This window comes from Mirounga leonina, unplaced genomic scaffold (assembly GCF_011800145.1).
Source record: "Mirounga leonina isolate KUSES-001 unplaced genomic scaffold, KU_Mleo_1.0 Mir_150, whole genome shotgun sequence".
In the NCBI taxonomy this organism is placed as follows: domain Eukaryota; kingdom Metazoa; phylum Chordata; class Mammalia; order Carnivora; family Phocidae; genus Mirounga; species Mirounga leonina.
The window spans coordinates 23,174,976-23,237,119 of NW_023270374.1; the positions used below are offsets into that span (position 1 = coordinate 23,174,976).

A 62,144-nucleotide genomic window follows, 5' to 3' on the forward strand; every position below is an offset into this window, starting at 1 on the left:
CAGTTACCTCCTCTGTAAAAAGGGGCTAGTAACACTTGATCTTAGCCAAAAGGCCGAGAAGCGATAAAAGGGGCTAATAACAGAACATGCCCTAGAGGATCATATTCAGGAGTAAATGGGCTAATACTTGGAAAGTGGAACAGCGTCTGAGCACTGGAAATACTCCTTGAATGGCACCCAGCACGCTTCTCATTGCAGATGAGGAAACTGAGGCATGGGAGTTGGAGCGGGTGGGGTTACGATAGGCAACTGGCTGTTTTTGTTTGCTTGCATCCCTTACTGTGGGAAATTGTTCTTTCGACACATTCCAAGGGATTTGGGTGGGGCTAAAACTCACAGTATCCAGTATCCTTGGAGTATGCAGCCTGTAAACAGAACTCTGTCTTCCTGTTTATAGTGACTGGTTCAAGATGTGCAAACAGTAATCCAAGCTGGGCCCATCAGAAACCTTCTCTGGGATTTACCTATATTAAATATACTGAAGTAGGGAAGGAGAGATCTTTTTCCTCTAGGCTTTCCAAGTAACGTAAGCCTAGAGTGATCTGTGACCTGCCCTCACCACCTCCTCATAGGGAAGATTTTTGACAATGGAACCGAATGGGCCAGGAAAAAGCACAATGGAGAAAGGGAGAATCCTAAGGCTACCCCTGGAGCCCCCAGATCTATCCAGACCTGAAACCAAACCACTCCTTTCCTTGATGACTTATGAACCAATTTCCCTTGGGACATAAGCCAGTGTGACCTATGTTTCTATTTGAAGGAGTCTTAGATGACAGAGAGGTGAAGTGAGTTGGCAGTAATATATTGGAGCTGGGAATCTAAAACCAGGTCTCACTGCTACCAAAGCTCATACCTGACTGCCCTTTCCTACTCGTGGGAGTGGGGCAGATGCTTTGATTGAGGATGGAGGGACTGAGCAGATGGGAGAGTTCTGGACTTGTACCACACAGGGGAACTATAGTGGCCGAGCCCTGGAAAGCCTGACAGGAGACAGTTTTGAGGGAAACCCCTCGGCTCAACCCATTTGGGAAGTTGTCTCACCTCAGGCTCCTAACTCTTGCAAGAGATTCTGGAGACATGACAACAGGACAATGGCATATTTATTTACAATTGGACCAAAAAAAGGCATACAGGCATCTTTTAATTAAAAATAATAATGATGATGATTAAAAAAGTCAGAAAAATCGATGATGTCTGAACCCTTTGTGAGGAGTCCATCTCCCTACTCCCCCCGCAAAAGAGAATCTCTTAGGGAAAAAATCCGAGATTTGAGTGAACAAAAGCCTGCAATATCATTGTCTACTGCTTGGGTTCCCTTTTCTCCAACCTGATTCTTGGTGGACACCGCCTGGTGATACGGAGTCACTGTGAACAAGGTCGAGAAGCTCACTGGTTTGACTGGTGGAGCTGGAAGGGGCTGCTGGGGGGAATCTGTGGAGTTGGGGTGCAGGGTGTTAAGGGGTGGGGTGTGTTCCTAGCTTAGCCAGCATCCTGAGCTTTGTCTTGTGGTGGGAGTCCCAAAGGGGCCGAACCAGGGGTGAGTGGCTGTTACTTAAACCCTAATCCCAGGGTGGGTTTGGTCTCTTGCAACTTGAGAACAAAGTTTGGGACATGCACGGGGTGTGCAGGGGGTTGGGCTGCCCAGGCCGGCCACGTTAGTTCCTTCTTTCTACCTTGGCTCCTTGCCTATTCCTGGGAATTGGAGACAGAGCAACAGAACTGAGCTTCCATCTCCCTTCCCACAAGCAGTTTTCTGGGTGTCCCCCAAAGGGGGCAAGAAACCAATGGGAGGCAGAGGCGGAGGGGATGGGACTGGCTAAGAGAGCTGGGCATGAGCACTGAGGCTGGGGGATATCAGGGAGAGAACACCTCTCCCCAGCCACCTAAACGAGGGCATGTGAGGTCTCCCAGCCTTGTTCTGCCCTGGAAGGGGGAGGGGAGAGGGCCCGCCACCAGCACACTTTGCAAAGAGCAGCAACCCCCCGAGGAAAGTACTGGGGAGCAATCCTGAGGGGTGAGGACCCTCATTCCAGACAGACATGTGGATGCTTGGCTTGAATCTAAATACTTGGCCCTGGATCCAGGGTTTCTTGGCACATACAGTTCACTGCAAGTCTCTTCTCTGGTCCAGCAAACTCCCACTGCTCTGAGCAGGGGTGAGTCCTGCTGTCCTGGAGCACGTGGCCCCGAGTGCTTCCAGGGGATTTTCCTTGGAGCAACCAAGACTTGGTTGACCTGGAGGCCTGGCTGGCAGCCCTGCCTTGGGCCGCCCTGGGCGGGGGCTGGGGGAAGAGAGAGGAGGGAGGGGCAGGGCCGGCAGAGGCTGGCTGGCCCTGAGGACGAGTGTCCGGGCTAGAGCTGTGCTTTGTCACGGCGTCAATGGTGAGCACGGGCCATGAGAGGCTCGGAAACCTCACCGAAGCCCCAGAAGGCCAGGCATTTCCTCTTCCAGTTAATCGTGGGGTGGCCAACAGCCTGAGGAACTGAGGTGGAGACAGTGCCCAAAACCCAGTGTCTTGGTGATTTATCCATCCTGGATCCATATGTTAAAAAAAACTAAGGAGAAAACCCCCAACCAAAAAAAATAAACCTGAATAAACAGGTCTGAGAGTTCCTGCTGGAGGGAACTTTCTTAGCACTGAAGAAAAAACAACCCACAAAAACCTCATCCCCCACAAAACTGGAATAAAATGATGAAGAAAAGTCCCAGATTTATCTACAGGCCCTCCCGCCCCCCACGCAGCCCCAGGATCCAGGAACACTGTGCCAGGAGTTACATTCCGAACGAGCAGGAGGTACTTTATTTGCGTGCCTGCAGTTCCCCACGCAGAGTGGCTTCCTGTCCGTGGACGGAGTGGGCCTGGCCATGGGCCACCCCCATCAGTCTATCTTCACAGCAGCGTAGATCTTGCGCACAAACATGTAGGCTGCATAGAAGCCGATGGTGCCGGTGAGAAGCCAGAAGGACAGGACCATGAGGGCTGTGTAGCCAAAGTACAGGAGAGAGGGGATGAACTCAACGATGTCCAGCTGGGGCGCGGGTGGAGAGAGAACAGAGCGGGGGACGCTTAGTGCCAGTCCACCGTGGCCAACCGGTCCCCCCCCCACCCCCTGGCCTTCTCACTGATCTCGTGGCGAAGCTGAAGCCTGGGAAGGGGAAGGGGCTCACTCCTGGTAGGCAATGAGGGGCGGGCAGAGCTCATAGCCACGGTGAGCCTTCGTCGGCACATGACCCCCATGGCAGCTTATTAACCTGCGCACAGATGGGGCACAGAGGGGTCCAACCACACCCACAGTTACCCAGCTAGGAAGCAGAAGGACATGGGATTTCCAACTGGGGCTGGAGGGCTCGGGCAGGGGGTGCCTATGGCCCAATTCCACTGACTTGGGCCATTTCTTGGTGGGGAGAGGAGGGGGCAGGAGTCTTTCTGGAGCAGGGCCTGGGAGCTCACTGGGAGACAGCGGGCACTCCAGGGGCCAGGGCCAGAGTGCCTTAGGCAGGAAGGGCCACAGCTGTGTCACTTCTTCACCCTCCACAGTCCCCAGGACAGCACAGCGACATTCCGGGATGGCTGGAGCGGCCAGGGAGGGGAGGGAGGAGAGAGGCATTCAAGGCTCCCAGCTTGAAGAGCAGAGAGCCTCTGTAAGCCAGCCTACAGTCCTCACCTGACAACGTGTCCGTCACTTTTGTTAACATCTCCCAAGGGTTTCATCGGGGAGCACACTAGACTGCTCTGGAGAGTGTAGCGGCCTGGCAGGGACACCAGAGGCCTGTGCCATGCTGGTGTTGGCTGGGCTAAGTGGAGCTGGTCTGGAACCTTGCTATCAAGACCTGCTCGGCACACCAGGGCCCGAGTGGGGACTGTGCCAGGGCTCGTGGACAGACACATGGACACAAATGTCAGGAGCTCAGAGCAAGTCAATAAAGACCTTCTCCCTAAGGTCAAATATCCTCAAAGTAGGGGGTGAAGGCCATGGTTTCAGGCTCAACCCTCCCGTTTCACAGGCTTTCTCAGGGCTGGAGAGGGGGTGAGGGAGGTAGGGGCCAGGGCAGTGGTGAGTCCAGTGGTGAAACTGGGACAGGGAGGCAAACAGGCATGGCCAGAAAGGCCCTTAGAATTCGACAGGCCAAGGCTGTCATTTTACAGACAGGCTCTGGGACTAGGGGTGGAGGTTTTTTTTTTTTTTTTTTTTAAGATTTTATTTATTTATTTGAGACAGAGAGAATGAGAGAGAGAGAGAGCACATGAGAGGGGGGAGGGTCAGAGGGAGAAGCAGGCTCCCTGCCGAGCAGGGAGCCCGATGCGGGACTCGATCCAGGGACTCCAGGATCATGACCTGAGCTGAAGGCAGTCGCTTAACCAACTGAGCAACCCAGGCGCCCAGGGGTGGAGGCTTTTAGAACAGAGAGGAAAGAATGGGGCACAGGGAGGAAGGACAGGAGGTTTTGATATGACCCCGGGAGGCAGTACGGGAGGCCATGTAGCTAAGTTTTGTTTGCCTAACACTGTCTCCTGTCTTCCATCTTCCCAGGGTTTTGGGGTACCCACTCCCTACTCTGTGGTCCTGTTGGGGCTGTCAGTTTTAATACAACACCTAAGCTAGTTGATGAGAGTGCACCATCCCGCTGGACCTGAGTAACAATGAGGGATGGCATGTAACCTGGGCTGATGAGCAGCTTCCCTGGGACTGATCACTTGACAGTAGAGGAAAGATGTTCTTTTAGCTCTAGGGCTGTGAGGCTGAAAAAAGAAGACTCTAGGGCTGCCACTGGCATCTTTCCACTCTGAGGCAAGATCCTGCGTGCAGATTAAAGCCAAGAAAACACACAGATCTGAGGCGTGGCTACAGAGCCCCAACATCCTTTGAAATGCTGGATCTAACCATGCCTGACACTAGAACTCCAGCTTCTTAAACCTTCCAGTTCTACCAGTCAGTACATTCTCTTTTTGCTTAAGCCAGCTGGAATTCAGTTTTAGTCACTTTCCCCTCAGGAGTTCTGATGAATATGGGCTATAGAGGAGGGAAATCAGATTCGTTCTGAATGATTCTAGGACTGAGACTATGGCCTAAAGACGGAAGTGACAGGGTGGCAGATTTCAGTGTGAATCAAGGAAGACCCTGATAATGCCAGGAGCTAGCCAAAGAGCATGAGAATGCCAGGAGGGGGTGTCTCCTGTCACTGGATGTCCCACAGCGGGGGTCAGCACGCCTCTGCTCAAAGGGCCAGGTTATACAGAGCTTACGTTTCACCGGCCATGTGGCCCCCGTCACGACTACGCTACGTTACCACTAACACCTGAGAGCAGCCGCAGACAGGACGTAAGTGAATGAGCACGGCTGTGTCCCAATAACACTTTCTTTACAGAAACAGGCCCACCGGCACTCGTGCTTGACTTTGCTGAGCCCTGAGCTCTGCGATCACTTGTTGGGACAGCTGGAGAAGAGGGGCACGGTCAGCAAACTGGGAGCCGCGGTGGAGCACCCTCTTAGGATGATCCACACCATCCTTTCTAACCTGACCATTTTGAGAAAGGGCGTCCCAAGCCTCCACCAACTGACCCGTGACTCTGGTTTGGGAACACACCCTGCTTGCAAGCAGAGGACTGCCTGTCTTTGGGTTGTGGAGACCCGGCCACTGCGCACCGTGGGGGACACAGTCTTCGGTGGTAGCCTTGGGAGTGAGGGGCCCACCAGAGCGAGCCTACATTCCTCTCAGGGGCCCACCTGGCTTACGTGTCATGCGTGAACCTACCACAACTGGCGTGGTGAGTGGGGATCTGTTTATATTTTGCCTCACGCCACTCTTGGGGGCAGTGAGCTCTGGGGGTGTACCTGAGTTCCTAAATTTCGGCGCTAAAGGTGATTTCAGCATTTTCTGCTTGTATCTTTATTAACCCCTTCTCAGCTACTTTCTTTATTCTTTCGTATTATTGCTCTTTTTTTCCTAGCTTGAGGTGTCCCTCGTATTTATTATGAATAGCACTTTAAGGGGAGAGATTTCCTTTAAGTTCTGCTTTGGCTGTATCTCACAGGTTTTGCAGGCAATATTCTGTCACTTATCCTACAGGCTTTCGTCTCCCAAAACACACAGAACACAGATTCTCTCTATTCTAAAAAGATGCACGTTCTAGAACAAAATGGCTTTGGTTCTCCCCACTCTTGGCAGGAGAGACTCTGACACTTGGGTTTTTCCCTAGCATCCTCCTCTCCCCCAACCTGCCCTGAAAGGGCTGGGGGCTTCCTCACCCAGGGCAGTACCTTGTTAACAAAATAGAAGATGGCATAGACGAGGACGTAGAATGCAGATCCCCCGGAGACTAGGAAATTCCTCCACCACCAGCGGTAATCCTGAAGAGGAAACAGAGTAGTCCTTATCTCCAGGTGTAATCTCTTGCCTGAGTTTCACGGTCCCCTGAGGAGCTAAAGACTTGAGGCAAGAACAGTAATATTTGGGGTGACGGGAATGTTTTATATCTGGACTTTGTGACAGTGGTTACAAAACCATACGCATTTCTAAAAACTCACTGAACTGGAGACTGAAAAGGGTGAGCTTTACTCTTCATAAATGAGATCTCAATTAAATCACCGAGGACCACAGCAAAAGAACAGTAATAACAATAACTAACATTTCTTGAGCAAACGCTAGCTACGTGCCAGGCACTATTCTAAGTGCTACACGTGAATCAGTTCATTCCCTCCTTGCAGCAGGCCCAAGTCAGGCCCTATTGCTGCCCTGTCACATGACGAGGGATGGAAGGCACAGACAGGTTAAGCAACTGCCCACCAGAGCTACTAACAGAGGAGCCGGGGTTTCAGCCCAGGCCGTCTGTCCCAGAGCCTTTGTCAAGGGGCTCTGCCAAGAGCTAGTCCCCAGAGGGAGGGAAGGCCACCCAATCTGCATCAGCTACTGGAGAAAACACCACTGGAGTGGACTCTGTACTGACAAATCTACCAGCCTTCTCTCGTGTTGCCATGACGACTTCATGTGACTATGCTGTGAGGTAGGGATCATTAACTCCAGTCTACAGCTGAATAAATGGAGGCTCAGTGAAGTGAAGTGATATCAGTACTTGCCCAAGACCTCATAGGCAGAGGAGGGAGGCCCACATGGGAAACCCAGACCGCTTCACTGACCCATTCAATGCTGGACCCAGCTCTCCTCTCCCCCAACTCCTGACCCCATTCCCCTCACCTCTGCACAGAGCTGGAAGTACACCATGACGATGCTGATTTGTGAACACGACACCACCAGGATGATGAAGACAAGGAACAGGAAGCCAAAAAGGTAATAGAACTGATTCTCCCAGATGGCCTGTGGACACATCACAGCTGGTCTTCAGCTTGGCCTGCCTCCACCCAGCATACACTGCCTGTGCTCAGAAAGCCATCCCGCAGTTACGACTGCCACACCACCTGCCACCAGGGCAGGCATGGAGAGCCACCATCATGATACCACTGGGGCCTGTGGGCCTGGCATGTGGCTCTGACTGGCCCTTGCTCCCTGGGTGAGCCAGACTGTTCTCAGGGAAGGGCTGGGGCATGGCTGACCCCGCAGTGGGTGGGCCCCAGCCTGAACTCAACAGCTTGTGGCAAATAATGAATCCCACCCGTCCCAACCAAAATTACACAGCAACCACCTCCACTCGGGCAGCCTCCCGCGTGCCGGGCACGGTGCTCCATGCTTTATGTGCATCTCCAAATGTAAGCCTACGAAAGTGTAGCCATTCACGGATGAGGAAGCCAAGGCTCAGAGAGGCTGGTGAGTGGCCCAGAGTCACACAGAGTAAGGTGGCCTCCTGGCGGGGTGGGGGAGGGGGGGCGGGCAGCCAACCCATCCTCAGACCCTTTGCCTAGGCAGGGCTGGGTGGGCAAGTGGGTCTCAGCGGGGAGGGCTTGTCCAGCACATGCTTGGTGCACGGCACCGAGCTGGGTCAGCCAGGCGCAGATGGCTCTGAGGAGCCCTTCCGCCAACTTCCATCTTGGCACGCCTGGGACAGGAGTCATCATCATCACGACAGCCACTATTTAACAAGTACTGCCTGAAAATCAAGCATGTGCCTCTTACAGACATTCTCACTCCAGCCTCACAGTGATCCTGAGAATTAGGGATCATTTACCCCCCTTTCCTGAGAGTTCTGAGTAGCAGGTCAAGATGTGTGGGGACCTGGAACTCTGGCTGCAACGCTACCGAAGCAGCCCCTACTTCCTGAGCGCTTCACACACACCAGACCCCGTTCACGTGGCCGATCTCATATATCCTTCCAAGCCATCCCGAGGGGTGGAGTGGGGACCCCGAGAGGTGAAAGGGCCCGTCTGAAATCTCATGGGTGGTGAGAGGCAGAGCACGTTAAGTGGAGGGACGGGGACCGGGCTAGCGGTGGGGGGGCGGGGGGAGGCTGTGTGGGGAGGAGCGGGGGAGCACCCCCACCAGCCCCCTGGGGCTGACGAAGCCCTGGGGAGAAGCGGTACTCACGCTGAAGATGAAGAAAAGCTCAATGAACATGGCGCCGAAGGGCAGGATCCCGGCCATGAGAATGCTGCAGCAGAAGGGGAAGGTTAATGTGGCGAGGAGACCCAGGCCACTGGGGGGGCCCCAGGCTCCTCCCAGGCGGCACAGAGGACAGTGCTCACGCAGCTGCGGTGGTTCCAGTTCTCAGGCAGGCTTTCGTACCATTACAGCCTCCTGAGAGGGTGGCAAGGTGGGCATCACTCTCCCCATTTTACTGATGGGGAAACTGAGGTACAGAGAGGTAGGGTGAGTTGCCTAGATCGAGTGATGGTCTTAACCTGTCTCACCCGCACTTTTCCACCCCTCCCTTCCCTGTCCTGGTTCCCAGGCCAACACCAAGTCTGGTTACAACTTGGTCCTCTTGAACCTGGAGTGGAGTTAAGCTTTCATGAAGTCTACTAGAGCCTGCTGGAGCTGCAGAACACCAGTCACAAGGCCCCTGGGGGAGGGGACTCGTTCCATGTCCTCCTAAGTAAATGGCTCTGGGCAGTGTTGGCCTTGCCCACTCCAGAATTCCCTGGCCTTGCCCCTACCGGAGACTCACCCAACAAATCGGTTCATGTACCACCGCTGTTCAGGGATCTGCCGGGGAATCTGGTTGGTGCGCACAGGGTTGTCATATGGCTGCTTGCGGAAGCCGAAGTAGTAGCCCAGGTAGACAAGGGGCAGGGAGATCCCGAACCACATGCACAGCAGGGCCACCATGGTGGGGAAGGGCACCTGTGGGCACAGCGCCATGAGCCCCACCCCCCCAACAAGGCCCTGATGCCCAGGGCTAGGGGCTGTGCAGGGGGAGGTGGGCCCACTGGGTCCCACGGAAGGAGGGCCACCATGGTGGGGAAGGTCCTGCAGACCCACCCCCACAAAGCTTCTGGCCAGAACCTCCTGGGGCTCAGCAGCCCCAGGGAAAAGCGGAGGGCAGATGGAGGACCATTTGGGCTGTGAAGTAGAGAAGGAACCATGGCATCCCAGAGGAGCTTGTCAGCTGGGAATTGGGGAAAGAATGAAGAAGGACTGAGAACATGAGGGGAAGATGAGGCCAGAATGAAGGGGAATTATGTGGTATGTGAACTGGAGACAAAAGGGAAAAAACAAAAGTGCACAAACTGTGTGTTCCCGATTTTGTTAAAATAAAACACCGTAATATACTACAAAGTAAAAAAACCAGATTATAGAACTGTATGTATAGGACTCCATTTTAACAGAAGCATCCCAATATTTATGTTTATGTGCCTACAGAACGCTCTGCCCAGAAGTTAACAGTATTTCCTCAGATGGGATGTAGCCCTTAGAACTGATTTTTCATTTTCTTCTTTATCCTATTCTATTCAGTATTATGTTTTTACAAGAATCATGCAAACTTGAAGAAGCGAATTAAGATATGCAAAGTGTTTAGAATAGTACTTACTCCAATGTAAGCACAATATAAATGTTTGCTATTTCGTAATTTTAAAGTTACATCATTCCATTTTAAATATAGCTAAAAAGACTACAAAAATATACTAAAGATTACATCAACTTCTCTGTACTTTCCAAAATTTCTACAATGAATGTTTATCATGAGCGGTTGGTAACTGGGAGGAAAATGTTAAAAGAGAGAAGGAACACAGGTAGAAAAGAGGAAGTGAGAGGAAGAGCATGACTCTCTTTCCTGAGGGCGGCTTCCCCGACTCTGCGAAGAAGCCAGTCCTCTGGCACCCCGGACTCCCAGCCTCACCCCACAGCCTCTAACAAATGGGCACCTGCAGGTGAGGGGAGGCGGCTCTATCCACTAAGGCTGGGATGGCGAATGCCTGCCCCAGCTCCACTGCAGCCCTGCAAGGGAGCAAAAGCCCATCTCCCCACCCCCGCTGAAGTTCACAGTCCTTTTCAGTGAGTCCTGGGCAGGGCAATCACTGGGGCTGGCAGGATCCCCGCGCTGAAGGCAGGACAACCCGCGGGGGCCGGTGCCGAGGGGCAAGGACAGGAGGAAGGAGAGCCTTGTTTGGGATACTGACCTAATAAACTCGCACCAGGCAGTTTTCCCTTGGCTGAGGCAAAGGGAGATTCCCCAGCTGGCCCCTGGACTGTGGAAATCTCCCTTTGGAGAAGTGAGCTTTGGCCAGCTGTCTGCAAGAGCCCACAGGAAGGCCAGGGCTGGGGCATGGGCAGCTGGATGAGCAGGGAGGGGGGAACCCTGGGTACCCCTCCGGCCCTGGGGCTGGGAACAGAACTCCGGGGATTCAGAAAAGGGAAGAGAACAGCAGGAAGTGATCTGCCTGAGTGACCGAGCACAGCTGGCCCCCCCCTTACTTACTGCTCCTGATGAGTGCTTTCCCCAGATGAAGCAATTCAAAACGAAGCAGATGCCAAAAACCACGCCAGGGTAGAGCGTTGCCGTCTGGAAGCAAGGGAGACCAGGCTGGGGAGCCGCCACCTGTTCCGGTGGGGCCCCCAGACTAGAGGCTCTCAACCCTCCTTGTCCTTCAGGATCCAGCTCCAGGGTAATTCCTTCCAGGAAGCACTCCCTGAACTGCCCACTCCTTGCCCTCATCCCAGTCTGTGATTATGTACTGTTACCTGGCCAATGCCTGCTGACCCCCAGAGACTCTTAAGCTCTTTGGGAGGGGTGTGTTGTCGTGTTTTCCCCTACGCTCCCCCGTTCACTGATGTACGCCCAGCGTTTAGAACACAGTAACTGCTCAATAATCATTTGCTGAACAGGAATGAATGAATAAAACTTTTACAAAACACTTACGTGTGGGGCCCAACCCAAACTGCCCAGAGTTGTGGGTAAGCTTTAATTGAGTCTTAGGACTGGCGGGTGCTGGCCTCCACACACATCAGCTCACCTAATCCTCACTATGGGATTTTTAAAGAAGAGGACACTGGGGCACTTGGGTGGCTCAGTCAGTTAAGTGTCTGCCTTTGGCTCAGGTCATGATCCTGGGGTCCTGGGATCGAGCCCCGCATCGGGCTCCCTGCTCAGCAGGGAGTCTGCTTCTCCCTCTCCCCTTGTGCTCTCTCTCTCTCACGTAAATAAATAAAATCTTAAAAAAATAATAAAGAAGAGGACACGGAGGCCCAGCAATGGTAAATACACACCCCAACTTCATACAGTTAAGGGTAGATCAGAGAGGTTCAAACCCAAGCAGTCTGACCCCAGGGGCCAAACCCGTGACCCACTGCGCTGTATTCCATCCAGTCACAATCTCTCGGGCTGGGGCCCAGGCACATGGAACCAAAGCCCCAGACCTACAGGAGCCTCCTTCACTGCTGTGGCTGCCTGAGCATCCAGGAGGGCCACTGACCACAACGCCTGAGGCCCCCTGCAATCTGGTACTCAACCTCCAATGCCAATTTCACCTTTAGCCCATAGCTCTCCCACACCCAATAACTTAACTGGTTGCTGCTCCTGCACGTTGCTGTCCCTGGGCCACTATGTGTGCTGAGTTATCAACATCTCTGGGTATCTGTCGCCTGAGTGTTAATGCTGTGCCAAGGGCCTTCCATGTAGTCTCTTTCCATCCACAAAACAACCCTGAGAGGTAGGTACAACCATCCCCCACTGGAGAGATGGGGAAACCGAGAAAGAACAGAGCCAGGATGGGGATCTAGGAGATTCCAGAACCCCAGGCCGCCCTGCTGGCTGCTTCGGTCCATCTGAAACCCTCCCCTTCAAGGCCCAGCTCAGATGTCATTTCCTCCCTGCCTGCATGTTCCTGCTTTACTCTGCTGTATAGCAGGGCATTCATCTGATGAAACTGTAGTACAGACTGGACATTGTGCTATAGATACCGGGAGTGAGAACAGGCAGAAAGTTCCAGTGAGGCAGACCGACCCCCCCACTGGAGAACCACCTCCATGGCACCACTTGTAGGCACAAGGCTCTTGCCTAGGCTCCTCCAGGGTGCCGAGGAGGACACGGAGGTCGGAATGGGGGAAGAAGGGGAGGAAGCTTCTAGAGGGTGACACTGGAGCGAAGACGTAAAGGATGAGGTGAGGGGAGTGAGGGAGTCGTGTGCCCGGGCAGAGGGGAAGACAGAGGCTGGAGAGGAGCAGTGGGGCGTCCGCATTGCCGCAGGCCACAGCACATGCCCTCCGGTGTGCGGAGGGAGAGCACCAGGGAAGGGTCAGGGTCTTGCAGGACACCAGGGACGCCTAGGACAGTCAAAGGTCTAGGTGAGAGGCAAAAATGCCCGAAACCTGGGCAAGAGTTCTAGAGCCAGAGCTGGAGCTGGGAGGGAATTTATGGACTATTTGGCGGGAAAACCCTCAACATTTGTCATCTGAGAGGAGGCGGGCAGAAGGGAGTAGGAGGTAAGGAAGCAACCCAGCGGTCTGGCCTGGGGGTCCGGGAGAATGATGCTGCCACCAGATGCGAGGAGCAGGTGCGGGGCAGAGAGGCGGGGTACGGCATGGGGTCTGCGGAGGGAGGTCCTGCGGGTATCTGTGGGAGGCCTCCCAGGGAAGAGCTGCACAGGGAGTTGCCAGTTCCACACCTCTGTAGGTCCCCGGCTCTCGGCCCAAAGTGGCCTGAGGAAGATGCTTGATGCATCAACAATTCAGGGCCTTTCTTTGATTCTTCCAGAAGAGTCACCTTCGCAGCTCTTTTATAGTGAGGGCTTCCTCTATGCCGGGGGTGTGGCAGCCAGAGCTGAGACACCCTGGGCTCCCCTGGAGCTTTCGACAGAGTGAGAATGGTTTCAGAATGCTAGGACTACAGGCTTCTTCCAGTCTGGCACCAAGGGCTTCCCGGGGCCTGAGGGGCCTCACTTGTCTGGGAGAGAGTCAGGGTCAGGGCTCCCTGGAAGGTAGGGTTAAGTCCCAGGGAGGTAGGGTCAAGTCCCAGGCATCTGCCAGTTTCTATGGTCTTTTCTGCTGCCCAAAACTCTCCTGACCACCAGGAGGACAGAGAAGGGCAGGAGTTGTCTTCCCTGAAGAGGAAATGTAGGCACCAAAGCCCGAAGATGGGCTGAAAGCAACATGGGCCTGGCAGGTAGTTCTCTCTACTCCACTGGGCAGGGTGTCCTTCCAGCAGCCCTGCTGATCAGTTTTTGGCCTTAAACTTTGACACCTAGGCTTGGTGTCAAATCCTGTTATTCTGAATCTTCTGTTTCTTCTCTTGTTTGAACTGTTGGACAATGTAGGCTAAAAATCACCTAAATTCAATCCGCTCTTCTTACAGATGCAGCAGCAAGGGCCCTCAGAGGTCCCAAGGTGCCTGTGGTGAGAACCCAGGGCTCCCTACCCGTGGGTGTGTGCCCCCCCCAACTCTATCACATTACCGCTCTGCCTCTGGTTCTAACCCCCACACAGACTGCCTACACTGCTGAGGAGCCCAGGAAGAAGCTTCTCAGCTCCACACCAACACTGGAAGGAGGTTAGGACACTTACACAGAAGGCTCCTTTCTTCCACCGATGGCCTTTCAGAGTACGGTACAGACGGCCAGCAGAAAATCCACCAAACACCCTGTGAGGAAATGGCAGGGGTCCACACCATGGGGATTTGTTAGCTGGAGGGCAGGCTGCCTGTGCCAGCCCCGGAATCCACTCAGACACACCTACCCCATGAACATGAAGAGGAAGCAGGCTGTGGTCATGAGAGCTCCCCGGCTGGAGGGCGACAGCATCCCGAGCATGGCCACGACTGTGGAGGGAGGGGGAGAAGAGACAGACAGGGTGGCTGATGGCCAGGGTCCCAGGCCCCAGCCCCCCATCCCAGGCTGGCCCACAGGGCCCAGGGCAGATGAGGCTAGATGAGGCTCCCTTCTCCCTTGGCCTTCCTGACAGCATACCCCCTTGCTCTCTACAGGAGAAGACCGGTCTTAGCTGGGGTTCACAGGGGAGCAGCAGTTGCTGGGTGCTGGCTGGCCACATCTTCACTGCAGCTTCCAGCCCACAGCGCACTTGCAACCAGCCCGGCACCAAGCTGAGACCGTTCTGAATGCCAGCTCACTGCACCTGCCTTATCAGCCCTGCGAGGTGGAGGCTGGTTATCCATTTCTCAGATGAGAAAACGGAGGTTCACAGAGGTGAAGTGAGTTGTCCAAAGTCACAAAGCTTGGAGGTATGAGCCTGAGATACAAACTTAGGCAGATCAGCTGCTAAGAGATTAGATCTTAAATGTTCTTATCACAAGAAAAAAAATTATGTAACTATGTGCAGTGATCAATGTTAACTGAACTTACTGCGGTGATCATTTCACAATAGACACAGCAAATTGTTGTTCTGTACATCTTAAACTTACACAGTGTTATGTATCAATTAAAAATAGTTAAAATGATAAAAAAATTTTTTAGGCAGACTGACTTCAGAACTGTCTATAATTACCATATATTAGGATTTTGGGGAGTTGTTTCCTGAGAAAAGACCTGGTGCTGACTTGCGTAAGTCACTTAACGCCTGACTGCGGAGGGAGGCCAACCTCACAGCACTGATGTGTGGCTTCGCTGACGGAGTGGACGTGGTAGGCGATCCGCGGTGCCGGAGAGCTCTGAGGGGCAGCAAAGCACCAGAGCCTGGTGCTGAGAGGACCCGGCCCTCCCACTGCCATGAATGACTCTGTCTGGCCCAGTGATGCTGACATGCCCCGTTCCCCAGGGGGGGAGGCCACCCCTCTCTCAGACTCAGGCCTGTGCTCTCTGGTGACAGGACCCCACCCTCAGCCCCACCAGGCCCACTCACAGATGACGATGAGGATCATACAGAAGAGCTGAATGCCTGAGCCCAGGAGGGAGCTGAGGATCATGGGGTACTGGGGGGGCCTGAAGACGTCACCGTGCACCAGCTTCCACCCAGACTCTTCCATGGTGTCTTCCTGCAGCAGAGGGTCAGAAGTGAGGCTGTTTCTTGGGGTCCAAGAGGCAGCTCCTGCAGGGACCCACACCCCCTGACTAGGGCTGAGGGTCCCTCAGGTGTCAACCAGCCTCCACTCTGACAGGAGTGTAAGCGACATGACATAGTTCTCCCCAGAGAAGTGTCACATGGAAAAGGAGGGCACAAACGCGAGGCTTATAGCTACATAAAAGGCAAACCTTCTCCCCAAATTCCGCAAGCCTGATGAATGGAAAAATAATGTAAACATCAACACACTGAAATGTTAACTGTGAGAGTTTTTGAGTGGTGAGATTTAGAAGCCATTTTTTTTTTTTTTACTGATTATAAAAGTAATATGTGCTCTTATGTAATAAAAAAGTGAAAAAAAATTTTTGGCATATGGCATGATATTCAAATGAATAAAAAGTAATAAATGTTTTTTAGTAGAAAATTTTTTAAAAATCTGGAAAGACTGAACAAAAGATCTAAAACTCATAAGTAAACATTCAGAAATTTAAAAAACCCCAGAAAGACAGAGAAAATACAATAGTTTATACTCCCGGCACTTACTGATACCGTTGTTTTGATGCATTTCCTTTAGCCCTTTATGTGTGTGTGTGCGTGTGTGCGTATATATATATATATATATTACACACACGTATGTACGTATATATATATATGCATATGTATATATAATTGTTAAACACTAAAATTGGAACCAGACCCTATTTACTGAGTACTTTGTTATTTTCAGGTGATGCTTGATCACGAGCATTTCCTCATTTCCAATAAGTACTCTTTGCAGTTAATATTCTAATGTCTGTACAGCTTTCCATTGTATACTGCCCATCTCATAGACAATCCATTATTATGGAATACCAGGCTACATCCAGTTTATTTAAATTATAAATAAAACTATAATAAATATTTCTAGACCAAGTCTTTGTGGTTTCGCTGGTTTCCTTTGGAAAATTCTAGAAGAATTACTGGGTCAAAGCAAGTTAACTATTTTATAGTTCGTGGTGTGTAGAGCCAATTCATAACTCTTCAGAAAACTACCAATGTACTTGCATGGGTGGTGTGGAAAGGTGCTTAGCTCCCGTCAACCTTGCTGCCAACGAATACTACATGAAAACACACTTGGACTGATTTGAAGGTCCCAAACTGTCTTCTCATAACTGTTTGAATTTGTATTTGGCAGGGGTGGGGGGGGGGGGGGGGGGAGAGATAACCATCCCTGAGGTAAAAATGGTTTTTCACATGTTTCTGAGCCACTTATAGTTCCTAGTCAGTAAATTTTTTGTTCATTCTCAGACTCGAGATTTTGGGACTTTTTAAAACCAGTTCTTTTAACTATTGCCTCTTTTTTCAAGTTTGTCGCAAATACTGTTTGGCACTCTTCTGTTTTGTCTATATATCCTGACATGCAGAACAGTTTGTAGATTTTTCTTTTTAAAGTAGGTCCGACACCACCATAGGGCTTGAACTCACGACCCTGAGATTAAGAGCTGTGTGCTCTACCAACTGAGCCACCCAGGCGCCCCCAGTTTTCAGATTTTTAACGTCATATTCATTAAGTTTTCTTTCTGTGATTTCTCCCGTTGTTTTTATGCTTAGCAATTAAAACGCTTATCCCTATCATTTTGGGTCATTAAACATTTTTTTTCCTTTTCAAACTACTCTATGACACACACACACACACCACACGCACCCTGGGTCATTAAACATTTGTTTTCCTTTTCAAACTACTCTATGACACACACACACACACACACACACACATACACACACACACCCCACCCCTTGACCCTCGGTCTGGTAGGCCCGGAACCCTACTGCTAGTCTGCCCTCCCTCTCCAAGTCCATCCCTCCCCAGCAAAGATCTCGTACAATGTCATCCTCCTTGTTATAGTTGGCAATGTCCTTCCGGAGGGTCCGAATGATGATCATGCTCAGGATGCCTGAAACAAACGGGTGGGGAGAAAGAGGCATGAGCACTGCCAATGGAGTCTCGTGGGCTGCATGCCCTCCTGCGCCTGGGGTTTCGCTGAGTGCCGGCTGGCATGCCTGGCTTCCTCCGGTGGGCAGTAGCTAGGCGGCTGCCTCACGTCCTCTGCTGAGCAGAGTTCCACCTCAGCTATCCAGAGGTGGGCACACAGAGGGTCACTCCCCTGGCAGGGGAAGGAAAGAGCCACTGGGATGGGTTTGGGCAGTCCAAGGACACTGCTTTTTATTCCAGGGAGAACAGCGCCCCAGCTGCTCCCTGTCTTGGTCCTCCTGACCTCTGCAGCCTCGCTTCCTCCCGGGCTTACCTCCCACGCCGCCCCGCTTGCTGTTCTGTCATCATTTCACAGTCTCCATGCCTCTACTGGGGCTGCTTCCTATTCCCTTGGCCCGCGATGCCCCACTCTGCCCTGACGGCCGCTCCCACTTTAAGACTTACCCCAGGCATCTTCGCCTTTCCACACCCCAGATGGCTCAGAGGCCCCCCACTTGTACCTCCACAGCACCCTGTTTCCTCTCCAGGCAGCCCAATATAGTGGCTAAGACAATGGGTTGTAGGACTTCAAGCTAACTTAACATTTTAGGCTTGGCTCATGGAACCTGAAGGACTGAGAGGTTTGTGAAGTGCTTATGAACACAGCAGCTGGCCCCTCAGTAAATGTTTAATAAACAGCACCTAGCATTATCTCTGCTTCCCATATGACACTGAAGCGACCGGTTTCACTCCACCTCTGCCCACTACCCTCCCCCTGGCTCGCCGGCCAGCTTCTCACCAAGCTTGTCCCACTGCAGGGCCGTGACCTTTGCTGGACCAGTCCTTCCCTGGGTCTCTGAATGCTGGCTCCTCCCCACTCAGAGAGGTCTTCTCTAAAGCAGCCTTCATCCTTTCTCAAGAGTTGTGTATCTGGTCACCCTGTTTATCTGCTCTATATAACTTATCACTGTCTGGACTCAACCACTTCTCTGCTTTTCTCTCTCCCACCACCAGAAGAGACTCTTTGAGGGGCTGGGCTTGCTCAACACCATATCCCCAGCATGTGGCCCAGCGCTTGCACGGACCGGCAACAATGAAATCTTGCTGAATCAATCAGTGAAGGTGTGCACGAAGGAATGTATCCGTCTTTCCCTAGGGAGCTCTCCAGAGTAGAGACTGAATCTTGTTCGCCTTTGCACACCTGATGCCTAGCACAGACCCTGATGTCTGTTTTTGACCTACATGTGGCCCCAAGAACACCCTAGAAGTCCCCCTTCAGTCGTGTGATGTCTCAGGCCTTCATCCCTCACCCCCTTGTCTCTCCACCTCCCATCCCACAGATCTCTCACCTGATAGGAAGAAGACCACCACGACAGAGTTAATGATAGAAAACCAGTGGATCTGTACATCACTCATGGTCAGGTAAGTATCCCATCGAGAGGCCCATTTGATGTCACTTTCCTGGAGGGGGAGGGAGACAGGGTGGAAAAGCAGCACTTAGAGTCAGGCCTCGTGTTAGACAACTCCTGCCCAGACCAGAACCCTCCTCCCCTGCCATGGGTTCCGGCCCCTTCTCACCTCCCAGTGTACAGAGTAGGTGAAGTACAGCTCATTCTCCTTGCTGGGGTCAATTTCCTGGGGTGAGGAGTTGGTACCCTCAGGCAGGATGCACGAACTCTTCTCATCTGCTTTGATGTCTGTGAGAGACAGAGACTCAGTCTGTTCCTGTGGGGACCAGGGCCACTACCCAGGGCTGCTCTGGGGGGTGCCCTCGAGGCTGCCTGCTGCTGGAACCCAGGGTCTGAGTGGAGACAACAAAGTTATTAAACTTCCTCCCCAGAGCCCTGACCTTCCTAAGAGCCTTTGGAGCTGCCGGGTGTGGAGGAGGGGCTCTGAGTCCCTCATCTGATCTCTCTTCACTCAATTCAAGCATTCATGTATTCACTTAATCAGCCCCACTGAAGAAGAAAAACACCACTGAACTCCTGCTATCATGTTTACTCATTCACCCAGTCCCCAAAGTCCCAGCATGTCAGTAACTCAATCACCCAGATACTTCTTTTTTCATTTATTCCTCCGTTCATCCCATTATCTGTCCATCCATTCAACCAACCACCATTTAATAAGCACCTACTCTGTGCCCAGGGCCCTGCTGGAGAGATAATGGTAAGAAGGAGACAGAGTCTCTAAACTCCAGGAAACGGTTGAGGGGAGAGATGATGTCAAAAATATCATGCAAGAGGGGCGCCTGGGTGGCTCAGTTGGTTAAGCGACTGCCTTCGGCTCAGGTCATGATCCTGGAGTCCCGGGATTGAGTCCCGCATCGGGCTCCCTGCTCGGCAGGGAGTCTGCTTCTCCCTCTGACCCTCCTCCCTCTCATGCTCTCGGTCTCTCATTCTCTCTCTCTCAAATAAATAAATAAAATCTTAAAAAAAAAAAAAATATCATGCAATAAACGTGACGCTGTGCTCATGGCACTCACCAGGATGGGCGCTATAATGCTCTGAGAGCACAGGATCTATGTCTTACATGAGATTTTTGGATATGATTTTGTTTGAAAACTAGGTTCCATAGCTTTAAAAAGAAAAAAAAAAAAAAAAAAAAGCCAGAAACCCACGACCACTGTGGACAAAGGCCAAGCCTACTGAACTGAAGTGTGCCCTGGGTGAGCAAGGGCAGACAGGTGAGAAGCTGGACCAGCTCCTATCACACCTATAGGGCTGGGCTCTCAGATAACCCGCAGAACTGTTGACCCTGGGCCAAGTCTCGTCTCTGCCAATCACTTACACAGAGGAAGAAACACAGAAACCAGTTTCCTGACTGCTCTGTCTGCATCCCTGCCCCTTGTTCTTCAGCCGAGGGGAAGCTGGCTGGCTCTTCTGAGAGGCCCAGGCAAGTCCTAGTTGCTGTTTGTCCTCGGCCAAGTCACCAACCTCTCTGAGTCTCCGGTTCCTCATCTATAACTACCACACACTTCCGGGGGTTGCGGGAGGTGGTAAACTGGGAAGGCACCAGGCCAGGACACAACCAATGTCAGCTTTCCCCTTGCTCACCGCTTTCTCTCACGGGAATGCAGGGACCCTACCTTGGCTGGGCCCATATGCCACACTGTGGCCTATCAGCCATCTCAGAATCAAGTGCGAGAAGACCCTGGGTGTGGAAGCCCAGGCCCATCCAGCCCTGCCCCTCTGGTCATACCTCCCCACTCACCCTCCAGCCTGATGCTCTGGGGAATCACCTCGAAGCGGACGACGCGGTATGTGTGTTCCTGTTCCTCTTCCAGGTCCTCCCGGTGGTAGTAAAGGATGAACGAGAGGTGATTGTGCAGGTAAATCTAAAACAGCAATGGCGAGAACAAAATACCTAGCAGTCGAGAACCAACCAGAAAATCATCCCAGGTATCAGGTCCCTCCCCTTGTCCAGCAGGCCCAGCCGTTTCAACCTGCTAAAAGCACTGCTCTCACAGCACTCCCGCTCAGAAACCCTCCAGGGCTCCCTGGGGCTTACCAGATAAAAGCCTGGATCCCTCAGGCCTGGCATTCATGGCTTTCTATCATGTGCTCACAGCCCGTCCCTGCCCTGTGAGCAGTCCCCATGGTGCAGCTCTATTCCCGGCATTCACGCCGGCTAGGATGCCACCCCTGTCCGCACTCAGCCCAAGCCTCCCTATTTTTCAAGACCCGCCTCCCCCGTGACAACCTGAATGCACAATGAGCTCTTCTGAGCTCTGCTGGCGTTGAGCTCGGCACGAGCACCATCACCGATGGCAACTAGGACTTAGGACGCAGGGTCCTGCATGGGCAGTTCTCTTCCCAAGTGGGGTCGGAAGCCCTCTGAGGTCAGGGGCTATGCCTCAAAAGAAACGGTTTTGTCCTTTATTCCCTAGTAGAAGGCGCTCAGTTTAGAAAATTAGAAAGACAGGAGAATCACTGTTACTATCATTGCTATTATCAGCTATTATTAGCATATTTCTCAGAGGCCGCGCTATAAAGTAGCAGACACACAAATCATCCGCTTTACTCTGCTTAAACAACCCTAAAGGGCGGCTATGCACACTGCAGGCATTTTACAGGTGAGGAATCAAAGGCTCAGAGAGGAAACAGGCAGGCTCAAGGGCACTCAACAACTAGTGAGTGGTGGAGGTGGGGCCCAATACCCAGGGAGCCAGCACGCTCCTGACCACTATCCTACCTAGCTCTCCTACATACTGTTGAAATTCCATCTTTGTTTTTTTGTTTTGTTTTAATCTTATAAACACGGAATCTGACTTTCTGAGGGACTGTGCCTTCAACTTCCTGTGTGGCATCTGCCAGAGCCTTGCCCAAAGCACAGACTCTCGCAGACCACACCCAGGGGCACCAGGAGAAACCTGCCTTGGTCATCCCACCTTTTGTTATAAACCTAGAGCTAAATATTTCCGCCTTCCCTGTGGCCCCAAGGGTTCATGACTTAGCAGGTGAAACTCCCCCAGCCCTGCGAGCACGCCGAGACCCTCTACCTTGTTGACATCTGTGAAGCCGAGCCGGTAGCCGTGTTCAAACTGCACATCTTTTTCCTTCTTCTTGTCATCACCGTCGCGGTTGGAGTACAGCTCCAGCCGGGTGGCCACAGGCAGGTTGTCGGCGATGCTGGAAACCCAAGGCCCCGCTCAGTCCCCCTGGACCGCCTCTCCCATCTGTGCCCCACCCCACACCAAGTTGGGGCCAGCAGGGAGCAGAGGACAACTTACAGGTGGACATAATAGTCTTCTGTGATCCGCTCGGCCACAAGCCGGCTCTGCTCCACGGTCAGGGTCACTGGCTTGTTGGACTGGCTGCACAGAACCTCACACTTCTTTTCGCTGTTCATTAGCACCTGGAAAGGGGTGTTGACAATCCGGTCCCCTCTCAGCACCTCTCCTGCCGTAAGAGAGACACATGGATCTCAGAGCTTCAGCCCTGAGGTTGCTGAGGTCAGCAGAGCCGTGGAGACACTGCTGACTCACAGGGCCCTTGGCAGTTCCACAGCCTGGCACTCGGTGTGCTACCCTACCTGGAGAGAGCTGGCCCCTCCGACTCCCACCTGTCCTCTCCACCCCCTCTGTGACATGCCACCAGACTTTCCAGGGCACATCAAATATGCCTCTAGGCCTCATGTGCCACTTCTTGCCCGCGTTCCTGGGAAACTCCTCCTCACCCTGTGAGCCCAGTTTCTGTTTCCCCTCTGGGAAGCCCTTCCTGACCTCTTCAGGGCCGAGCTCATCACTCTCTCCACTGATTTCCCTCTGTGTAGAGGCAGCGTTGTACAGCGGTGTAGACAGGACCAGCTACCGAGCCCTTGCTCTGCCACTTAACTATCTTAGCGGTCTTGGCCAAGTTACGTAACCTCAGTGAGCCTCAATTTCCGTATCTGTAAAATGGGGATAATACCAGTAGCCATCTCACAGGGTCCCAGTGAGAAATCAAGTACGAGGCACAGAGCAGGCCAGCAACAAATACCATCTTTATCGTCAGCATCACCTCCGCACCGTTTCATATGCTGATGATGCGACTTTGTGTGACTTTGCACCGTGCGCTGCCATGTTAAGGGTCTGCCATCCCTGACTATGAGCTCTTTTAAGGGCAGCAATGTTTCCCATTCATTTCTGTGTCTTCAGATCCCAGTTCGGGCAGGGAGGGAGGTGGGGTAAAATCCAGCACCTGAGATTTTTAGCCAAAACAGGTTTTTACTAGTGAACTGGCACACAGCGGCCAGGCGTGCAGGTGCAGAGCAGCTCAGGGCTGCCAACGACAGCCAACGGCACTTTCATTCTGAGCTGTTCCAACGGTTCTACCGGGATGATGTGACACTGGGGCAAGCTGAAGACTGACCAAGGCCAACAGACGAGGCTAGCGCCTGCACACACACAGAATCCAACACGGGCCTACCAGCAGGGACCTGCCTGGAAACGGCCCTCTCTGCCTAGTCAGTCATTCCTTCATTCATTCACTCATTCCCAGCATCTACCTGGTACTGCTTATGTGCTGGGCCCTGAACATGCGTTGCTGAACAAACTCATGGAGCTTATGGTCTAGTGGGAAGACAGACTTGGTGAAATCATCATGTAACAAGAGGAACTTGCTATAGACATGGGGAGCAGGTCTAGGAAAGTTTCTCTGAGGAAATGATGTTTGAAGTGAGCTCTAAAGGAAGAGGGGCATTGACTATGTAAACAGACAGAGGAAGAACATTCTAGATAGAAGGAACAGTATGTGCGAAAGCTCCTGGGGGTGGGAGACGTGTGCTGAGCTGGAGAGGCCTGTGTGGCTGCGGTGGAGAGAGCAAGGGGGAAAGTGACGTAAGGTGAGCCCAAGAGATGGGCTGGAGACGGACCTCAGGGCCTGTGGGCCGTGGCCAGAAGTCTGATCTTTATCCAGAGAGCGAGAAAAGGCCGTGAAGGGTTTCTTTTTCTTTTTTCTTTTTTTTTTTTTTTTTAAGATTTTATTTATTTATTTGAGAGAGAATGAGAGACAGAGAGCATGAGAGGGAGGAGGGTTAGAGGGAGAAGCAGACTCCCCGCTGAGCAGGGAGCCCGATGCGGGACTCGATCCCGGGACTCCAGGATCATGACCTGAGCCAAAGGCAGTCGCTTAACCAACTGAGCCACCCAGGTGTCCCCGTGAAGGGTTTCTAACAGGGATGGAGGAAGACATGACCTGATTCTGATGACAGAAGCATTGCACTGGCTGTTTTGTGGAGAAAACACAGAAAACGCAGGGGACTGGCTGGGGCAATGCCAGTCAGCCATGTGAGTGAGCGAGGACGGTGGCTGGACTGGGCGGTGCTGGGGGTGGACACAAGCACGCGGGGTCAGGAGCTACCGAGGGGACCGAGGGGGGCCGGGTGCGGACTGATACGAAGGACGAGTGAGCAGTGGTGGGAGACTGAGGTTCCTACAATGGGGTGCTAGGTGGGAAAAAGGAAAGAGGAGCAAATTTAGACAAAGGCCTTTTTTCGGTTTGGACACGTCAAGCAGGCAGTTAGATACCCACATTTTGGGCCCCACGGACAGGTCAGGGCTGTGGGTGGAAGCTGGGAGCTGCTGGCGTGCGAACAGTAAGCGGCAAGACGCAAGCTGCACCCCTGAGCAAAGTAGCAGCCCTGGCAAGTGTGGACGAGGCACTTAGGAGTGGGGGAGGGAGAAGAGGGGCTCCCCTTCCCCCCATTTTAGAAGCCGAGTAAGGCAGCTGAGTCTACAAAACCCAGGGACGGACTGGCCAGTGGAGAGCAAGGATGCCAGTAAGACATCTGCATGGTCTGCTGTGGAAACGATTCGGGTCCCCTTCTTCATTTCACAAAGAGAACACTAGAAGCAGACAGGGGCAGTGACTTGCCCATGAGGTGACTGCCATGGTGCTAAGCTCTTGGGCTCCTTCCTCCACACCACGCCCTACTGCCCACTTCTTTTTAGTCTACAAGGAGCTCACCTGAGGAAAGGAAGAACATACACAGAGAGGAACAAGGCTGTAGACCAAGTAAGCAGGTATCACTTCTTGATATTTAGAAATTAAATTTACACCAAGAAAGAAGGCGTGCTGGTCTGGAACAGCTCATCTCTAATATGCAAATGTTCCTTTTAACTTTTTATAGTTGGAGCAGATCGCCGGCCAGGCTAAATGAGCAACAAGCTACAAATGTGGACCCTCTAGGAGAGTGTGATGTTGTACTCCAGTACGTCTCCCACAGACACTCCGACACACACCACGGTGCGGATCTCCATCAGCACGACCACCACGAGCACAGCCCTCAGACAGCCCAGATGAACCTCTCTGGAGAAGGCAGTCCGGACAACAGCAAGAATTCTGTCTTTAGAGTTAAAAAAACCCCTGGGTAATATGTCAATTTCTCCACCTATTATTGGCCATGCGATCTGTGGAGCAAGTCTTTTAAACCCTCGAAGCCGCCGTTCCCACTACTAAGAAACAGGAGCAATGATATTGGTGAGGGACTGGGGCAAGGAACTGTACCTCCTTTTGCCTCACTTCTCTTACCTACGTCAAGGGGATACTAAGAGGAGCTACTTTGTAGGGCTGTCGTGAGAATTAACGAAGTTAAAGCACAGAAGTGCCTAGAACAGTGCCTGGCTCACAACGAGAGCCCTGTAAGTATTAATGGTGGTGATGATGAGAACACAGAGTATAAGGCTTGCCATCTAACAGGTATTTAACTAAGGAATTTTCTCCTCTATTCAGGTAGGACACTAACATTGACTGAATCCTACTGTGTCAGACATGGGTCAGAAATGGGAGAGAGAGAGGATTATAAGGCATGATCCCTCCACTCTAAGAACCCGTAGGCCATGGAAGGGAGGCATTCCACAAAGACAGAATGAGATACAATATAACAGGACAGCTTCTGTACATAAAAGTTTCCATTTCTGTGAGGCAGAACATTCCCCAGCTTCATGGAGGATGCAGTGGCTCAGAGAGCTTATTAAGGTCACCCAATATCACACCAAGGTGTGCCCAACTGCTGAGCCATGGGCTGCCAACAAGTCCACACAAGCTCATGGGCAAGGGAGGAGCTGTTCTGTGGTATGGAAAGGGAAAAGAAGGGTAAGTGAGCAGCCCAGAGAGTCAGTGGAAGTCAGCCCAGGCCCCAAGACAACAGTAGGAGGCAAGAAGAAGGGACAGGAGGTGCTGCCTGCTTTGGGTTAAGCTGACTGCAAGGCCTGCCTCCTGCTGGTCTGGGACACCCAATACCTGGTCATAGATACACTTGTCAGCTAGGGGTTCTGGAAACATCTGAGCCAGGGGTAGCTCTGACAGAGAAGGCAGACCTTTCGGAGGCCTGCTCAAGAACCAGTTCTCGCCTTTCTCCTTCCTAAGCTATAAGAGGAAAGTCTCCTAAGTTCCTTGAGGTCAGGGACAGCATCTACCCACATTTTTATCTCCAGGACTCAACACCAAGACGGGCACAGGGTAAGTATTAATAATCGTGTCAGGAATAGAGGCTTCCAAATGTCTTTTGCTTTAAGCCTGAAATTCTACCAAATGGAGAATTATCTGAATTAGAATAAAATGGCTACTATTTATGGAACACATATGCCAGACACTGCGTTGGGTGCTTCACACATTATTTGAGGCAAGTCTTGCACAGTCACTTAGCAAGAACTACAGTGATGTCTCTGCTTCCTTTAGGGCCGGAGGTAACCACTCACTCTTTTAATTAAAAGCAGAAGAGGTTGCAGAAACCATGAAAGAGAAGGGAATATCTAGAAATCAAGGTGAGAGCCGGTCTGAGCAGTCGCCACGGGCTGCAACTCTGAAGTCCTACTACATGGACTCCAAGCCCAGCTTAGCTGTTAATTAAAAATATAACCAGAGGCAAATCACTGCACCTGTCGAATGGGCATAAACATGGCAACTGCCTCCCCAGGGCTGTTATGAGGCTTGAATAAGCCGCTACGTATGTAAACTATGTAGAACGGTGCGTAGCACACAGCAATGTCAGGGTTAACTGCTACCATCGCCACGTGAAGATTCGGCCTCCCCTCCGGGACAGGCTGACAGTGAGAGAGAACTTACCCAGATTCTCTGCCTTGTAGGTTATTTTGCTGGGCTGGCAGAAGGGCAGCGAGTAGTATTCATAAGGTAGCTGGGTTCGAGAGCTGGTCAGCTTCACAGCCTAGTGGGAGAAGAGAGGCTGTTGCTCATCAACCCAGAAACCCGGACGACTGTTTCAATAATCTACGCCCCGCGCCCGGTACCCACACACACTGGTACATTAGCAACTCACTGCAGCACGTCACAGCTGCGGTACACTGGGTACTATACGGTCTACAATTCTGAGTGAGTTCATGTTTCATTTAGTTTTAGACTATATTATAGATCTTGTTTAAAATAATTACCAAATTTAATACATACTGAGAGTCTGGTATCCTTTGACCCTATAATTTCACTTCTGGGCATCTTTCCTAAGGAAATAACTCCAAATGAGAATAAACCTTAGGAACAAAGAGGTTCACTTCTTACTCATAACCACAGTGCTCTCCTGCTTGCAGTTCCTCGAGCCCGTCCAGCTCTCTCCCACCTCAGGCTCTGCACCTGCTGCCCCTCCCCACCTGACTCCATGCCTGTCCGGCTCCTTCGCACACTCAGGTCCCAGTTTACGGCCCCTCGCCTGGAAGTCCTCCTTAACTAGCTCAGCTAAGGGCATCCCCCCTTTGCTCTATTCCAACATGCGCAGTTTCCTAGGTAACATGTCTGATAAAACATAATTATTTTGTTTACCTGTTGTTTAAAAAAAAAAATCAGTCTCCTCCTAGAATTTAAGAGTTAGGCTCCATGAGGACAAGGACCTACAGAGCCAGGCACACAGCAGTGCTCATTAAATGTTTGCTGAGTGACTGAAGACAGGAAAAATGGGAAAACAAGTATAAGCCCCCACAATGGGAAACTTGTCAATAAATCATAATATACTCACATTCAATGAAATATGATGCAACCATTAAAAACAAGGTTTAAGAAGACCATGAAGGAAGGGTGCCTGGGTGGCTCAGTCATTAAGCATCAGCCTTCAGCTCAGGTCATGATCCCAGGGTCCTGGCATCAAGCCCTGCATCGGGCTCCCTGCTCCGCGGGAAGCCTGCTTCTCCCTCTCCCACTCCCCCTGCTTGTGTTCCCTCTCTCACTATGTCTCTATCTGTCAAATAAATAAATAAAATCTTTAAAAAAAAGACCATGAAGGAAAATGTTTAGGAAGTGATGCACGCACACAGAATATAGCTCTGGAAACAGTGACGGTCATAGGCAATGCCAAACCATAGATAAACAGAACTAATCAAAATGTTACAAAAAATAAATTCTGATCCACATGCAAATAAAATTATCTTGGCTATTTAGAAACTACCAACCATTCCTATGCACCATCTAAAAAAGTATAAATAATTTTTAGAATCCAGGTCCATGATTCTTATTTAAAACTCATAATTTGGAGGCGCCTGGGTGGCTCAGTCATTAAGCGTCTGCCTTCGGCTCAGGTCCTGATCCCAGGGTCCTGGGATCGAGCCCCACATCATGCTCCCTGCTCAGCGGGGAGTCTGCTTCTCCCTCTCCCACTCCCCCCTGCTTGTGTTCCCTCTCTTGCTGTGTCTCTCTCTGTTGAAAAATAAATTTAAAAAATCTTTAAAAGAAAGAAAGAAAGAAAGAAAGCAAGCAAGCAAGCAAGCAAGCAAGCAAGCAAGCAAGCTCATATTTTGGAATTAGGAATTATTTTGGTTTTAAAAGGGCAGTATGGACAACACCCCCCCAGCTGGATCTGGGGCAGTACCCCATATTTAATGACTATTTGTGCAAAGAAATGCAAAAATATTCATTCTAAGTGGGATAAATAAAGTCAAACACTTCAGGCCAAGGCTTGTCTATGAGAGCCTAGAAAACTGGGTTTCAGAGGTTTTTAGATGTTGGACTAAGGGACTGAGGACTACTATTAAGCATTTCATAAACTGCTTGAGCCGAAATGGCCAAAAAGTTACTGTCTATTATAACAGCCTGTTATTTTGTGTTTCTTACATTCTCTCTTTCTGAATAATCAAAAGAGTCCACGTTACAGAGATTGAGTCCCACCTTTATGTTCCCTCCACCCCTCCAGCCCCTCCCTCCCCAAAGTGTACCCTCTCACACCCCCAGCCTGTCAGGCCTGGAAGCCAGAGACACCCTCTCCTCCCTGGGCCACAAGCTTTGCTCTGGAGGGGGCTTTTGGCAGAAGCACTGGGAAGAAGGGTACTGCGGTAGGTAAGAGATGGAGTAGTTAAGGACTAACCCTATGTCTTCCTCACCACATGACCTTGGGCAAGGTGGTTTACTTCCCTGGGCCTTGGTTTCCATACCTGTGAAATATACAGTAACTCTGTAAAAAATACAGTATCTGCTTCAGAGCGTTCTTGGGGGGCATCTGAGTTAAGTCACTCACCCATAATGCCTGGTATGTAAATAACCCTCAATAAATGTTACTTTAATTACTCTTCCTGAAAGTTACAAGTCCGACTTGGGAGGAAGAAATATGCTCACAATACTGCAACACATGTAATGTTGCGTTTACTCATTAATTACTGCTTAGTTCTAAATGAACTTTTTAAAAAAGATTTTATTTATTTATACATATTATTTATTTATTTAGAGTGAGCAAGGGGAGGGGCAGAGGGAGAGGGAGAAAGAATCTGAAGCAGACTCCACACTGAGCGCAGAGCCCAACACAGGGCTCGATTCCACGACCTGAGATCATGACCTCAGCCAAAATCAAGAGTTGGATACTCAGCCATCAGAGCCATCCAGGCACCCCTAAATGCAGATGCTTTTTAATAGCCATTCATCAGACATATTTATCCACCTTGCCAGGCTATGTATTAGGAGCTCGTAACAGCAATAATTGGGAGAGAGAAGATCCTAGCTCTTTTAGAACTTGATTCCTAGTAGTTTTCATTTTCTTTTTAAACAAATGTATTATTTACATATTTATCCTCTTAACTGGTTAATTCCCCCTGGATAATCACAAGTTGCTTGTATGTGATGCCTCAAATAAGCATGACATGTAGCAATCTGCAATTTCACTAATACCTAAAATGTGACGGCAAACAAAGAGGCATGTACATGATGGCACATCCTGTGGCTGGCCCTTTGTGACCCTGTCTTCTGCTGTGATGCTCAGGAAAAGATAAACACTTGATTTTCACACAATCTTACTGCTTTGCTTTTGCACAGACCAGTTAAGATGTGGTTCACACAAAAAGGAGGCAAGAAATGTATGTTTATTTTAGGAACAGAATTTATTTTCATAACCTTATAAGTTTTGTTAGCCCTTTTTACACAATCACTAAGGTCTGAAGGACTACTTAAAAATTTCAACTACACATTACTTTGCTAAGGGAGGAACAGTGTGGTAGTCAAGTAGTTGGGGATTTACGGAGGTGAGAGAAGCCAAGTGTCCTACACTGTAAACACTGCACAGAAAAAAAAAAACAACCCAGAAAAATACCAAAGTATTAAAAGTGGTTATATTTGGCTGATGACAGAGGAGAGTCCCTTTGGCTGGGAGCCCTTGTACAAGGTTACGCCCCTACCCTGGTGGTAGTCTATATCCAATGACTGTTTCATGGAGGGATACAGAGAACCAGTCCTCTTGCTTCAATCTGGAACAACTTCAAAGGGCCAGGCATTCCAGTTCTAGAGCTTCCCACAGGCCTCTGTTGTACCACGGCTCAGTGTCTCCCTCTGCCCTGTCCTGCTTCCCTCACTCCCTCCCAAGTGCTGACCCTGAGAGCTTATCCAGGCAAACTGCACCATATCTCCACCTTGGAGTTTGTGCCCTGGGAAACCAGATCCAAGAAGATCCACCACCAACCCCTACCCCTGCTTGGGGCTCTGAGAAGGCCACCAACACAGTGCGCTGCTAAAGAGCCATTAATCAACATGCCAGCCTACCCACTGCCCCCGATCAACCATATTTTAAGTGACTCCCTCCCCACCTTTGCCAGTTGATTGACCCACAGTGGGCATCTAGCTTGAAAAGCAAAGGTGCCTGGTTGGATGGCTTCTCTCTAGACTTGAATCGTTCATGCACCAATTTGCCTCATCTACTTACCATTGATTCTACTATTTATTTGAATCTGACTCATTTTTAGAGAAATACATTTATTTAAGGAGCTAATACTACACTATTAAAAATGGAAAACCAGGGGCGCCTGGGTGGCTCAATCGGTTAAGCGGCTGCCTTCGGCTCAGGTCATGACCCCAGGGTCCTGGGATCGAGTTCCGCATCGGGCTCCCTGCTCAGCGGAGAGCCTGCTTCTCCCTCTCCCTCTGTCTGCCGCTCTACCTACTTGTGCTCTCTCTCTGTTAAATAAATAAAAATCTTTAAAATAAAAAAAAAAGGAAAACCAACAACAGCCATAAAATCATGAGTTGAAGTAGCAGCTATGTTTCTTAATATATATTAAAAGAACATAGGTATTAAAATAAAATACATTTGTCAACTCCTTAAAATCATCTCATATACCACCACTCAGACAGGCCAGACGCAGTTTGGAAAACCTGAACTAAAGAATCCAGCTGGTGGCAGAAGCTGCAAGTGAAAACACAGAGGCCGTAACAGGCTGTGTATGTGCAGACAAGCTGAGTCATGTGGAGAGAAGCTGGCAACAGAGAGGAGGATGGAGCCAATGAAACAGGGAGGCAGGCTGAGAGAGACAGACAGACAGACACGCACACACCTAGAAACCGAGGCACGTATGAGGGTGACAGTGAGAAACAGAGCCATGGAAAGAATCAGAACCAGAGCCAGAGAGAGAGCTGAAGAGGAGGAGAGGGACACAGTGAGAAGACCACGTACAGGCAAAGCCACAGAGGGGGAGAGAGAGATATGAAGAGGCAGAGCTGCTGGAACTGTGGGTTCCCGAGGGCACTCCCCTTCCAGCCACGCAGCAGGCACAAACCTGCTTTTTGCCACGGTGACTGGCACTGGCTTTTGTTCTCTGCAAGTGCAGGATGGACAGGACCATCTCACCAGGGTCCTCCAGACAGGCTGCCCTGCACAGAGGCTCCCTCAGTCCGGCATTGCACCTACCTTGATTTCTACAGGGTCGTTCTGGTGGAAGTTGATTGGTGCAACCCCAGGGACATAGAAGGCGCGTGTATCACGCGTGAGAGAGAGAAGCAGCAGGGCCCACGGCAACCAATCCTGCTTTGGAAGAAGAGAGGTCATAGTTGGAATGGGGGAAAGAAGTACATATCTCTCTGGGGCAGATCAAGTCATAGCACCTCCACATCTGCTTTAACTGACCCAGTCTCATCCCCACGCTGTAAGCGCTGTCTTCCAAATGCCCCCCCGAGTCCCACAAGGCACTGATTCTGCACTTCCAGAAACGAGTCACAAAACGAGTGAAGGGGGCGCCTGGGTGGCTCAGCTGGTTAAGCGACTGCCTTCGGCTCAGGTCATGATCCTGGAGTCCCTGGATCGAGTCCCGCATCGGGCTCCCTGCTTGGCAGGGAGCCTGCTTCTCCCTCTGACCCTCCCCCCTCTCATGTGCTCTGTCTCTCTCAATCTCTCTGTCTCAAATAAATAAATAAAATCTTTAAAAAAAAAACACAACAAAAACGAGTGAAGGACTTAACATGGGGACAAAAGGGAAGACTGTAATCCAGTAGCCACAGCTCCCCACTTCCAGATCAATGTTCTTTTCACTATTTCACACTGTGTCACTCTCCAGTATAGCTAGCAGGAAACAAAGTTCCATCATGTTCCACCAATTCCCTTGTCTCTATACAGCAAGAGGCTCACTTGGTCAGGAAGCTCCTATGTGACCAACATATTTTCCTACAAGCCTTCTTCAGATTGTACTGACCTCATCATCTGCCACTCTCCTCCTCACTCAGCCCCAGCTACACTGGCCTTCTTGCTGTCTCTTGTCAGCAAGCCCTTCTCTACCCCTCAGGGCCATCACCTTTACTGTTCCCTCTGCCAGAATGCCCTTCCCAACATACCTGCGTGGCTAACCTCATTCCTTATTTCATTCCGATCTCTCTCAAATGTCAGGTCCTCGGAGAAGCCTTCACTGCCGATCCTACCTAAAATAGCGTCCTCAGGGCTCCCATTCCCCACCCCTGTACTTCATTTCTCTTCATGGACTTATCTACAGACATGCACAATATGCATGTACATTATCTTATCATGTACAATATGCATTTGTTTATTTGTGCAGTCTGTCGCCCTCCACTCGAATGTGACCGCTGTGGGAGCAGGGACTGTGCGTCTCCAGGGCTTGGCACCCAGCAGGTGCTCAGTAAATGACCTGCATGCAGGATGGTCACCTGGGAATTAAAGGCAAGAAAGACCAATTACTGGCCTCAAGAAATGCACTCCATCAAAATGTCTCTTTCCCTTCATTAACAACATGCTTCACCCCCTTCAAGGAACTAGATGAGCTTCCTGATTCTCTCTCCCCACCTGGTGTGAACAAGGAACTCTTACCCAGACACCTGGATCCGGGACTCACTAGTGCTCCCGCCTCTGCCCTCTCTCTCCATCCTCTGTACCTGCTGCAGCTATGCTGACCCTCGTTTCTGTCTGCCGGACACTGGCCACAGCCTTCTGACCACCCTGCCTTCACAGCCCCTCCATCCTTCAAGTTACCACCACACACACACACACTCTCTCTCTCTCTCACTCACTCACACTCAGATGATTCTTTCTGGAACTCAGCTTTATACGGAATCAGGATCACTAAAGGGCTTGCTAAAAATGGAGACTCATCTGCATTTTTACCACTAATCTAAGAGTCTGAGCTTGGTTCACTTTTTGTAGATACATAGCTTGGTCAAAGTCTTTTTTTTTTTTTTTTTTAAGCTTTTATTTATTTTTGAAAGAGAAAACACGCATGAGTGGGGGGAGGGGCAGAGGGAGACATAGGTTCCCTGCTGAGCAGGGACCCTCCCCCCTCCCCCCCACAGGGCTTAATCCCAGGACACTGGGATCATGACTCGAGCCAAAGGCAGGTGCTTAACAAACTGAGCCACCCAGGTGCCCACCAAAAAACTTTAATTTTAAAATAAATTTATGTTTACAGAAGAGCTGCAAAGGTACTATGAGAATTCCCATATACACTTCACTCAGTTTCCTCTAATGTTAACATCTTATATAACTACGAGCAGGCAAGGCTTTTAAAAAAAATAATTAGTTTAAAAACAATTTGAAAAAGTAGCACATACACAGTAAATAATTCTAACACAGTACAAATGGGTATACCATGAAAAATAAATCTTCTCCCACTTGGGTTCCCCATAGATAACTGCTATCACCAGTTCCTTGAAAATCCCTCTAGGGGCGCCCGGGTGGCTCGGTTGGTTGGGCGGCTGCCTTCAGCTCGGGTCATGGTCCTGGAGTCCCGGGATCGAGTCCCGCATCGGGCTCCCTGCTGAGCGGGGAGTCTGCTTCTCCCTCTGACCCTCCTCCCTCTCATGCTCTCTATCTCATTCACTCTCTCGCAAATAAATAAAATCTTAAAAAAAATTAAAAAACAAACAAACAACTACATTAAAAAAAAAAATTCCCGGGGCGCCTGGGTGGCTCAGTCATTAAGCGTCTGCCTTCGGCTCAGGTCATGATCCCGGAGTCCCGGGATTGAGTCCCACATCGGGCTCCCTGCTCGGTGGGAAGCCTGCTTCTCCCTCTCCCACTCCCCCTGCTTGTGTTCCTGCTCTCGCTATCTCTCTCTCTGTCAAATAAATAAAATATTAAAAAAAAAAAAATTCCCAAAAACCTAACTGAACACCTCAAGAATCCAGAAAAATAACAAGTGAAGCCCAAAGTTTGCAGAAGAAAGGAAATAATAAAGAGGCAGAAATAAATAAAAAGAAGAATTTTATTTATTTATTTATTTTTAAAAGGAGAATTTTAAAAATAGAAAAAACACCTACAACAGAGGTAAGTTGGTTTTTTTGAAAAGATAAAAATCAACAAATGAAACGAAACGAAATTTAACAGCACCGAGAGAAAAAAAGAGGGAAGAAGGCTCAAATAAAATCAGAAATGAAAGAGGAGACATTATAACAGGTGCCTCAGAATTAAAAAGGATTATAAACAATTATACATCAACAAATTGGGTAACTTAGAAGAAATGGGTAAATTCCTAGAAACACATATAACCTCCCAAAATGGAATCAAGAAGAAACAGAAAACCAAAACAGACCAATAAAGAAGGGGGATTGAATCAGTAATCTAAGACCTCCCTTCACAGGTGAACTCTCCCAAATGTTCAATAAAGAATTAACATTAATTCTTCTTAAACTCTTCCAAAAACAGAAGAGGGAATACTTCCAAACTCTTTTTATGAGGTGAGCATCAGCTTGATACCAAAACCAGACAAAGATACCATGCGAAAACTATAGGCCAATATCCTTGATGAACATAGATGCAAAAATTCTCAGTAAAATGCTAGCAAGCTGAATTTAACAGCACATTAAAAGAAGCATACACCAAAATCAAGTGGGATTTATCCCTGGGATGCAAGGATGGTTCAACATATGCAAATCAATCAGTGTGATACACCACATTAATAAAATGAAAGAAAAAACCACGTGATCATCTCTACAGACACAGTAAAAGAATATGACAAAAGTTCAACATCCATTCATGATTTAAATTCTCAACATAAAAGGTATAAAAGGAACTTACCTCAACACAATAAAGACCTTATATGAAAAGCCCACAGTTGATATCACTATTTCTAGCTAATCAAAAATTTTTCCCTCCCAGAAAGCCAGACACCAGACCTTTTTGCCTTATCTAACACGTAATTTGAAGCCAGGGCAGAGGATTACAATCTCCTATAGTCATCAAGCCAATTAAATCTAAGAAGTTACTCCAGCTCTACCTTCTTGTGAAACAGAATTCTCCAATCTTAGCAGAGAGATGCTGCCCCGGGCAGCTGAAGCGCTCCCTGACAGCTTAGGTTGCAGAGAGATTAAAAGCAAATCCTGAAAGATTCCAACAGGCTTCTGTTCCAAAGTCTCAAACCAATAGCACGAGTATACACACAAAAACCAAAAACAGGGGCGCCTGGGTGGCTCAGTTGGTTAAGCGACTGCCTTCGGCTCAGGTCATGATCCCAGGGTCCTGGGATCGAGTCCCGCATCGGGCTCCCGGCTCAGCGGGGAGCCTGCTTCTCCCTCCGACCCTCCCCCACTCTCATGCTCTATCTCATTCTCTCTCTCTCAAATAAATAAATAAAATCTTAAAAAAAAACAACAACAAAAAAACACAAAAAACAAAAAGACACAACAATGAGGGTAATACTCACCCTAGCGGAAAACAACAAAAAGCAACAAGTAGTCATAGAGTCACTGAGCACCGGCCAAGTAAGTACAAGTCACTGTGGCACACAGTCCTTTCCATTTTTTTAAAAAATTTAATTTTATTATGTTATGTTAATCACCATACATTACATCATTAGTTTTTGATGTAGTGTTCCATGATTCATTGTTTGTGTATAACACCCAGTGTTCCACGCAATAATGTGCCCTCTTTAATACCCATCACCAGGCTAACCCATCCCCCCACCCCCTCCCCTCTAAAACCTTGTTTCTGAGTCCATAGTCTCTCATGGTTCGTCTCCACCCTGATCTCCCCCTTCTCCTAATGTCCTCCATGCTATTCCTTATGTTCCACAAATGAGTGAAACCATATAATTGACTTTCTCTGCTTGACTTATTTCACTTAGCATAATCTCCTCCAGTTCCATCCATGCTGATGCAAAAGTTGAGTATTCATCCTATCTGATGGCTGAGTAATATTCCATTGTATACATGGACCACATCTTCTTTAGATTTTTTTTTTTTTTTAATTCATGAGAGACAGAACGAGAGAGAAAGGCAGAGGGAGAAACAGGCTCCCAAGGAGCAGGGAGCCCAATGCGGGACTTGATCCCAGGACCCTGAGATCATGACCCGAGCCGAAGGCAGATGCTTAACCATCTGAGCCACCCAGGCGCCCGAGGACCACATCTTCTTTATCCATTCGTCTGTTGAAGGGCATCTCGGCTCTTTCCAGTTTGGCTACTGCAGACATTGCTGCTATGAACACTGGGATGCATATGGCCCTTCTTTTCACTACATCTGTATTTTTGGAGTAAATACCCAGTAGTGCAATTGCTGGGTCATAAGGTAGTTCTATTTTTAATTTTTTTGAGGAACCTCCACACTGTTTTCCAAAGTGGCTGTACCAACTTGCATTCCCACCAACAGTGTAAGAGGGTTCCCCTTTCTCCACAACCTCTCCAACAAACAAATGTTTGAAACAACAAAGTTTCTTGCCTTGTCAATTTTTGCTGTTCTAACTGGTGTAAGGTGGTATCTCAGTGTGGTTTTGATTTGAATTTCCCTGATGGCTAATGATGATGAACATTTTTTTCATGTGTCTGTTAGCCATTAGACACTTTTGAGAAGTGTCTGTATCTTCTGCCCATTTTTGGACTGGATTATTTGTTTTTTGGGGTGTTGAGTTTGAGAAGTTCTTTATAGATCTTAGAAATCGGTGCTTTGCCTGTAGTGTCATTTGCAAATATCTTCTCCCAGTCTGTGGGTTGCCTCTTTGTTTTGTTGACTGTTTCCTTTGCTGTGCAGAGCTTTTTATCTTGATGAAGTCCCAAAAGTTCATTTTCGCTTTTGTTTCACTTGCCTTTGGAGATGTATCTTGAAAGAAGTTGCTGTGGCCGATGTCGAAGAGGTTACTGCCTATGTTCTCCTCTAGGATTTTGATAGATTCCTGTCTCACATTGAGGTCTTTCATCCATTTTGAGTCTACCTTTGTGTATGGTGTTAGAGAATGGTCGAGTTTCATTCTTCTGTATATAGCTGCCCAATTTTCCCAGCACCATTTATTGAAGAGACTGTCTTTCTTCCATTGCATATTTTTTCCTTTGTCGAAGATTATTTGACCATAGAGTTGAGGGTCCATATCTGGGCTCTCTATTCTGTTCCATTGGTCTATATGTCTGTTTTTGTGCCAGTACCATGCCGTCTTGGTGATCATTGCTTTGTAATATAGCTTGAAATCCGGCAACGTGATGCTCCCAGCTTTGTTTTTCTTTTTCAACATTTCCTTGGCGATTCGGGGTCTTTTCTGATTCTATAGAAATTTTAGGATTGTTTGTTCCAGCACTTTGAAAAATGTCATTGGAATTTTGATTGGGATGGCATTGAAGGTATAGATTGCTCTGGGCAGCACAGACATTTTAACAATGTTTATTCTTCCGATCCATGAGCATGGAATGTTTTTCCAACTTTTTGTGTCTTCTTCAATTTCTTTCATGAGTGTTCTGTAGTTCGTAGAATATAGATTCTTTGCCTCTTTGGTTAGGTTTATTCCAAGGTATCTTATGGTTTTTGGTGCTACTGTAAATGAAATCGATTCTCTAATTTCTCTTTCTACAGTTACATTGTTAGTGTATAAGAAAGCAACTGATTTCTGTGCACTGATTTTTTATCTTGCCACATTACTGAATTGCTGTATGAGTTCTAGTAATTTGGGTGTGGAGTCTTTTGGGTTTTCCACATAAAGTATCATGTCATCTGCAAAGAGAGAGAGTTTGACTTCTTCTTTGCCAATTTGAATACCTTTTCTTTCTTTTTGTTGTCTGATTGCTGTTGCTAGGACTTCCAGTACTATGTTGAACAACAGTGGCGAGAGTGGGCATCCTTGTCGTGTTCCTGATCTTAAGGGAAAGGCTTTCGGCTTTTCCCCATTGAAGATGATACTCACTGTGGGTTTTTCATAGATGGATTTTATGAAATTGAGGAATGTTCCCTTTATCCCTATACTCTGAAGAGTTTTAATCAGGAAAGGATGCTGTATTTGGTCAAATGTTTTTCCTGCATCGAGAGGACCATATGGTTCTTCTCTCTCTTAATTAGTGTGTTCTCTCACATTGATTGATTTGCAAATGTTGAACCACCCTTGCATCCCAGGGATAAATCCCACTTGGTCGTGGTGGATGATCCTTTTAATGTACTGTTGGATCCTATTAGCCAGGATTTTGTTGAGAATTTTGGAATCCATATTCATCAGGGATATCGGTCTGAAATTCTCCTTTTTGATGGGGTCTTTGCCTGGTTTGGGGATCAAGGTAATGCTGGCTTCATAGAATGAGTCTGGAAGCTTTCCTTCTGTTTCTATTTTTTGAAACAGCTTCAGGAGAACAGTCCTTTGCATTTACAAGTCCCTACTTTGTGCCAAGTTACAAACGCTGACTTGCACCATTCCCACAGTTGACTGCTAGTTAACCCGAGACCCAGAGATTAAATAACTTGCCCAAGGTCAGAGGCAGAGGAACAGGTATGCTCTCTTCAGGCAGGTGAGCTGCATTAAAGATGATGAGCATGTAACGATGATCCTGATAACAATGGCAGCTAACATTGACTGAATGATGATTATGTTCTACTAAATATTAAAATATAGAGCTATCCAATTTTAGTATATGTGCTGCCGAAGTGAGCACAATATAGAGCTATCCAAACTGGTACTGGAGAAGACAGAAAAGACTTAAACACACAAACTGAAATAGAAGTGTGAGGAGAAAATACAGATATACTTTTAAATATTTTATTTTATTTATTTTTTAGAGAAGCAGGTTGGGGGGGAGAGAGAAAGAGAATCTCAAGCAGGCCCCACACCCAGTGCAGAGCCTGATGCAGGGCTCAATTTCACAACTGAGATTGCACCTGAGCCAAAATCAAGAGTCAGATGCTTAAATGACTGAGCCACTCAGGCGCCCCAATACAGATATACTTTTAAACAATCTTGACATGGCAAGTTTCCTAAGAATGAAACAAAACCCAGAAACTATAAAGAAAAAGGATACATAGGAAGAAGGAAGAAAAATTTAAAAATATATACATCATAGACAAAGAAAAACACAATTTGGGTATAAATATTTACCACACACCTGACAAAGGACTATTCTTTCAGTATACCAAGAGCTCTTATAAACCAATCAAGGACAAATAACCCAAAAGAATATGAATGGGCAGTTAAAAAAAAGTTCAAAAGGCCAAACACAAAAAGATGGTCAACATCATTCATAATTTAAAAAATGCAAATCAAGGGGCTCCTGGGTGGCTCAGTCGTTAAGTGTCTGCCTTCGGCTCAGGTCATGATCCCAGGGTGCTGGGATCAAGCCCCACGTCAGGCTCCCTGCTTGGCGGGAAGCCTGCTTCTCCCTCTCCCACTCCCCCTGCTTGTGTTCCCTCTCTTTCTGTGTCTCTCTCTGTCAAATAAATAAAATCTTTAAAAAAAAAATGCAAATCAAAATAATGGCATCTGATTTTTTACCTATTAGAGTCACAAAGCTTTAAGAAATCTGAATATACTAGCTATAGGTAAACTGGTACAGTGTTTGGGGAGGGCAATTTAGCCCTCTATACTTAAATGGAAGGTAGAACTATTTTCGAAGGACCACCAACATAAGTTATAAAGTATAAAATAAATAAGATGCACAGCAGTGTGTGTATAGTATAATCTCATTTATCTAAAAAAATTTTATTTTATTTATTTATTTTTTAAAAGATTTTATTTATTCATCTGATGATGAGAGAGAGAACACGAGAGGAGAGAGGATCAGAAGCAGAAGCAGACTCCCCACTGAGCAGGGAGCCCGATGCGGGACTCGATCCTGGGACTCCAGGATCATGACCTGAGCCGAAGGCAGTCGCTTAACAAACTGAGCCACCCAGGTGCCCCTAAAAAAAATTTTTTTAAACCTGTACCAAAGCCAAAGACATCCCAAGAAAAGGAAACTTACAAATAGTCCTCATGAACATAGATAGAAAAAATCCTTCATAAAATATTAGCAAATCATATCCAGCAATATATGAAAAGGTTTATATACATCATGACCAAGTGGGATTTACCCCAGAAATGCAAGGTTGGCTCAATATCTGAAAATCAATGTAATACACCATATAAAGGACAAAACCACACAATCTTCACAAAGAAAAAGCACTTGACAAAATCCAACAGATATTCATGATAAAATCTCCCAACAAATTAAGAATAGAAAGGAACTTCCTCAATCAGATAAAGAGCAGCTATGAAAAACCCACAGCCAACACCATACTTAATGGTGAAAGACAAATGCTTCCTCCTAAGATGATTGACAAGGCAAAGATGTCCACTCTTGCCATTTATATTCAACATTGTGCTATATAAATGCAAATAATGTTCACTGAAGCAAATAATTAATTAAAGGCATCCATACTGAAAAGAAGTAAAGGAGTTTTTATTGTAGATCACATATCTTGTATTTAGAAAATCCTAAGGAACCCCAAAACAACTACTAGAACTAATAAAGTGAGTAAGGTCGGAAACTACAAGATCAACATATAAAAATTAATTGTATTTCCACATACTAGCAACAAACAACCCCAAAGTTAAATTTAAAAAATAGCTCCATTTATAATACCTTCAAAAAGAATAAGATATTTAGGAATAAATTTTTTTTAACATATATTTATTTATTCTAGAGACAGAGTATGCACACAAGCAGGGGGAGGGGCAGAAGGAGAGGGAGAGAATTTCAAGCAGGCTCTGACTTCCTGCTGAGCGCAGAGCCTGTTGCAGGGCTTGATCTCACCACCCTGACATCAGACCTGAGCAGAAATCCAGAGTTGGCTGCTTAACCGACTGAGCCATCTAGGCTCCCCAGGAATAAATTTTTTAAAAAAACTTGTATACTGAAAATTACAAAACATTCTAAGTAACTGGAGAGACATTCCATTTTCATGGATTGAAAGACTCAATATTGATAGGATGGCAATTCTTCCCAAACTGATCTACAGATTCAAAGCAATCCTTATCAAAATCCCAGCAGGCTTTTTTGTAGAAACTGAACAAGTCAACCCTAAAATTATTTGGAAACACAAAGGATCCAGAACATCCAAAACAACTTTTAAAAATAACAAATTTTAAGCTTATTTCATTTCTAAGCTTATTATAAAGCTACAGTAATCAAGACAGTGTGGTAAGGATATGCATAAAGATCAATGGAAATTAAAAGTCCAGAAATAAATCCATATGTTTATAGTAAATTGATTTTCAACAAGTTGCCAAGGCAATTCAATAAGAAATGGATAGTCTTTTCAACAAATGGTTCTTGGACATTTGGGTAGCCGCATGCAAAAGGAACCTCACACCATACACAAAAATTAACTCAAAATCTATCTTAGACTTGAATAGACAAGCAAAAACTATAAAACTTCTAGAAGAATAGTTATGAGAAAATCTTTGTGACATTGAGTTAGGCAAAGATGTCTTAGATACAACACCAACAGCACAATCTATATTTAAAAAATTGATAAAATTGATTTCATCAAAATTTAAAACTTTTACACTTCAAAAGATATCATTAAGAAAATGAAAGACATGGGCCTAGAGGGTATTATGCTAAGTGAAGTAAGTCAAACAATAACAAATATCATATGATGGCACTTATATGTAGAATCTAAACAACAAAACAAACAAATAAACAAGACAGAAATAAACTCAGGTGAAGGGGATTAAGAGGTACAAACTTCCAGCTATAACATAAGTAAGCCTGGGTGGCTCAGTTGGTTAAGAGTCTCCCTGCTTCAGGCGCTTTGCTCAGTGGGGAGCCTGCTTCTCCCTCTCCCTCTGCCTGCCACTCCCCCTGCTTGTGTGCGCACGCTCTATTTTTAGTATATGTGCTGCTGAAGCGAGCACACGCTCTCTCTAATAAATAAATAAAACCTTAAAAATAAAATAAGTCATGAGGATGTAAAGTACAGCGTAGGAAATGGAGTCAAAAATACTGTAATATTATATCTTTGGTGACAGAGGGTAACTACACTTACAATGGTATCCATTTTATAATGTATATAAAATATCATATCACCATGTTGTACAACTGAAACTAATATATTGTATGTCAATTATACTTCAATTTTTTAAAATTAAAAAAAAAGAAAATGAAAGACAAGCCACAGACTAGAAGAAAAATCTTTGTAAATCACATATCTGATAGAGAACTTGTATCCAGAATACATAAAAAATTCTTACAACTTAATGATAAAACAAACAATCCAACTTAAAAAACTGGCAAAAGATCTGTATACACATTTCACCAAAGAAGATATACAACTGGCTAATAAGCACATGAGATGATGTTCAATATCATTCGTCATTAGGGAACTGCAAACTAAAACCACAATGAGGCACACCACACATCCATGAGAATGGCTAACCTCAAAGACACAGACAATAACAAGTGTGGACAAAGATGGACAAAGTGGAACCCTCATGTATTGATGGGAACATAAAATGGTACAGCCATGGGAAAGTTTGGCAGTATCTTTAAAAAATTCAACATAAACTTAACCATATTACCCAGCAATTCCAATCCTAGGCATTTACCCAAGAGGAGAGGAAACAGTTGTCCATACAAAGACTTGTACATGAATGTTCCTAATAGCTTTGATCAAGAAGTCCAAAGCTGGAAACAATCCAAACACCCATCAATTGGTGAAGGGGGAAACAAAATGCAGTACAGCCATGCAATGGAATAGTATTCAGCAATAAAAAGAAGTGAACGACCAATTCCTTTACACGATTGACAAACCCCATAAACGTAATGCCAAGTTAATGAAGCCAGATGCAAAAGTCTATATGGTGTATGATTCCGCTTAAGTGAAATGCCCAAGAAAGGCAAATCTAGAGACAGAAAGATCAGTGGTTGGCCGGTGTGGGAGCAGGGACTGACTCCAAGTGTCAACCCCTCTGCTGCAAGGGAACCTGATGGGGTGACAGAAATGTTCTAAACTTTGTGTTATTGTGATGATGACTGCATAGGTCTATACATTCACTAAAATTGAATGAACTATATTCATTGAACTACATACTTAAAATCAGTCATTTGAATGATAAATTAATGAACTATATTATTCATAATAGTTCATAAACGGAATGAACTATATTCATTCAACTATACACTTAAAATCAGTCATTTTATGGTGTTAAATGACACCTTTATAAACCTGAAGAAAAAAAATAACCAGCTCAAGGGAGGACTTGTCACAGATGAAACAAGTCTGGCAATATAATGGTAATTCTTGAAGCTGGGTGATGGGTTATGGGGGTTCCTTATACTATTTCTTCTACTTTTGTAGATGTTGAACATTTTTTATAATAAAAAGTATTTTTAAACAGACATTTTCATTTGTACAAAAATATTCTAGGGAAAAAAAACTTTTCAATCAATGCCTATGTACCTCTGATGAATGCCTGGGGGTAGCGGGGTGACTTTCATTTCTTTTACAGCTTTTTTATCCTAACTTTTCCATGTACATGAATCACTCATATTCAAAATAAATATTTACATTTTAAGACGGGGAAGGAGATGGGCTGCCTCTGAAAATACTTGGGCAAATTCCCCTGAAAATGTACAGAAAATGGAAGCTATAAGGTAAGAACAATGCAGAGGGGATTCTGGCAGGATGTGAGTAATCAGTGCTCATTTCGGTAGCACATACACTAAAACTGGAACGATAAAGATTCGCATGGCCCCCAGGCAAAGACGTGTGAGTAACCAGACCAGATCAGTAATCCTTAACTGTAGGGAGAGTACTGCAGACCCCTCTGAGCATCTTATAAGTCACCAAATGAAAGGTACAGCACAGGGAATACAGTCAAGGATATTGTAACAATGTTGTATGGTGACAGATGGTAGTTACACTTGTGGTAAGCATAGGTTCAGAGTTGCTGAATCAAGTTGTTGAATCATTATGTTGTGTGCCTGAAACTAATACAACATTGTGTGTCAACTATACTTCAATTAAAGAAAAAAATGCTATAGACCCTGTTCCCAGAAAAAACACTCCAAACACAATCTGATGTATGATTCCAGGAGGAGGATCAAGGGCCTAGAAGTTCATGGGCCCCAGATAAGACCCTTGTACTGGTTACCATTCAAACCCCTTTGTGACTCTTTCACTTCATTATCTCTGCAGCTCAGACAGCCTGATAGAGGATGCTGGACCCATAGTTCATTTCTGTAAGGAAGTTGGAGAGTAGCACAATACCTGCTTCTTGGGAAATTCCTTTGTATCTTCCTTTAATTTTCAATTGATCATCATAGGAACTTCCATGTGAAGTTCAGTCTGAAAAGCCAATTAAGTATTTAGCAAATGCCTGTTCAGAGCTAAGAAAGGAATGGGAGTGCTAACATGTGAACTAGCTCATTCAACGTTATTTTGCTTCACTTGGTTTCCAAGGCACGAGATAGCAAAGGCAGCATGACAAGAAGCAAGGTGATAGCAATCTAGAAGCCCTTCATGCTGTAATCTAACACCCCATCACTGGCAAAGATATGCATGACCTGGAAAGTTATAAAGCTCAGGAGACCCAAGAATCAAGGTCTTGCCCTCCCAATGTATTTTATTCTTGGGGGGCTGGGCATGCAGAAAAAACTCTTCCAAGAGCCCAATGAAGAACTGCTAGAACTAAAAAGTACCCCTCACTTCCTAAAATTTGCTCCACCCAGTTTGAAAGGTGTGAACAATGAACTTCTTCCAAAAAAAGAAGAAGAAGAAAAAAAGAAGTTTCCTCCTGAGAACTAAAAATTAGTTCATTCACTCACATTTCTCTGTGGCCAGAAGTTAGCCTTTTCTCTTCTGGAGCCCCTGCCTTGCAGTCTTCTTTCCCATAAACAGCATCACCTAGCGATTGACTCTGGCCTGTCTGTGGACAGCCTTTCTGGCTCCTGGTTCCTAACCCATACGTTTCTTGCCACAAAAGCAGCACCTTCCTCAACAGTAAGCTAGATTCTTCTATTTCCTTCTCAAAGATACAGTCACCATTTTAAGATCAAGTAGTAACTGCTCCCCAGATTAAGAAAAAAAGAGAAAAAAAAAAGAAAGAAAAAGGCTGTGGGGCACAGTTTGCCAACAGTTAACTGAAATCAATTACCCAATCAGCTAGAGCTCCCCAAGAATTCAACCACACATGCAAGATGGCTAATGACAGCTCAGGACCACTTACCAAGCAGCCCCCATGGAGCTAAAGAACTCACAGAGGAAAAAAGAAAAAGAAAAAGAAAGAAAAAAAGAACCAAATTAGCCACAGGAGGCTCTGAAAATGTAGCCTTTATTTCAGAGCCCAGAGATACAGAGTTGCCGTTGAGCAGAGATACATAGAAAGACTCCAAGCTGTTCTTCGGGAGTAGGGAAAAAGGGGCAGCCAGCTGTGGAAATCCAAGTGAAAGTAGTCACTACCCTCACCAAGCAACGGACAACCCGACCTAAACCTTGAGGCCAGAAAGGGCAGAAATAAAACACAAGAACTGCACTGACCTTCCCTCTCCCCTATGGGCATTTATAAAAGAACGCTCAGTTAGTTGAAGCAACCGGCTTAAATGGTTCGCCTCTGGAAGACTTCAAACCTTGGAACAGAAAAATTAAGAGAGCTCTCTTTGTGCCATGAGCTCTCATCTCATATTTTATTTAATAATCATAACAATCCTTTGAGGACAGTGTCACCCCTCACTTTAAAAGTAAGGAAATCGATTCAGTACGGGATAATAAAAAGCTCTGAAGATGGATGGTGGTGAGGGTTGCACAACACTATGAATGTAATTAATGCCACCAATCGTACACTTCAAAAACTTCAAATGATACCTTTTGTTATATATATGTTACCACACATGCACAAAGATTTTTGAAATGGTTAACTGCGGTTTAAAAAAAAAAAAAAAGCTTGTCCAAAGTTATTAAATCAATCACAGGTCCTTAGACCAAGCCTTAGTTTCTTCACCTGTAAAATGGGCTTTCATAAGGATCCCATGGAATATTGGATGGGCATATAGTTTATCAGCTGAAATGTATCGTGAGAGTAGAACCTTTTCCCTTGAAGTCAGGTCACATAGGGGATTACCACACACCTTTAATAGTTTTTGAATCAGAATGTCAGAGTAAGGGGGCACCTGGGTGGCTCAGTTGGTTAAGCGGCTGCCTTCGGCTCAGGTCATGATCCTGGAGTCCCGGGATCGAGTCCCGCATCGGGCTCCCTGCTCGGCGGGGAGTCTGCTTCTCCCTCTGACCCTCCTCCCTCTCGTGCTCTCTGTCTCTCATTCTCTCTCTCAAATAAATAAATAAAATCTTTAAAAAATAAAAAAAATTAAAAAAGAATGTCAGAGTAGGAAACACTTTATAGAGAGACTATCTTATTCAGGAGTCGCAAATTCAAACACGGAGCAGGACCATGCAAGTGACCTAAACAGTGAGACCGCTCCGGAGTGATACAGGAGGGTGCCGAGACAGGAAGTGATGAGCTGGGCCCTGTGTGGAGCATGCCTCTGACAGGGAATCTTGGCCCAAATTCTCAAGAGAAAATGAAAACCTAGCTTTGAAATGTGAAATCTCCCCAATTAAATGTTGGCAACCAACTCAAAAACTTTTAAGTCTGGTGCCAGTCAAAAGCAAAGCAAAGCAAAGCAAAGCAACCCACCCCAAATCAAGTCCATGTGAAGATGTGGTCCACGGACTGCCAAATTTACAGCATCTGATGTACCATGAGTAGAAACTGAGGCTCAGAGATGGTAAGTGACTTGCCAGGTACCCAAACTCCCTTCTAAACTGGCTTAAGAATTCAGTTCCAACTTGTGCTTTGATTTTGTTTTTTAAGAACCGCTAGCAGCACTTAGCATATCCTCTGAATACAAAACCTGGGGACTTCAGATAGTGGAAGGCCTGTTAGTTTAATGCTCAGGCATAGGTGAGAAATCAAGTTAGGAAGGCAGAGAAGGAAGTAATGAAGAGGACTGAGATGGAAGTCCTGGGTGTCCCCAACAGTGCCCCATGTGGGAAACACCAGTGTCAGCAAATGGTTCAGGGATCAAAGCAGGTTGGGGGGTGGTAGGTGGCTATCATTCTTCTGTGGCCAGATGGCCCTGCTCATCCTGGCTCCTTCCCACCTTCCTGCCAGTGCCCAGAGATCAAAACTCGACCTTCTCCAACATTCTGCGACCCGTTTCTTTAATGCCAAGATCAAAGGGGAACTTTTGTCCAAGTTGTAAAAGAGAAACCAAGAGGCAACATAATGTTGTCTCAGCCTCCTCTGTACTTCCTGAGAGGATGAAGGCACTCCTTTAAAGGGACTGCTCGGAGAAACACATCTGACCCAGGGCCTGGTGTTGGCCCCTTGGCTCCAAGGGACACAGCGGCTCCTGCAGAATTCATGCCAGGTAGGGCAACTGGAAAGATCAAAGAGACAGCACAACCAACAGACAGAAGCTTGGAAAGACTACAGAAACTATGACCGTGGAAAACAAACAAACTCAAATTCGAGTATTCTAAACTACAGAATTTTCAACCTGAAATTTTGCAACCATCAAGTCCAAACCTTCATTTCCTATGTCATCCGTGGCTACAGACCAAAAAACCAAAGTGATCTGCCCCAGGCCACAGGGTAGGTCAGTGTCAGTGCTGGGGCTAAGCCCGAGCCTGCTGACTCCAGCTCTAGGCCTCCATCCTCCATGGGCTGATCGCAATCCCCACTTGAGGCCCAGACAAGACTGCAACTTCGCACAAATGGGACCAGTGGCAGATGCAGGCCTCTACCGTCCAGACTTCGCCACGAGACAGTGCCTGTGCTTTTGACTGGGGCTGCGGGGCTGCCCAGCACAGCCTCCATCTGCTCAAGTGAACGTTGTGGCCATTCAGCCCATTCCCCTGCCTCCGGACTGGATCAGAGCACTGTCAACTGACCTAGCAATTCTAAACCTAGCTACGTGCCCAAGAAAACGGAAAATATGTGTTCTCATAGAAACACGTATGTGCACATAAATGTTCACAGTAACATTCACAACCGCCAGAAAGTAGAAAAAAAAATCCCAAAGTCCATCAACGGATGAAGGGCTAAACAAAATGTGGTGTATCTGCACAATGGAATATTATTCGGCCATAAAAAGGAATGAAGTACTGACACTTGCTACAACATGAACTTTGAAAACATTATGCTGTCTTGAAAAAAAAAAAGAGCCAGATACAAAACACCACGTACTCTATGATTCCAGTCATATGAAATGTCCAGAATAGGCAAATCGTATATAGACAGAAAGATTAGTGGTTGCCAGGGACTGAGGAGAGTGGGGAGTGGGAAGCCACAGCTAATGGGTTTCTTTTTGGGGGATGAAATGTTCTAGAAGTAAATGGTGGTGAAGGTTGCACAACTTTGTGAATATATGAAAAACCACCATAGTGTCTACTTCAAAAGGGCAAATTTTAGAGTATATGAATTATATCCAATAAAGAAAGGAAAAAGATAAAACACAGATAGTATGGACAATGACAGATGTGAGAGAAGCAGTTATATTCTCCAAATGGAGGTTTCCAGACTCCTGCGATGCCTACAAATGTACTCAGAGGACACTTTCCAAGTTCCACCAAAATAATATTCCCCAGAGCACATGCCATATGCTCAGTATTTCCATAAAGAATGAGATATGAGCCTGCCTCTCACCTAAGACCCAGGTGGATCAACTCAGTATCCTGTAACTTTATAAAGTCATCTAAATCCAGGGTAGGAGGAAAGCAGGAAAAGTAGAGAGAACTTCTGCTGACACCAGCTAAATCTCCTGCTATTGTGGGGGAAATGTTGCCCTGCAGGTTTAGGAAACAACCATTGCGCTAACACATCTGAGAGGTGGCAGCCAAAGCCCTGGGGAAGAAGAGCCGTTCACTAAGAAAAGCAAGGGAGGGAAAAGCCCATAAAATATCTCTAGAAACCCATAACCCTAACTTTCTTTTTCAAAGATTTTATTTATTTATTTATTTGAGATAGAGAGAGCAAGAGAGCGAGCGAGTGAGCAGGAGCCGGGGGGAGCTACAGGCAGAAGGACCAGGGTTCAATCCCAGGATCCTGGGATCATGACGGGATCATGACCTGAACTGAAGGCAGACGCTTAACCGACTGAGCCACCCAGGCGCCCCCTAACTTTCAAAATCTAAAAGACAAACCAAAAACCTAGCCTGTTCCCACGGTCACTGAATCCACTAGTTTAATTCCTCTTTGGTTGTATGAATTGCCACAGAAACTCATATACCCCAAAGCAGATCCACACCCCCCAATCCCACCGGTTGTGAAAGTTAATGTATACAAGGGTGTGGGGACTGTTCTGACTTCCTGTAATAAAGTGCTTGACACAGCCCAAACTCAAGTCTATCTGTGACCCCACTTTGCCTGTTACACAAATCCCTCTGTAATAAATTCACTTCCATGCATTCTCACTATTGCATCAAACATAAAGTTTCTCATGTGCACCCTTTAAACTGGCCTCTGTGGGTCACTGTATACATTACATCCTCAGTTTCTTAACATCAGTTACTGTATCCACCATGAAAGCACACAGGACAAGACTCCCAAGTGACATGATATACACTGAATCACTGTGCTTTCCACTCAGCTTACAATAAAATCCCAACTCCTCTTCAAGGTTTTTTGCAGGCTGAAAGCACGCTGGCTCCCCTAGTGTAATGTTCTGAAGGGTAGGAAGGGGAAGCACCCTAACAGAACAGTCTATTTCAACACACAGCCCATAGACTGCAAACTGGAGACTACAATCCACTGCAATTATAGGCTGGCTTTTAGAAACACAGCTGCTCCTGCCTCTCTCCAGTTTCATCTTGTATCAATCCTTCCCACCCTCACCCCTCACCATACTTCAGTCCCTCCAGCCTTATGTGTTCCTCCAATATACCAAGCTCTTTCCCACGTTGGTCCTTTACACTTGCAATTTCCTTTGCCAGGAACACTCTTTGCCTTGCTGGTTCCTTCTTGTCAGTGGGGTCTCAACTCATGTCATCTCTGAAAAGACTTCTCTGACCATTTAATCCAAAGTAGTTGTGTCACCCCATCACTCCCAATCACTATCACTTCGCCCCTTGCTGTCTTCACAGCATTTACCACTATCTGACGTTATCTTGTTCATCTACTTGTTCACTTGTTCACTGCCTGTCTCCTCAGACTAGAAAAGCTCCAAAACGGGGGCGCCTGGGTGGCTCAGTCATTAAGCGTCTGCCTTCAGCTCAGGTCATGATCCCAGGGTCCTGGGATCGAGCCCCGCATCGGGCTCCCTGCTCGGCGGGAAGCCTGCTTCTCCCTCTCCCACCTCCCCTGCTTATGTTCCCTCTCTCGCTGTGTCTCTGTCAAATAAATAAATAAAATCTTTAAAAAAAAAAAAAAAAAAGCTCCACAACGGTGGGCATCTTAACCCTCTACTTCACAACTACATTCCTAGGTCTTGGCACAGAGCAGACACTTGTATATTTGTTGATTAAATCAATGTGTGCCAGAAATACGTACTGCTAACTTATTACCTCTTAAAAACCTCTGAACAGGGTGCAATGCTATAAATGCCACTTTATTAAGTTTTTCCCTATGGCAAGGGAGGGTGTGACTTTTCCTGTTACATTCTTATACCATGCTTGGTTTTTTTTTTTTTTTTTGAGGTTCTAGCAGGGGAGCGCAGCTACTCGTATACCCTTGACTGAAGAACGGTCCTCCTCAATCGGGGAAGGTCGTCCTCTTCGACCAAGCGCGCAGCTTCGGGAGGGACGCACATGGAGCGGTGAGGGAGGAAGGGGACACCTGCCTAGCCAGCCAGATCAGCCGAATCAACCCTGGCGATCAATGGGGTGACAGATGTCGCAGCCAGATCACCCTCACATCCTACCATGCTTGTTCTGAATGTGGTCCAGAAAAAAATTTGGTTTCAACATCTCACTCACTCATGGTTTAAATCGAAGTCTGAAACCACAGAAATCAGGCAAGGCTGGGAAATCTTGTACCTGACCTCAGGTTCTAAATAAGGAAACCCTCGTTAAACAACAAGGATGTTATCTGTTGGTTAACAGAAGGAGGGAAGCTCATTGTCGGCCAATAATCTACCCTTGTTTGGAGAAAGCCAACACCAAAGAATTTAAACAAGAATCTGCCTTTGCTAAAGTCAAACATCACCTCCTTTTTTTCCTGTGTTTTCCTTTGCATTCACTCCTAGGATGAAATTATCTGCAGAGGAAGCAACATACAGAAGACCTAGAAAATCACTCTGGACAAAGTGACTTCAATTCTGGTTTTGGTCTCTTGACAAGGAGAATGCGAGCTGAGCTTCTGGAAGAAAGGCCACTCCTTCATAGGTCTACTTCCAGGGTTCTGTACAGGAGCCAGTAAGTTCTGACCCACTTTCCAGGCACCGCTCTTTCACCTGCACCCTTATCCACATACAGCCTTCATCTTAACGAGCTCCGTTCTAACCAACCTTTTCCCTAAAGGGTTGTGTGGTCCTGCAGGGGCACCCAAGGGGGAGGCAGCCAGACAAGGCTAGTAGAGTGTTTTTCAAAACATAGTTCACAGATCACCTGCATCATAATCACTGGAGTGCTTATAAAAGTGCAGATTCCTGGGCATCACCTAGACCTACTGAATTAGAACTTTGGGAGTGGGGCTCAGGAAACTGCATTTTTACCATGCCTCCCCCAACACACCCGAGTCTTATGCACAGTGAAGTTTGAGAACCAATGGGATAAAAGCTCCCCAGGAGAGAAGCAGACAGTTGATTTAGAGAAGACCGCATAAGTGCTTAGGTAAGGTCTGGAAATAGAAAATGGAGGAGAGGGGTGTAAGGGCATGCTCCAGGGTAGCGGCAGTCAAGACCTGTGCGCGGTGGGAACAGTTATTGAAGGTGGACATGAGGACAGGGCTCTGGAAAGGATCTGAGACGGGGCTTGAGCTGGGTGGCTGGTCAGTGGTGAGGTCGCATCCGCGGACTGGTCAGGACAGAGGGGAGGCGGAAGGCGGAGAGCAAAGTCTGGACGTAAGGAGGAGGAGCGAGGGTGGGAATAGGGGGATCTCGGGAGAGATCCGGGCTGGGACGTGAAAATTAGAAAAAGGGGGTCACAGGAGGCGGAGACCAAAGCAGTAATAGGAACCGGCGGAGACGGTAACCGAGACCTTTTCTCCGACCGAGTGCCTCCCCCAAAACTCCGGGCCTTGACAAGCCTGAGTGCGGGGCCAGGGTCGGGGAGGGGGAGTTTGGGAGAGACAAGCCCAGTCAGGGACATCCCTCAAGCCTGAGCTACGGGTCCCGGAGGTGGCTCGGGCCAGGCATGGGGCGCTGCAGGGTCCTGGGATCCCCCGGAGGGCCCCGCTCCAGCTCTGGCTCCCGGAGTCTCCTTCACTCACCATCGCAGCCGCCATCTTGGATCCACGTGTCGCCGTAATGACGTCAGCGGAAGTGGTGTTTCCCTTGTTACGGAGTTTAACTCCGCTGGGTGCTGCCTGGCTTCAAACTCTCCTGTAGTCGTGGTCAGCGGAGGGGTAAGAAAACTTTGCTCCTGATCCGCAGCCTGGTCTGGGCAGTGAGGCTGCTGATTAGGTGACGAGCGGATGCTGTAACTATGGGAGCCATATTAACTCCTGGCAGAAACTGCTCCTCCTCCTACTCCTGCCCCCCATTGTATTGTGGGTAAGCGGGTGCGTATACGCGTCTGTTCTCTGGACGCCATCTTTACTATTGGCAGAAAGACCGGTTGCCAGGGTTACCTGAGGTCTTGATTTGATGAGTGGGATTGGTACCAGGGCTCTAATAGCAGCCCAACTCCGGGAATAATTTGTAATTAAATGTATAATTATTTACTTGACTACTTTATATCCTCTCTAATAGACTGTAATCCCTAAGAGGGTAGGATCCTGTCTTTTATTTAACCTTACTTTACCTTATTTTCATTGGCAAAATAGGTAGGGGATTATAGTAAGTTTATGATGAGGATTCAATGACATAATGTTACATAGTATGTATTCAATAAATAATTGTCATTCTACACTTATGTATACTTCTTCAGGTAGATGGTAAGTGCCTAATACAATACACTACTTATTAAAGGAATGAATGAAAAGCAGTGTCTTTAGTAGAGGAAGACATCTTTGAATGCAGACTTCACCATGGTCTGGTTAGCTAAGAGTGTGACCGAGGTAAGTCACTCAGTCTTCCTAAGCCTCAATTTCCGATACCTGGAAAGGGGACTCAAAGAGTCACGGTGTTAAAATTGGGAGAGGCCAGAAAGTTCACTTATTCCATGTATCACTGTAAAGTGGATACAGTACCAGTGCTACCAGTGACTGTTTCAAAAAGTTGTTAAAATAATGATAATGATTAAAAATAATCAGCACTTACTGAGCATTTGCTGCGTGCTGCAGCCCTTAGCATTATGCTAAAACCATTCCTAAGACTCTCTTATCTAATCCTACCTCTTGGCAGGGGGCAATTGACTCTGATCCCCACCTATGAGTGCCACTGTAGTGGATTGTCACAAACAGGGCTGCCAACAAGCCCTCCTGTCTTCGCATGAGCATGCTGTTTCTCCCATCAGGAGGTAGACTCTATTTCTCTTCCCTTTGAATCTGGCTGGTCATGTCACTTGCTTTGACCAAAGCATGTGGTATAAATGACTCTGCTAGTTCTGGTTTAAGCCTTAAGAGGCTTGGCGGCTTCGGCTTCTACTGTCTTCCACTGTGTCTCCTACTGGAGAGCCACATGGAGAGGGAGGGAGGCCCAACCAATTTGAATCCTCAGAATATTCCAGAAACTTCAGCTGAGCACTACACATGTGAATGAAGTCATCTTGGACATTTCACCCCCAGCTGAACCGCCAGCTGAATGCAGCCACATGCGTACCCTCATCAACACCATGTGGAACAGAAAAACTGCCCAGCTGAGCCCAGTTGTTTAAGATTTTGGAGTGGTTTCTCATGCTTCCAAAGATAATTGAAACACACATCCATTAATTCTTGTGACTCACACAACCATCCTAAAGAATAGCAGAATTGATATCATCCCCAAGGGTGAGGAAAGACTTAGAGACTAGGAGGGATTTTCCTGGAGTCTCAAGGCTGGTAAACCATAGATTCCAAACTTGCAACCAGTTCTCCTGGTGCTTGAATCCTGGGTGTTTCCCACCATTTCTGGATGCCTAAAGAGGGATGACTGATAAGGAGCAAAGCTCCATGAATGGCATATTATTCCTCAGTATTTCCATTTTCTCCCCTCCTCGTACTTTCCATTTCCCCAGAGGCCTTTCATATCTCAATCTCTTTTGGTAACATACACCAGAATCCTAAAGCTAGACTGCCAGGGTTCAGATCTCATCTCTACCACCCACTAGCTCCATGACATCGACAAGTTGCTTCTTGAAAACGTTTTCTTTTCATTGTGGTAAAATGTACACATAAAATTTAGCAGGGCATATACTTCTAGGTACCTTCAAAAATGCTTCTCCAAGGAGAATGGGAAGGTAGAGTTGGGATTAGGGGAAGCAAATCTGATCCTTAGGTGTCTCCAAGGAGAAGGGTAGGATATACTAATCTGTGTTCTTTTCACACTGGTTTCATTTATTTATTGCTAAATAACCCAGCACCCTAAAACTCAGTGGCTCGAAACAACAATATTTTATTATTTCTCTTGACTCTGTGGGTTGGCAGTCTGGGCCATTCCGATTGTCTCACCTGAGATCTCTCATGCACTTTCAGCAGACGGCTCAGCTGGGGCTGTAGGGTGCATGGTGGCCTCTTATGTCTGGGTGTTTGGTGCTGGCTGTCAGCAAGGCCTCTCTCTCCATGTGGGCGCTCATCCCCAAGGAGAGTAGCGAAGGATCCTTCACATTATGGTCTCAGGTCCATGGTGGTGAGTGAAAGCTGCAAGGCCTCCTAAGACCTAAGTTTCAGAACTCCCACAGCATCAATTCTGCCACACTCTGTTGGTCAAAACCAGTCACAAGGTCAGTCCAGAGTCAGAGTGGGAGGGGACCACACAGGGCATGAATTCAGGGGGGCATGATTTGTTGAGGGTCATTTTGTAACAATCCATTGTGCCATCCTTGCTTCACACCCCCACCCCCTGTCCATGAGGCCTCTGTGGCAGCCTTCTATGTGGCTTCTTCCTGCTTGCTGCTCCTGTCACCTCTAATCTTGATTCTCCATTTAATAGCCACTGTGGTAACATAAAATCTCAAGTCTTCACCATGGCCTGCAAGGCCCTGCATGATCAGGCTTGTCTCCTACAACTCCTTCCCTCACCCACAGGGTTCCAGCCACACAGATATTCCTGGAACTGGCTCTGCTCATCTGCACCTCAGGACCTTTGCACTTGCAGTTCCTTCTGTCTGGAAAACTCTCCTCTCAACATTTTGTGTGGTTAGCTCCTTCTCATGTTTGGGTCTCAGCTCCACTGTCACCTCCTTAGAGAGGTATTCCCTGACCACATACAGATATAGATAAATTTGGTCATTTGTTATTCTCTATCTCCCATGAAAACTTGGACTGGATTTATGTTGTTACCGACTGTGTCACTGTAAGTATGTGTTCAAAAAAATTTTTTTTTGAATGTTTGCATTATGAATTACCTCAAGCCTCATCCTATCAGTTAGGAAAAGATCCGGCTGTAAGGAAGAACCCCCCCAACACACACACACTAAAATAATAGTGGCTTAACAAGTCAGAAGCTTACTTTCCTCTGTCTTAGCTTGGCTTCCCCCAGAAGCCAACTCTGAGACAAGGATTCAAGCCAGAGTAGTTTATTTGGGAGGTGAAGGGACACCAGAAGGCAAAGGCATATGCAGGAGCTGGTTTATACCGCTTGCAGGAGCCAATAGTTAAATTTTGGGAAATTTTGTGAGCCAACTGTTGGCCATAGGCATTATTGAAAATTAAGTTATGTAAATTTTAAATTAAATAAATGATATTAAAACCAAAAGTATGAAATATGCAAAACTCTACTTCCTAATCATTTTTTAAATTTTTTATTCTTATGTTAATCCCCATACATTACATCATTAATTTTAGATGAAGTGTTCCATGATTCATTGTTTGTGCATAACACCCAGTGCTCCATGCAGAACGTGCCCTCCTCAATACCCACCACCAGGCTAACCCATCCTCCCACCCCCCCTCCCCTCTAGAACCCTGTTTGTTTTTCAGAGTCCATTGTCTCTCATGGTTCGTCTACCCCTCTGATTTCCCCCGCTTCATTCTTCCCCTCCCGCTACCTTCTTCTTCTTCTTTTTTTTTTTCTTAACATATATTGCATTATTTGTTTCAGAGGTACAGATCTGAGATTCAGCAGTCTTGCTCTACTTCCTAATCATTTTACTATATTTTATCTATGCTCAATCTATGCTCTTGAGGTTATTCATACCTATTTTATCTGTGCCATAGAAATACTATGAAATGGGGCACTACTGCATGTCTTTCCCCAGTTCTGAGTTCAGTAGCACTGAATTGTTAGCAGAGCCAACTTATCCATTAATGCAGTAGGCACAGTACACAAGGCCCACTCCACTTTTAGAGGCCATGAAAAGAAATTAAGTTCTTTTAAAATCAGAAGGAAAATATGAATTTTGGGGCCGAAGGGAAAGTGTTTGTATGTACTATTGGTATATTCATCTTTCTATCAATGCAGTTGTTGACTATATATTTAATATTTGAATAAATATTTATATATATTAAAATGTAGATATTTAAATAAAAAATATTCTTATTTATATTTATAAATATAAAATATAATATGTATTTTATAAATATAAAATATAATATATACATATAAAATAAAATATAATAAAATATATATTTGTGGGGTCCTACAAAGGCGGAAGTGCCTAAGGTCCGTGCAAGTCATAACGCATTTCTGGTTGGAAGCTTGAAATTGGCAATGATGAGAATATTTATACCCCCCTAAATCAGCAAATGCTATAAATCAGGGCTTGAACTTTTGTTTTGCTAGCAAACATTTTCTGTAAAGGGCCAGATAATAAATACCTTAGGCTTTGTAGACTGTGTGATTGTGTCATAATTCTCAACCTGCCTTGCAGTACAAAAGCCACGACAGTCAACAAATAACGGGCGTCACTGTGTTCCAATAAAACATCGTCTGCCCTAGTTTGCCAAACCCTGGGCTAGACTTCACGTGCTAAATAAAAACGCAATAGTGCAGATTAAGGGTTAAGTGTGCTGTATCTGTATCTGTTACATTATGATCAGCACAAAAATGTGACAGTATTTGAAGCTCTTACCTGAGCTGGCAAAGAAGTTGCTCATGTCATTGACTAATGAGTGAAGTTCCAATGTACATCTTCATTATTTCATTTCCATTTTATTTATGAATATAAATGAAACTATCAACTCACAGTTATGTCAGAGCTATACTTGGGGAAGGTATGTTGTCAAGCAACTTACCTCTGTGAGTAACTGAAGCTTAATCCCATGGGGAAACTCTGGGAAACAACCCAAAACACACACCTCACAGTTACCACACCAGGGGAGCAAGGGAGCTGGGGTATTTATACACCAACTCCCAAAAGTCATTAGTTGAGGATTTATGCCAGAGTGGGTGAATTCCTCAGCACTTTTGGTGTTCTGGGAACACTGGCAGCTGAGCTTTCTGCAGCTTTAGGAAAAGAGCCCTCAGGCATACAGTGGTGAAGGTAATAGTAGCTAAACATCTAGTCCATTCGAGGGATCCTGACAGTGCATGCCACACCCTCTGAGGTAAAAGTTGGAGGACCTTCTAGTTGCTATGGTGGTGTACTTAAAATATTTTAAGAGATCTAGGCCCTATCCAGCTTTGCCATCCTTTGAGTTAATTCATGTTCCTCGGGGTCCAAGGTGGTAGCTAGAGCTCCAGCCTTCACATGCATATTCTAGGCAGCAAGATAGAGGAAGAGATGAAAAATAAGGGGCAAAGAGTCCACATCAGTTGTCTTTTAAGAAAGGATACTGAAAGGTGCTATAGCACACTTCCACTTACAACCCATTGACCAGAACTTAATCACCTGGCCACACTTAGCTGCAAGAGGGAGTGGGAAGTGCAGCCTTCATTCTGGGTAGTCATGTGCCCCCTGATAAAAACGCTGTTTCTCTGGAAGAAGGGGGAACATGGATATGGCGACAACTAGCAGTCATTGCCAACTTCCAAAAGGAATGCAAATTGATATAGCCTTATGTCAGAATATACGGTGATGAGGACAGACACATGACAAAACTGAGGGCCCAGGTCAGGGAATAAGGAGGCAGTTTTATTTCAACTCACAGGGGGAAAATGAAACTAGTACTTTCCCTGTGTTTAAACTCAAAGCCACAGCTAGATACTAGATTACAGCAAGTCATTGACATCTTAGAATGGGGCACCTTATCTATGCCTTCCTTTGATGCCTTCCAGGGGAGGAGTGCATGCAGTTTTCCCAAAGAATTGGTGGCATTAAATTTATCTCCATGTCTTTGTTTGCTTTTTTATTGAACAGACTTTATTTTTTAGAGCAGTTTTAGGTTTACAGAAAAATGAATAGAAAGCACAAAATTCCCATATGCGCTCTCATCCAGCCCCCAGTTTCCTCTATTATTCACATGTTGCCTTAGTGTGCTACATATGTTACGGTTGATGAGCCTGTTATTATTATTAACCTAGGTCCATAGTTTACATTAGGGTTCACTCTTTCTGTTGTACATTGAGTTTTGACAGATGTATCTATCATTAAGAGTATCATACAGAATAGCTTCACTACCCTAAAAATTCCCTATGTTCCATTCTATTCATCTCTCCCTCTCTGCCAAACCCCTGGCAACAATTGATCTTATTATCTCTGCAATTTTGCCTTTTCCAAAATGTCCTAGAGTTGGAATCTGATAGTATGGAGCCTTTTCAGATTGGTTTCTTTTACTCAGCTATGTGCATGTAAGTTTCTTCCGTGCCTTGATAGCTCATTTCTTTTGATCACTGAACAGTATTCCATTATGTGGATATACCACAGTTTGTTTATCCACTCACCTGTTGAAGGGTATCTTGGTTGCTTCCAAATTTTGACAATTATAAATAAAGCTACTACAAACATTAGTGTGTAGGTTTTTATGTGAACAGAAGTTTTCAAATTGTTTCAGTAAATATCAAGGAGTGCAATTACTGGATTGTATGGTAAGAACATGTTTAGGTTTTTTTTTAAGATTTATTTATCTGACAGAGCACAAACGGGGGAGCGGCAGGCAGAGGGAGAGGGAGAAGTAGGCTCCCCGCTGAGCAAGGAGCCTGATGCGGGGCTCGATCCCAGGATCCCGGGATCATGACCTGAGCCAAAAGCAGACCTTAACCGACTGAGCCACCCAGGTGCCCCAGGAATATGTTTAGTTTTGTAAGAAACTGCCAAATGTCTTCCAAAGTGGCTGCACTATTTTGCATTCCCGCCAGCAATGAATGAGAGTTCCTGTTGCTCCCTGTCCTTGCCAGCCTTTGGTGTTGTCAGTGTTTGGATTTTGGTCATTCTAAGTAGTGTGCAGTGGTATTGTTTTAATTTGTATTTCTCTAATGACATAAGATGTTGAGCATCTTTTCTTTTTTTTTTTTTTTTAAAGATTTTATTTTTATTTATTTGGCAGAGAGAGAGAGACAGCAAGAGCAGGAACACAAGCAGGGGGCGTGGGAGAGGGAGAAGCAAGCTTCCCGTGGAGCAGGGAGCCCAATGCGGGGCTTGATCCCAGGACCCTGGGATCATGACCTGAGCAGAAGGCAGATGCTTAACGACTGAGCCACCCAGGCGCCCCTTGAGCATCTTTTCATATGCTTATTTGCCTTCTGCATATCTTCTTTCGTGAGGTGTCTGTTCAGGTCTTTGACCATTTCTTTATTGGGTTGCTTGTTTTCTGATTGTTGGCTTTAGGGTTCTTTGTATATTTTGGATATCAGCCTTTTATTAGATATGTGCTTTGCAAATATTTTCTCCCAGATTGGAGCTTATCTTTTCATTTTCTTTTTTTTTTTTTTTAGATTTTATTTATTTATTTGAGAGCAAGAGAGAGAGCACAAGCAGGGGGAGTGGCAGGTAGAGGCAGAGAGAGAAGCAGGCTCCCCGCAGAGCAAGGAGCCCGATTTGGGGCTCGATCCCAGGACCCTGGGATCATGACCTGAGCTGAAGGCAGACACTTAACCGACTGAGCCACCCTCATTTTCTTAACAGTGTCTTTCTCAGAGTAGAGTTTTTAATTTTAATGGAGTCTAATTTATCAATATTTTCTTTCCTGGCTTGTGTTTTGGTGTTGATCTGTCCCCATGTTTTAATCTGTCTTTCCTGTGACCAGAGGCGTAAATCATAGTATAGGCAGTGTAAACCAAAAGAGCAGGAGGATGCGAATTGACCCCTGGTCTTGTCTATGTAGCAATAGGCTCCCTCTTATGGATTACTGAACAGCAATACAATGTACCACAAATTATGAGTGCAGATTCCTACTAAAGGAGCCTGAGCTCTGCTTTCAGATACCCAAAGACATATCCCAAAGGAGAAAGCAGGAGAGAAATTCAGTTACCAACTAGGTAAGTTGAAACACTGCTACCTTCATTTTCCACAGCTTATTCCCAGTTCCTCTGTGCTACTCAGGGGTGCAGAATCAATTCAATATAGGGTTCCAGGGGCCCCTGGCAGGTGCTGTGATGTAAACCCTTCAGGAGATGCAGTAATATAGAAAGGTGTCAGTGGTTCCCCATCTCCCTCTCCACCTCTTCCCAGCATTCCCCTTACAAGGAAAGCTAATGCTTTCAATTGAAACAACATGCAGGAAGGGCCCACTGCCTCCTTGTCTTCTCTACTTCCATCCCACATCTCCCTCCCCTCCACTGAGAGTTTCCCATGCAGGCTACCAGATACCTCTCAGCAACCACATCTCCAGACCCTGGTATTCCTGCAATGGTGGGTACCATCTTAACAACCATGATGGCTGCTTGGCCATGGGAAATGCCCAGGCTGTGGACAGCCCTGCAGCCCTAGGGGAGACCCAGACTAATCAGCTCGTGTATCAGTGCAGGTTGTCGGGAAAGTCAGGGCCCCAGTCATGAAAAATCATTCTTATCATCTTGGCAAACTCAGCTCTTTGGAGATAAAAACCCATCCAGCGTCCCTGTGCCAGTGTGATAGGCAGAATAACGTCCCTCCTCCACACCCAAGATGTCTGTCCTAATCCCTGGAACCTGTGAATGTGTTGTCTTACGTAGCAAAAAGGGCTTTGCAGATGTGATTAAGGATCTTGAAATGGAAAAGTTAGTCTGGATTATCCAGATGGGCCCAGTGTACCAACAGGTGTCCCTACAAGAGAAAGAGGGAGGCAGGGGACAGAGAAGGAACTGTGATGACAAGCAGATTGGAATGATGAGTGTAAGAGAAGCATGAGTTGGGGACGTGTCAGCCTCTAGAAGCCGGAAAAGCCAAGGAAATGAATTCTCCCCTAGAGCCTCCAAAATGCACACAACCCTGCCCA

General features: G+C 46.9%; 1 protein-coding gene across 4 annotated transcripts; it reads right to left on the minus strand.

Moving 5' to 3' along the window:
* Positions 1-1,082: 1,082 nt before the first annotated feature.
* On the minus strand, positions 1,083-53,256 carry TM9SF4 (transmembrane 9 superfamily member 4). 4 transcript variants are annotated; one of them, XM_035006045.1, is made up of 18 exons: positions 53,043-53,256; positions 31,869-31,982; positions 26,834-26,933; positions 22,018-22,186; positions 21,787-21,916; positions 20,499-20,622; positions 18,867-18,985; positions 18,638-18,749; positions 17,201-17,271; positions 15,179-15,311; positions 14,060-14,141; positions 13,889-13,964; positions 10,809-10,892; positions 9,057-9,232; positions 8,477-8,540; positions 7,196-7,315; positions 6,262-6,351; positions 1,083-3,030 (listed from the first exon to the last, which is right to left on the minus strand). In XM_035006045.1, exons 1-18 carry the CDS (start codon positions 53,055-53,057, stop codon positions 2,881-2,883), a joined length of 1,929 nt encoding a protein of 642 aa, XP_034861936.1. In that variant the 5' UTR covers positions 53,058-53,256; the 3' UTR covers positions 1,083-2,880. The 4 variants fall into 4 exon arrangements, with proteins under 4 accessions (XP_034861936.1, XP_034861935.1, XP_034861939.1 ...); XM_035006044.1 differs by having other exon boundaries at positions 31,869-31,985; positions 53,043-53,068; XM_035006048.1 differs by lacking the exon at positions 53,043-53,256 and adding an exon at positions 44,888-45,298 and having other exon boundaries at positions 22,018-22,142.
* Between the last annotated feature and the right edge of the window lie 8,888 nt (positions 53,257-62,144).

What these genes read in the sequence shown, in the direction of transcription:
- TM9SF4 (XM_035006044.1), bottom strand. An exon ending in ATAACAAGGAGGATGACATT is followed by an intron (nt 15,312 to 17,200) that starts GTACGAGATCTT and finishes CCTCTGCTGCAG; the next exon opens with GAAGACACCATGGAAGAGTC. An exon ending in ACTTCCAGCTCTGTGCAGAG is followed by an intron (nt 6,352 to 7,195) that starts GTGAGGGGAATG and finishes TTTCCTCTTCAG; the next exon opens with GATTACCGCTGGTGGTGGAG.